This window comes from Halichoeres trimaculatus, unplaced genomic scaffold (genome assembly GCF_033239565.1).
Source record: "Halichoeres trimaculatus isolate MK-OKI-2021-1 unplaced genomic scaffold, fHalTri1.1 fHalTri1_scaffold_21, whole genome shotgun sequence".
In the NCBI taxonomy this organism is placed as follows: Eukaryota; Metazoa; Chordata; class Actinopteri; order Labriformes; family Labridae; genus Halichoeres; species Halichoeres trimaculatus.
In genome coordinates this window covers 501,294-572,156 of record NW_027437199.1, presented here as the reverse complement: position 1 = coordinate 572,156, position 70,863 = coordinate 501,294, and the positions used below count along the sequence as shown (strand labels likewise).

Below are 70,863 nucleotides of genomic sequence, written 5' to 3'. Positions count from 1 at the left end.
GATGAGCTGAGGAAATCTGATGTAACCATGCTTAAATTTTTAATAACTGGGTTTTCCTCCACAGGAAATCACTCACTCGTGCAACTAAATGAAACTCTGGCTGAAAACAGTCCATCAGCCCCGTGGCTAAACGGCAGAGTCAATAAAATATCTGTAGTAGCTCTGTGGCCCTCCAGATGACTTTAATTCCTCATCTCTAAATATTGAGCAGCTTCCTGACGCACATTCAGCGTCGTGTTTATCAGCAGCTTGATTAAAGGCAGACGATGTTTCACTCCAGGCTTTACAGACCAGTCCAGAGCAGACAGGGAGGAAGGTCGATGGCGTTCAGACGACGCCTGTTTCTGTGGGGATCAATCAGAGGTTTTGAGAGAGGGCCAGGTGGACGGGAGGGAGGGAGGTCACACACACACAGGCAGTGTGTACGATCCCTGGTTTCTGTGTGGGGAGAAGGAGAAACTCCTCCAGGAGAGACGCGTCTAACAAAAACACTGCTGCAGCCGAGAGGAGGTGCAGGAGCTGCAGACTGGAGTCAGGAAGTTTAACAATGAGGAGGAGTAAACACCTCTTACTGCAGGAGGAGCCTCAGGCAGGGGTCAGAGGTCAGAGGTCAAAGGTCAGGTGGTTATCAGGTAGAGAAATGGACGTGTTGTCAGAGCTTCATTTAACCTTCATTCATCCTCAGAGTGAGCTCTCACCTCTTTCAGCTTTTCCTTACACCTGTGTGTGTGTGTGTGTGTGTGTGTGTGTGTGTGTGTGTGTGTGTGTGTGTGTGTGTGTGTGTGTGTGTGTGTGTGTGTGAACAGACTCACCTTGACTTCACTTAAACTGAATTATTTTGCTCCTCTTTGGAACAGACTTCAGGGCCACGTTCCAATTTACATCTTCTTTCCCTGTACCCTTGTTTCCTTATTTCCTTTTTCAGCGTCTTCGCCTACTTTCTTTAACTGCATGGTCACTACTCCTCTCCTCTCCTCTCCTCTCCTCTTAGTTAACAACTGTCTTGTTCCCTCCCGTCTTATCTTGTCTCCTTTTTCTTTTCCATTTCTTTCTTTCCTTTCTCCTTTTTTCCCTTTTCTTCTTTAGTCTCCTCTGTTTTTCTGTCCTTACCTTCTTTAAACCGTCCTTTACGTACCTCTCCTTTCCTTAATCATTCGCTTCATTCCTTTCCTTTCTTATGGTATTGTCTCCTGCCTCTAACTTTCTCTTCTCCACTTCCCTTTCAGTCTGTTTCCTCTTCTGTTTGTTTTCTTTCCTGTTCAATCCTTTCCTCTTTCCCTTACTTTCCTTGTCCAGTCTTATTTTACCTTTCCCCTTTTTCTTTCCTTTTCTTTCATTTTTTTCTTAACTCTCTGCTGACTTCCCCTCCTTCCACCCCCTTAACTTTCCTTTCCTTTCCTTTCCTTTCCTTTCCTTTCCTTTTTTCCTTTTCTCTTCTTTTCTTTCCTTTCCTCTCCTCTCCTTTCCTTTCCTTTCCTTTCCTTTCCTTTCCTTTCCTTTCCTTTCCTTTCCTCTTCTTTTCTTTCCTTTCCTCTCCTTTCCTTTCCTCTCCTTCCTCTCCTCTCCTCTCCTCTCCTCTCCTCTCCTCCTCTCCTCCTCTCCTCTCCTCTCCTCTCCTCTCCTCTCCTCTCCTCTCCTCCTCTCCTCCTCTCCTCTCCTCTCCTCCTCTCCTCCTCTCCTCTCCTCTCCTCTCCTCTCCTCTCCTCTCCTCTCCTCTCCTCTCCTCTCCTCTCCTCTCCTCCTCTCCTCCTCTCCTCCTCTCCTCTCTCCTCCTCTCTCCTCTCCTCTCCTCTCCTCTCCTCCTCTCCTCCTCTCCTCTCTCCTCCTCTCTCCTCTCCTCCTCTCTCCTCTCCTCTCTCCTCTCCTCTCCTCTCCTCTCCTCTCCTCCTCTCCTCTCTCCTCTCTCCTCTCTCCTCCTCTCTCCTCTCCTCCTCTCTCCTCTCCTCTCTCCTCTCTCCTCTCCTCTCCTCTCCTCTCCTCCTCTCTCCTCTCCTCTCCTTTCCCTTCCTCCTCTCCTCTCCTCTCCTCTCCCCTCTCCTCTCCTCTCCTCTCCTCTCCTCTCCTCCTCTCCTCTCCTCCTCTGTCAGATGTCTCCTTGCTGTCACTCTCTCAGGCGGGTGGAGGTGATGGATGGGGGGTGGATGCTCTGTTGACCGTAGCGTTGTGATGGATGATGTGGAGGCTGGACGCAGACACTCTGGACTTTTCTTAAACTCACATCAGCTGATTCCTGCAAACGACAATTATGACGACGACACGACCACATGACCTGCAAGAACACACACACACACACACACACACACACACACACACACACACACACACACACGCACACGCACACAAACTGAAGATGGCAATGGTTATGAATGACCTAGATATGAATCATAATTAAAGGAGTATTCCCCCAAATTAACTTTCTGTAACAAGGAGAAATGGGCGGTGTGTGTGTGTTAGCGTCTCTGTGTGTTTGTGTGTGTGTGTGTGTGTGTGTGTGTGTGTGTGTGTGTGTGTGTGTGTATGTGTGTGTGTGTGTGTGTGTGTGTATCGTCCTTGAGTCCTGGCAGACAAGATGAATGAGCTGTAATTACGATGATCCGGAGATAATCGCAGGAGAAAAAGGAGGAGAAGAAGAAGTAGAAGAGGGAGGAGGAGAGCCAAGGTCGGACACCACAGAAGAAGAAAAAGAAGAAATTTCTCTGAAGTGTGTTTAAAACTGGAGTTGCCTTTCTTCTCCACCAGGGGGCGGTGTCATAGGTGTGTGACACCCTGCGGTAGGTTTCATCTTTTAATGTTGTGATGTTTGTTAAAGAAACTGAAAGATAAATTATTAAATCCTCAGAGCGGAGGAAGTTTTCAGAGGAAACCAAAGAGGAGGTCTGGTTTCAGAGCTCCACAGTCCGCTGGCTTTAGTCGCTGCTTTAAGCTTTATTTTGGTTCACAGTTCAGACGTCACTAAGAAAAATAACAGTCTCCAAAAAAAGTATTTTTGATATAATTTGACATCTTGACTTTTTCCACCAGAGCCACAATCATCAGTGGTCAGACGGCGGCGGGTCCAGGTCTGTGATTGTTGGGCTCCCCGTGGGACCAGCTCCACGCGGCTCATCAGCCATCAACACTCCAATGTGTTCATCACCGCCCCCAGCAGGACCCACGCACGCCGCGTTGTGATCAAATACAGAAAATCACCAATCGGAGCGGTTTGGAGAAGGAGGATCAAAAGAAGCTGCTCCAGCTGCGGTTTGCTCCGACCGGACTCCACATTACACCTCCTGCTGAGAGGAGGAGAAGAAGAATGGGAGGGTGGAGGGGAGTGACCTGCAGGCGGCTGTGACAGAGGATCTATTACACAGACAGGAGGGCTGCCGGCTCAACACTGCGCTGTAATTTATATTAGAGGGTTTTAGAGTCAGGCAGGAGGAAGTGGATCAGCCTGCCCCCATCAGTCAGGGAGGGACCAGGATCCTGATGCTGCCTTTTCTCTTTCCTTTACTTTGTCTTTACGATCAACTCAAGACCCTGCATCAGTCTTCCTTTTTTCCCTCTAAGTCGAAGTCTGTTCTCAGTAGAGCTTGTGAATGTAAAATCCTGACCACTCCCCTGTCAAAGTTTAAGAGCCATCACTGCTCTGTTTTTGGCTGTAAACAGCCACATAGCTCCATGCTCAAGCTTCCCATCTCAGAAGAAGACAGACTAAGTGTCTAGAGTTCATTTATCAGGAAATGTTCCAGCTACACTCAGTAAAACTGAGCATGTGTGTGCTAGTCACTTCACGGCCGACTGCTTTTCCAACTTTGGACAGTCCAACAGAGGGCTAGCCAATAGACTGGTCCTGAATCCAGGCGCATTACCAACCATCCTCCAACAAACCTGGGACCCTGGAAATGTGAGTATTTTAAATGCTGTGTGCTGTGGAGCAGATGGAAGAGCTTTTCCTCAGTGTCCCCCCTGTCTCTGTGTTAGCTTCAGGATGCTAACTTTAGCTGCAGTTAGCCTGTTGTTTTAGCCTGTAATGTTACGGTAAACCAGCTTCTCTGTTTTCTAAACATTGTGCACTCGGAGCTCGTGGCGCCGCTCTCAGTGACGTGGAAGAGCGGGGCGGTATCAGCGGTGGCTCATTTACATATGAAGGCCACGCCCACTAAATCAGAGCGTTCTGAACAGAGGGGCTATGAGAGCCTGGAAACAATGCTGCTGTGCTTGATTTATTGGCTTTTTGGACCAAAACATGTTACTACCATTTCATGAAGACATCAATGATCCAGATTAAACTGCAGGAAAGGAGCAGGAGATGGGAGCTTTAATTTAGCACAGTAAGCTTTGACTTGTTGCTTTTTAAGTCGAGGTTAAAGATGTGAGCTCTTCGAGATTCCTCTGAACCATCTGTGACACCTCCCTCCTGCTCCTACAGTTTCCTGTACTGTACCTACGACCCAGGAAGAATTAATCTCCCTGCTCCTCTCGGGCTCACTCCATCCTCTGCACTTTGATTTGACTGGAGCCTTTTTCTTTAATGCCACATATTTCTGGGCTCTCATGGTTGTAATGTTGCTGTGGGGATTCAGAGCCGTCCTGTGATACCTGAAATGTATTAAAGGATTATTGAGCTTTTTGCAGGCAGAGGGACCAGAGTCAGCCTTTAGCGCGTCTGCCGAGGATTCAGCTGGTTAGATTTAAATATGCAGCAGCAGATGGCTGGATCATCTTAACAAATCAATCTCTCAGATCAATATACGAGCTTCAGAGACAGCAACAAGCTGCTTTCCATGCTGAGAGGAAATCAAGGCTGCATGTTTTATAAGGAGCCTTCAGGGGGATCTGAATTACATGTTGGCTTTGCTGTGCAGCAGGAATTCAGATGTTTTACACCTAAATAAAGCCACAGAGAGAAGATCCCTGCATGAATTGAAGGTTTGCTTTAATAATGAGTTTACTCAGCTAAAGAAGAAACACAGGCCACAGGAATCATGTAAACATGCTCTGAGGTGGTGTTTGTACACAACTGTGAACTTCAGCTCTCAAAGAACGCTTAAACAGGACGCTGTTTTCACTCTGCAACATTTCTAATCAGTCAAAATGAATCCTAAAGAATGGACTCAACACAAGTAATGTGACTTCAGTAAATGTAACACAACGTGATGTAGCTAAAACAACATAATACAGCTTCACTGAAAACAAAGGAGCAATGCAATGTAATGTAAGCCACACAAGACACTGCAACGCAACATAACAAAACTCACCGTAGTGCACTGCAAAACCACACACTGCAACATGACGCACTGCACTGCAACACCACACACTGCAACACGACACACTGCAACACGACGCACAGCAACACCACACACTGCAACACGACGCACTGCAACACCACACACTGCAACATGACGCACTGCAACATGACGCACTGCAACACAACGTACTGCATTGCAACACGACGCACTGCAACACCACAAACTGCAACATGGCGCACTGCACTGCAACACGATGCACTGCAACACCACAAACTGCAACATGGCGCACTGCACTGCAACACGATGCACTGCAACACGATGCACTGCAACACGATGCACTGCAACACGATGCACTGCAACACGACGCACTGTAATACGATGCACTGCAACACGACGCACTGCAATACGACGCACTGCAACATGACGCAGTGCTACGCAAGTCTCTTCAAGGCAACGCACTGAAACACGACGCACTGAAACGCAATGCACTGCACTGCAACACTGCACTGCAACACGATGCACTGCAACACGACGCACTGCGACACAACGCACTGCAACATGACGCACTGCACTGCAACACAATGCACTGCAACACGAACCACTGCAACACGAACCACTGCAATGCAGCACGACACACTGCAACATGACGCAGTGCAATGCAAGTCACTTCAACGCAACACACTGAAACGGGATGCACTGCAACACGACTCACTGCAACAAATCTCACTGCAGTGCACTGCTACAAAACGCACTGCATCGCAAAACGACACACTTCAACGCATTGCACTGGAACGCAACGCACTGAAACGAGATGCTCTGCAATGCAATGCAACACGACGCACTGTAACATGACACACTGCAACACGACGCACTGCAGCGCAACTCGATATGCTGCAACATAACACACTGCTAGGTAATGAAACATAACACAAAGTGACACAAAGTGATGCACTGCTAGGTAACACACTGCAACACAATGCACTGCAACAAAACACACCCAAACGTAATGTGCCGCAACATAACACACTGCTGTGTCACACGCTGCTAGGTAACACACTGCGACGTAATGCACCACAACCTAACGTGCTGGGATGAAATGCACTGTGATGTAACGCGCTTTAATGTAATGTGCAGTGACGTTACACACTGCAGCATGACACATGCAATGTAACAAGGCATGGCATTGCAACATACTACAACATAATGCACTACAACTTAACATTCCTCAATGTTACGCTAATGTAGAGCTATTGGACAGATAATATGAAGATAAAATACCTGTCCTGAACTGAAGTTATAATTGTGTTTATGTCAAAACCTTTAAGACGCTTTTGAGACTTAAATGTTGCTTTTTCTGTACAGACCTTCTAGAGACAGCTTCGACAGGACACTTGAAGAACCTTCCAGAAAATTCCTGACTGATGGAGAGTTTTTACAGTAGAAGACTGTGACAGGTAGAGTTCATCCTGCTGCACATTTACAGCAATCTGTGTCCATTAAAGTCTAAATAAGCAAATTAAAGTGTCCACATTGATGGGAGCACTTTACAGGAACAGTTTCAGACTGACTTCCTGTCTGAAGTCGTGCAGAGAAATCCAGCGTTGGTGCAGAAACCTAATCCTGTGAACACAGGTGTTATGACGCTTCCTGTGGTTTGATGTCTACACTGAAGTCTCGTGTTTTCATCTTTTCAGCAAATGTTTCTTTCCCCTCACACTGACTCGAAAACCTGAGAACGAAGGATCCAAACATCACACATTGACGAGCGTCCTGTCAGCACGCCGTCTGCGAGGCGTCTGCGGTCTCCTGCTGATGGACTTCATGTCTCTGCTGCAGAGGTGAGGTGAAAGGTGTGATGAAACACGTGCAAACACACTCCGACATGTCTGCTGCTGAGAAACCCTGAACGCTGGACTGCATGATAATGTAATGAATCCTATTCACATCCATAATCCACACGGTGACGGCTCCACGCACAGCAGTGGACAAACAAACACTCTGGACACACAGGTGTGGACACACATGTCTGACGAGCAGCCTCCATGGTTTTAAAGATTTATCACTAATTCACTCGGTAACAGCTCTTTAATGGTATACTTTTAATACTAGTACAGAAAATAATCTGAAGTCTATTTTTTTGCTCTTCATATTTTCCTGTTTGCATCATAATCTAGAGAAATGCACCACAACTTAATGTAGTGGTAAGGCAATGCACTGTGTTGCAACATAACACATCACAACGTAACATCATAGCATATTGTAACATATAGGTACACAGGGCTGCTTTAAGGAATTGTACAAAAATATTTTTCATATATCTATTCCCATAGTTTACCAAATTCAACACTTTTTCTTTTTTTTTCTTGATTTTCTATTTTAGCCTTAACCATTTTAGATTTCTAGAACCAACCAGGGATTAAATTTAGACAAAAAGGTAGACACCCATCCCCTGAATTACATCAATGTTCACCTGTCTGTCACTTAAAGCAACTACACTCTTTTTACTTAATTAACATTTTATTTTTTGTTTAATTCTTTTTTGTTTTATTTTATTTTATTTTTGTATTTTATTTTATTTTTACAAAATAAATCAAAAATATATTTATGGAAAAAAATGCCACAAAGACCAAAACAGTTTTTATTCCATACTGTTTTTATTTAGTAATTAACATTTTATTTTATTTTATTTTATTTTATTTTGTTTTATTTATTTTATTATTATTATTTATTTATTTATTTTCTTCCTTTTTTTTTTTCTTTTTTTTTTTTTACAAAATAATTCAAAAATATTTTTTGGGAAAAAAATGCCATAAAGACCAAAACTTTTTATCCAGGTTATGAATAACCCTTTATTATGCAGTGAGCATCATTTTAATATGGCATGACTTTGTAATTGCTCACTTTTGGAGCCAGCCTCCAGTGGCCTTTTTAGGTACTGCAAGTTTTGTACCACATGTGTAATTTATTTTTATTAGTTTTTTATTTATTTTATTTTATTTTATTTTATGTATTGATTTATCTATTTATTTGAGTTTCTGATTAGACACACATTTAGTTCCCACTTTGCCCTCAGGACAAAGAAGATATTTAAAGTGTTTTAGCATTTTTCAGTATCATGATAATTTTTCTGCAATGAAACTGTTTCTAATCAATCTGAAAGTAGCTCATAGCTAGCTAACCTTCACCTGAGGGCTTTAAAATTATGTAAAAGCTTCATAACCACACCTCCATCTGACGGGTTTACTGTTTGATGTTTATCATGAGACTCATTGAGGATCTGCTCAGTGTTGGGACCAGCCTCTAGTGGCTTTTACTGGAACTGCAGTTTTTGGGTGTGGTTTTCCAACCGGTGCGTGGGCTGAATGAACTGGATCATGCTTTCAAACAGACTCTCCTGAAGCTCAGACTTTCCTCCCGTGGAGGTGAGAATCAGCTTTAATTACGCTCCAGCGGCGGGAAGGAGCGTCTGTCGTTTCAGTGGGTATAAATAATATCTCCTTCCTGTGAGCGTCAGACTGACAGCTGTGCTTCCTCCAGCTGCAGCAGCAGGTGGTGTGACTGAGAAGGTCAGAGCTTCACGTCCTCACCGCTGATTAACACTCAGCTCTCTGTGTGTGTGTGTTCACATAATGAGACCCACAGGTTTCACCTTTAGACTCTCCCATCACCCCCTGCTGCAAGGCGCTCACACTGAGAGATTCACACCCACAGACGCTCACACACCTTCACACACGCAAACAGATACTGATGGCAGGAATGATCCTCTGGTTCTTCACTGAAATCTACACCAAGCTTCAGTTTGTATCATGGAAATCTGCATGAGAATCTCATGGAGAAGATTTAAAGTTACAGTAACACGACCTCGTGATAATCGACCACATTCGTCAAGTTAGCCACGTCAGCGACTGAGATCCAGAGTGATTATTTCACCCAACAACAGAAACATCTCTCTGAGCTCGTTCCTCTTCCTCCTGCTCAGACTTTTCTCCTCTTTAAAGCTCAAACCGGGTTTTTATTCACTCCCACGTTGGTTCTGATTCAGCGCGTCCACGTCGTCATCATTAATCAGAGCTGCTGGCTGAGTGGGCGGGCTCTGAGATATTAAAGCCTCTGGATGATTGACAGCTGGCTGAGACACACACAGACACAGAGAGGTGCTTAAGCTCCACTTAGAGTGTGTGTGTGTGTAAGTGTGTGTGTGTAAGGTGTGTGTATAAGTGTGTGTCCTTGGCCTTAGCTTCCTGACAGAGTGCTGAATCCACACCTGGATGATTAATACACCTGGAGAGAGAAACACACACTCATAGACACAAAGAAACAAACAAGCATGTGTGTGTGTGTGTGTGTGTGTGTGTGTGTGTGTGTGTGTGTGTGTGTGTGTGTGTGTGTGTGTGTGTGTGAGGCTGAAGAAAAGCCTGGTGTGGGTAGAATGAGTGTGTTTGTGCTCCTCTCATGTTGAACTTAATGTGAATTGACACGTGAAAATACCCAGAATCCCCCAGGACAGGTCTCTGAGCTCTGTGCAGAGACGATTACTAGCTGCTCTCACACACACACACACACACACACACACACACACACACTCACACACACACACTTTGTGCCTGGTTCGTCCCTTCCTGAGGAAACACTGAGGGGGAAACGTTGGGAGCTGGTTTGTTGGAGTCGTACGTCACTTTGGGTTAATTTATGCGTCGCACATGATGCAAATTTAAGCAGGAAGTACAACCACAGAGAGTCATTTAAAGGGACATTGCAGTATTTTTTAGAACACAGAGTCTAAATCTGACAAACTGTAGATTTGAAGCTCAGCAGACGGGATTTCAGCTCTGAAGAAGCTAAAGTTTGACTCATTATTTTCTGTAACTTCTCCCTGAGGAGTTCAGGATAACTTCTCTGGATAATGAAATTTCATCATGTCAGAAAGTTGCTGAAGCAGTGAGTGAGTGAGGGCTTCACGCTTCGATCCCACAAAGACTCACCCACAGCCCAGACTTTCCCCGTTTCCTCCTGAAACTCCACAAACTGACGCTCTGCTGAGCTCCTCTTCCTCCTCCTCCTCTTCTTCCTCTTCTTCTTTTAGTCAGAGCGACTGACGAACGATGGCTCATCGATAACGTACAGAGGGATCGATAAGAGGAGGAGGGAGGATGAAACTAGGACACCCATCTGCTCAGGCTGGAACATTCATCTACAGGAAGTCAGATTATTAATCTGGGCTGAAAGAGGAGGAGGAGGAGCGTCAGAGGAGGTGGAGAGAGGAAAACGGGAAATGAGGATATTTGGAGGTTATGAGGAGAGAGGGAATAATGGAGGTTTGAAAAATGAGGGAAGGAGTCAAGGGAAGGAAATGAACAACACTTAAAGATGCAGAAGAAAAGAAGAAAGGAGGAGGAAGGAGACGTTTAGGAATCAGGAAGTAGAGAACGAACAGTAAGAGTTAAAGTGAGGATGAAGAATGAAATCAGGAAGAAAAGGAAATAAGTAAGGAGCTACTGCAGGTAGGAGAGGTTACAAGGAAAGGAGGACACATGGAAGGAAAGAAATGCATCCCAAAAAAGGAGGTTAATTAGAAGAAAACAAAAAGTAAAAAGGTAAAGACCAAAGGAAAACACCGAAAGAAAAAAGAAAACGGACTAAAACAGACAAGAAAACTGAAGACAGTAAAGCAGCAAGAAGAAAGAAAGAAAGAAAGAAAGAAAGAAAGAAAGAAAGAAAGAAAGAAAGAAAGAAAGAAAGAAAGAAATGATAGTGTGAAAGGACCAGAGAAAGGAGAGAAGAAACAGGTGAGAAATGAAAAGAAAAGGAAATAAAAAAAATCAGCTCAAAGAAACAAAAAAAAAATTTAAAAAGAAAAACAAAAAAAACCATTGAAATTATGAAATGATGGTAAAAGAAAAAGCAAACTACTCTGACAGAAAGAAAGGAAGGAGGAAAAATGTGAGCAAGGAAACAAAAAAAAAGTGAAACAAGTAAGAAAAACAAATAAAAATAAAAAAAAACTGGAAAAGAAACTGGAAAAAAACGAATAGAGGAAGAAAGGAAGACATAATAAGGAAAGAAAGATACGAAAAAAAGGAAGAATAACAAAAGAAAAAAGCTGGACATGTAAGGAAAACTAAAAGAGAGTGAAGGGAAAAAAAGAAAGAGAAGATGAGAAAAAAGAAGGAGAAAGAAAAGTGTGAATGAAGGAAGTGAGAAAAGAAAAGTGCAGAAAAAGAAGAAACAGCAAAGTTTGGAGAGAAACAGAGAGAAAGAAAAGGGAAAGGAGGAAAACAGGAAGTGATCTTAAAAGACTTGGATAGGAAAGGAAAGGAGGAAAGGAAACAGGCTGTGAGGAAGGAGCTCACAGAAAGAAACAGGACGCAGCCTGTGCTGATGCACAGATGTGCAGCGCCCTCTGGTGGCTTTAGGCTGATTAAAAACATGTTTCTGCAGACTGATACACTCCACCTTACTGTCCTCTCTCACACACACTCTAACACACACACACATACACAGAGTGACACACATGTGAGCACACACACTCCTGGCCCTAAAGTTGGTGTAAAAGCTGCAGATCATTACACTGATGGAGTTAATACACAATCTCCTGCTCCTGCTCGCGCTGCTGATGAGAATAAATGAGTCCCCGGCCTCAAACAGCAAGGTAATGGAATATTGAATAAATGATGTTTCCTCTGCACAGCCTCAGACGACACCAAGCGTGTGTAAGTGTGTGTGTGTAAGTGTGTGTCTGCATAAAGTTTAGTTTACAGGATTTCTTGCACGTTTTAGCTCTGTTTTCTTCTTTTTTCTTTGTCTTGATCCGTCTCTATTTGAATCACATACTGTATATATGTGTGTGTTCATGTGTGTGTATGTGAGTGTGTGTGTGTGTGTGTGTGTGTGTGTGTGTCCTTGTACCCTCAGGTGTGACATATGATCCTGGTCTGCAGAGGAAATATGAAAGAAAACCCCAATCCCATCTCTCCAATCACACCCCCTCCTCTAACACGCTGCGCTGTTCATTACCGTGATCGATCTGCTCCCTGATTGGTTGTGACGTTCTAATGCGAGTAGAGACTGAGTCAGCGGGGCGATCTGATTGGCTGAGAGGAAAGGGGGATTAAAGAGTGATTGATGGATGAGAGGAGGAATGTGATTCTGTCTGATACTCCCTCAGCTCCTCGTTACAGTCTAACCTCCTCAGATTGATGCTACGCGCTAACGACTGCTACCCAGACCAATTACATGACTGTGTAATAAAGGGGCGGGGCTTAATGATATTTAATTACTACACAAAGATAAAGACGCACTAATGAAGCAGATGTATTCCACTTTAATTAAGGATAAAATGTGTCTACCTGTCTGTCTCTCTCTGTTACCTGTCTCTCTTCTTAACCGTCCTCATTAGCGAGGAATAAAAGCTGCTAATTGGCTGAAACCTCCAGCAGCCGTCTGATTGGTTGATAGCTGTTGCTGTAAAGATGGCAAGCGATGAATCCCTGCAGGAGCCAATTATATTTAGCAACACACACACACTGCAGCGACGAACACACACGTGCATTACACTAACATATATTAACATGACAGAGAAGGTGCTGGTGATGAGATCAGCTTTTACAGCTCGCTGAGTTAATTAACAGACTGTGTGCAGACATGTTGGATTTCTCTGCATGGTGTCAGGAGTGCATGATGATTAAAGTGTGTAAACTCCTCCAGGTGAAACTGAGTCTCACTTTCCAGCCTGATGAGGTTTTTCTTCACCTGTTTTTTTAACTTCCTGGAGCTCCGTCTGGTCCCCGAGTCTCTCAGGGAGGCCGATAAAACGCAGGAAAACAACATGCTAAGTTCATGTGCGTGATGAAACCGTCATTTCAGAGTTAGAGGGGAGTCAGGAGATTTATATTCAGGCAGATCTTGTTTTAAAAAGTGGTTAAAAAAAAGCGCAGATGGCTTAGTGGCCTGGGTGCTTACTGCCCTCTACTGGTCTGGCGGTGTATTGCAGTCACAGATATGATGAGAGTTTTTTACTCTTTTTGCCTTTTAAACACATTTCATGTATAAACAATGTGTGAATGTATGCAGTCTGCAGGGAGCCAGTGATTATGTAAATGTATGAATGAAGCCGTGAGCGTGAAATTATCATTCATGTGATTAATAAACAGTGAGGAAACAGGAGGAGGAGCTGATTATCAGGGATTATCATTAAATAAAACACAGTAGGAATAATTAATCTGCACGGCCCCTCTTAAACCAACAATCCTGATCAGTGACAGTCAGGTGATTAAAGGTCGATGAGTTTGATCTGAACATGTGCTGATTCAGCCTTTAAAGGAGCATTTCAACATTTTCATCCTGACTTTTTTCTTAGCAGAGTTTTTCATTTCTTTGGGATTGTTTTTTTTTTTATTAAGATTTCTAATGTTTCATTTTACCTTTAACTCTCCTTTTTGTCTCCTGTTTGTCTCCTGTTTGTCTCCTGTGTGTCTCCTGTTCGTCGCCTGTCTGTCCTCTTGTTGTCTCCTGTCTAACATTTCCTCCTCTCTTTTTCCAGTTTTTCAGATTTCTCTGTTTAGTGAACTGATTTATTTCATTTTCATCTCAACAAACAAGTTTCTGCAGCTGCAACTTTTACCTGCTCTCATCTGAATTCCTCATGTTTGTTTATGAGTGTGTGTGTGTGTGTGTGTGTGTGTGTGTGTGTGTGTGTGTGTGTGTGTGTGTGTGTGTGTGTGTGTGTGAATGTGTGTGTTTGTGTGTGTTTGTGTGTGTTTGTATATTTGTGTTGATAACAGCTCGTCTGATAATCATCCACAATGTCAACTCAACAGAAAGGGACAGAGGAGGTAGGTGGAAGCTATCAGGAGGAAGCTATTGATATGCTAATATGTGCCCCCACACACACATGTACACACACACACACACACACACACACACACACACACACAGACGTAGGCAGTGTGACAGCAGCAGTATCAGGGTTTCTCTCTGTGTCTCTGAAGCCTTTTATTAGCCCACAGGACTGAAACCTCTCATTAGAAACACACAGAGTCAGACTCAGCTCTTATTCCCTCTGTCCATCACCCAGATTAGATTCTTTTACTGGCCCTTTTTTAATATTCTCTCTGTATTCCTGCTGATATTTCTCCAGGTTTACGGTCTGTGGTTGGATGTTTCTGTCAGTGTTGTCATTTCTGAGATTTAACGCTGATAAAAACGTCACTTTGAGACTGATTAGTCAGAGAAGTCTGTTGGTTTCAGGTTCAGTAATCCTGTATTTGTGTGTGAGTCAGATTTGAAGTTCTCACTCTGATGTTTCTGTCAGTTTAAGCCTTATCTTTAAAAAGTGCTTTCCATTTCCATGTTTGTCATTTTCAAACTCAAAGGAAAGATTTCTTTTTGTCTGCTCTGCTCTTAAAGAAACTATGGTGACAGTTTCATCAGCCGTCGTCTCTGACGTCTGTGACGTCTGTGACTCTGACAACCTGATGTGGTTTAACTGTTTTTATACCGTCACTTTTAGAGCTCTGAGGTTTAAGATGATCACTTCTGTTGACTTTAGGACCTAAGGTTGAAGAAATACAACAACGTTACGACCTTTGACCTGTTGCCATGTCCCTCTTGTTGCAGCATTCTCTCTATACTGCATTGTTCCCCTCTGTTCCTTCCGTTCCCTTAACCTAACTTCTTTCTGTCTGAGTTGTGTACCTGCTATTTTGTGTTGTTCCCTCTGTTCCCTTTACTTGGTGACTTCTTTCCCATTTGCATTGTTCCCTCTCTTTTGTGCCGTTACCTTTGTTTCCGTTTTATAACATCATTGGGTCTTGCTACATTGCCTTCCCTCTGTTCCCTCTGTTCCCTTTCTGTTGACTTGTGTTGTTCCCTCTGTGTTGTGTTGTTCCCTCTGTGTTGTGTTGTTCCCTCTGTGTTGTGTTGTTCCCTCTGTGTTGTGTTGTTCCCTCTGTGTTGTGTTGTTCCCTCATTGTTGTGTTGTCCCCTCAGTGTTGTGTTGTTCCCTCTGTGTTGTGTTGTTCCCTCTGTGTTGTGTTGTTCCCTCTGTGTTGTGTTGTTCCCTCTGTGTTGTGTTGTTCCCTCTGTGGTGTGTTGTTCCCACTGTGTATCAATGTTCCCTCTGCATTGTGTTGTTCCCTCTGTGTTGTGTTGTTCCCTCTGTGTTGTGTTGTTCCCTCTGTGTTGTGTTGTTCCCTCTGTGTTGTGTTGTTCCCTCTGTGTTGTGTTGTTCCCTCTGTGTTGTGTTGTTCCCTCATTGTTGTGTTGTCCCCTCAGTGTTGTGTTGTTCCCTCTGTGTTGTGTTGTTCCCTCTGTGTTGTGTTGTTCCCTCTGTGTTGTGTTGTTCCCTCTGTGTTGTGTTGTTCCCTCTGTGTTGTGTTGTTCCCTCTGTGTTGTGTTGTTCCCTCTGTGTTGTGTTGTTCCCTCTGCGTTGAGATGTTCCCTCTGTGTTGTGTTGTTCCCTCTGCGTTGAGATGTTCCCTCTGTGTTGTGTTGTTCCCTCATTGTTGTGTTGTTCCCTCTGTGTATCAATATTCCCCCTGCGGTGTGTTGTTCCCTCTGTTCCCTCAGCACACTGATCAGCTGTCTAGGTCTGCCTTGTCTCTTCAGAGGGACAACAGGCTAAAGCGGAGCTGAGCCCAGAGTTCACGGCGGAGGGGGCTCAGTGGAAACTTCAGTCCTGAGCTGCAGAGACTCAGAGACAGATCCAGGTACCTGGCTGGTCAGGTGTGTGTTGATGGATGGCTTTAGAGGGAGTTAAAAATGGTAGAACATGGTGAATTACCTGGTTTGGGTTAGTTTTACAGTTTTTACCCATGATCCTCTGGTGCATTTGTTCAGACACTCGTGTGTTTCTGAGTTGGCTCTGATTTTCCTCAGCGTTCAGGTTTTTGCTCTTCACTCTTTCAAATCAGACTCTCCTTTTTCTTCTGCCTCAGTTTGATGCTTTATTGCTCAAGGGCACGGAGGCAGTGGGTTTACGACCTGCTGCTGCGGTATGAAGACAGGTCTGTTACCATGGCAACCCCAACGAGCGAGAGGCAGAGCCTGTCATTCATCCCCCCTCTCTCCCTCTTGTTCATGTCAGTTCAGGTTTCTGAGCCTGACAGGATTATAACCTGACAACACACACACACACACACACACACACACACACACACACACACACACACACACACACACACACACACACACACACACAGACACACTCACATTTACTCTGTGACATTGAGAGAAAATAGAATTGAAGGCTGCAGAGTCGCAGTACAAATCAGAAGCTACCCTGGAGCCTACACAAACACACACACACACACACACACACACACACACACACACACACACACACACACACACACACACACACACACACACACACACACACACACACACACACACACACACATACTGCACATACTGTAACACACATTCACAGATAAAACAGCGAACACTCACCAGCAGCTCTCTGTGGTTTGGATTACTTGCCAGCTGGATGTGTACGTATGTGTGTGTGTGTGTGTGTGTGTGTGTGTGTGTGTGTGTGTGTGTGTGTGTGTGTGTGTGTGTGTGTGTGTGTGTGTGTGTGTGTGTGTGTGTACGTGTGTGTGTGTGTGTGTGTGTGTGTGTGTGTGTGTGTGTGTGTGTGTGTGTGTATCTGAGGATTGTGCAGCACAGTAAACGTGTGTGAGGCTTTCACACTCTGAATAAACCTTTTTAAACCTGGTTAGAGGTTTACACGCCTAAACAATCCGGTCTCCCCGCTGAGACAGAGATGTATCAACCAGAGCTCCAGGTCTAGGACCCTGGAGTCCAGCACCAGGACCTGGACCTGGGCCGGGTGTGACCATCTGCTCTGTTAATGAACACATAGAGTTTAATTCATATATAAACAGCTTTATGAATCATCAATGGGCTCCAGAGGGATCTGTACTTCTGGTTTAGCTCAGTTTTTTGTGGCGTCTGATGATCAGAGCTCACACACTTTTTTTAATGGCTAACTCTGTTTTTGTTGAATACCTGATCCACTGCTGTTATTTTTCTCTGAGCCATGGTCCCCAGAAGATACGTCCAAATAATCTGTGTTGTAAGGTGGTCAACAGTCATGGTAACAGACAACAACAGATAATATCTTTGTCATTAGCTATCTCTTTCTTAAGCTTTCTTTGTCTTTAGCTATCTTTGTCTTTAGCTATCTTTGTCTTTAGCTTTCTCTTTCTTTAGCTATCTTTGTCTTTAGCTATCTCTTTCTTTAGCTATTTTTGTTTTTAGCTATTTATTTCTTTAGTTATCTTTGTCTTTAGCTTTCTGTTTCTTTGGCTATCTCTTTCTTCAGCTTTCTTTGTCTCTAGCTAACTTTGTTTTTTAGCCATCTTTGTTTATTCGCTATCTTTGTTGTGTAGCCATCTCTTATTATGCTATCTTTGTCTTTAGCAATCTTTGTTTTTTACCTTTCTCTGTGTCTAGCTGTCTTTGTTTGTAGCTATCACTTTCTTTAGCTATCATTGTCTTTAGCTGTCTCTTTGTTTAGTTATCTTTGTCTTTAGCTATCTTATTTTTAAGCTATTTCTATCTTAAGCTATCTTTGTTTATTAGCTGTCTTTGTTTTGAGCTTTCTTTGTCTTCACATATCTTTGTTTTAATCTTGTCTTGCTTTGCTGCAGACCTTAAATATGGTTTATGTTGTTCTTGGTCGGTTGTCTTGACAACTTCTCAGCAGATTGAAAATGCTAAAAATGTAACAGATGTTCATGTTGAAACCATAGTGAGATATCAGAGTTTTCTCTCAGAGTTTCTTATTTGATACCAAACAGGGTCTGACGTACTCTACGGCAGCTGTTATTTCCGTTGTGGTGTCTCTTTTCTCTCTTGTTCATCGTGTTTATAGTTCTTTACACCAAAGATCTTCCTCTTCCTCAAACGTTACTCAGAGCCTCTGCAGCGAGGCGGCTGAAGTCTTCACGCGTTCAGCTGAAAGCAGCAACTCTCAGAGACACAGATAGTTATTACAGCGCAGTAATTGCTCACACAGACTGACACTCACTCTGCAGAGCAGTCAGATCTGGCCTCAGGCTGCAGAGAGAAACTTTAATCATCCATCAACTCTGACTCTTGACGTAATTATTACACAACACACTCCCAGTATCTGTCAGCTCCCAGTGTTTTCTCCGCTCCTCTTGAGGAAAGGCCCCAATTTGCTCTGAACAATTCAATTCAGCTCTCACATGTCTGCTGGTTTCCTTCAGAGTATCTCATGGTGTAACAAACCATCAAAGAGTCAAAGAAATCACCAGAATATTAGAGACAACAAAGCAGTTTGTTAGCGCGGTGGAGAAGTTTTACAACAGACGTCTTCAGATGAAATGTTTCTGTCTGCTTTTAAAGGATGAGGTCTTTTTTATCAGAGCCTCAGCTTCTTCCCAGCTGGTTTTCACCCTGTAGAGACTAAAAAAGACAAATCAAAGGAGACGTTATCAACAAGACTCAGAGCATCCATCAGAACGGGGAAGAAAGGTGATTTAAGGGACTTTGAACGTGGCGTGGTTGTTGGTCTGAGTATTTCAGAAACTGCTGATCAGAGAATTTGACTACTACAAACTTAAGAATTTGTGCTTTCCAGTGATATATGGTTCATTACGGTAATTAATTTGTATTTGCAGCTAGTGGAGTGGCCCCCTGCTGGCGGTTAAAAGAATAACGGTTTACAGCACTTGTGAATTAGCTTCACCGACCCAGCTTTTCATAAACCACTTATGCCAAAGACACATCCTGTAAAGCTCCAGCCATGTGTCACATGACCCATGTTGCACCATGTGACCGTTGGGGATCCAATCAGTGCAAACACGTCCGTGGTGTTTTGTTGTCGGGGGACGTGAATTTCATTTTATTGTCAAGTTTCATGCAAATCAGACCAAAGCTGAAAGTTTTCTTTATTTGTCAAAGTTTAGGGAAACAAACATTGAATGATTGAATCCGATCTCTCATGAATACTAACTTCATCTTCTCCTCCGTAGATTTGACATTGGTTTATTCGAACTCAGTGAAGGGTTTGTCAAAACACATCAAGCCAGAAAGCAGATAAATTCTTTACAACGCCGTCCAAAACAAACTTTCATTCAGTTTGAGAGACTGTGCTGGAGCTCATTATAAAGCAGAATAAAGATTATGCAGATATCACTCAGGCTGGACTGTGATGAGTCGGCTAAAACCCAGCAACACACACTGAGAGATCCACACAGAGACGACAGAGCCGAGCTGCTGGCAGCTGCAGAAACGCCACTCACCATCAGAGGAGAAAGTTGGTGTAAATCAGCTTAAACAGACTTTGGCTTCATGCATCATTAATGGAGGAGCTGCAGCGGAAAGTCTGCTGACAGTACGGAGAGCTGACGACCCCACGGGCTGCTGCACGGCCTCATGTGTGTGGATGACTCAGGTCTGCTGTTGGTGGATGTTACATCACCAGGGAAGACGTCAAATCACCTCCAGTCGTTGCATTGTTGACTTTATACCATGTCTGAATGTAGGTGAGACTGTGTGGTGTTAAACACAAGTTTCCTCCATAAACTGGTCTGTTACTTTCACTCTCAGCTCATTACTCTGCTCCATTTAACAGAGGGAGAGAGAGGCCCGCTGGTCAGAAAATCAGGTGGCTCGTCAGTCAGGAGAGAAGGGCTGTTAGTCAGAAAATCATGTTGCCTGTATCAGTGCCTCAGGCCACTGCCCACCGTGTCCATGCGTTCAGACAGCTCTGATGTGTATGAACTTTACAGGATGCAAATTCTCTGAAATACTGCTCTTAATGAGTATAAAGAATATCAGCCAAATCCAAAGTGAATTTCTGACCAATGAGACATCTAACGAGGATAAAGCGTGGCTCTGCAGCAGAGCTACCACACCATTATTTTACCATTTATTTCACTCACGTTTAAATTAGCATGAAAATCACGCCAATCTTAGATCAGAAAAACTGTGACGTCTTTGATATTTGGTTTTCACTTTGGTGTTTTGGTATAAAAGACTGATAGAAGCAGTTCATTTCTTTTGCATTTATAAAAGGTGTTCCACAAGGATCACTTCTGAGTCCTCTCTTCTTTAGTTTGCTCAGCTATGTATGTATGTGTCCCATGTATTTATTATTTTATTCATACATTTATTTAATTTCATATAATTTTATATTTTATTTTATTTTTATTTTTTTTAGATTTATTTATTATTTAATTTTATTTATTTGTTTTTATGTATTATTTATTCATTTTTTATTTAATTTTATTTGTTATTAATTTTTATTTATTTAATTTTAAGTATTATTTATTTTATTATTTAATTTTATTTATTATTCAATTTATTTTTTTATTTTTTATTTTCCAAATTTTATTTATTATTTACTTATTTTTATTTAATTTTATTTATTTTTTTATTTATTTTATTTAATTTTAGTTATTTATTTATTTAATTTTATTCATTATTGGTTTTTAAGGGTCATACACAAACTAAGTTCAATCATAATTAATGAGAATTAAGGATAGGGTAAATAGAGTTGTAAAAAAAGACAGACCAGGGAACCAAATGCAAAAACAAGCAGAAAAACAGACAAAAAAAATGTACAAGAAATTCAAAACAAAGCAGGAGCATCAGCGTGTTACACACAGTTCTGAAAAACTTGGTGAACAAACTACAGACGTCTTCATCTTGGATATTAAGCCAACTACCAACAAAACTCTGTCAGGACTCCCCTTAAAAATTTAAGTCCTGAAATACGAGCCCACTACTTGTTATGGACTAAAATGCATCCAGTGCTGTTCGACTGTTCTCGCTCAGTTTTTGTAAAGATTGAAGCAAAGCAGCGCAGCCGGGCCTGTCCCTGTGTGTCCTGGGTCCTGTGAGCAGAGACAGCGTGGCTCTTTATCAACGTTTCGTTGACCTGAACGAGGTGAAGTTTAGCTCAAACTGTTTGTCTCTCCTCCTCCAAATGTTTCCTGTCAGACTGAAAAACTGCATCACAAGCGGAAGCTCGCAGCGTGCATCTCAGGAAAACGGAAAGTCTGAATGGATTATGGTAATGTGTCAGAGGCCAGGTGCATGATGGGAATGGTGATGAGTGTGTGGAGCGTGGTTGGTTAGAAAACCAGGCAGATTATGGAAATATGATGGTCTGGATTTCAGATTTCCTCCGAAGCTCAGAGACTTAGAGAGCCTTATCTCCCAGAGATTAACTTTGTGTGGAGCTCCGTCTCTCTGACTCCTGACTCTTCTTCTTCTCTCCATCGCTGCTCTGAGCTTTTCTCTTTCGTCTCAGTGTCTGTCCGACCCACAGACTTCATGCTTCACCTTTCAAATGAAATGAAAAGACAAAAGATAAACAGTGACACTTTTCTCCAACACAGACGCTGACATCCAACCTGTGCGGCTCTGCTCCAGCGTACCTGCACGCCACTTTAATTAACTTCACCTGGATTTAGTTAAGCCTTAAGAAATACTTTACTGCTGTGAAATGTCCACACACACACACACACACACACACACACACACACACACACACACACACACACACACACACACACACACACACACACACACACACACACACAGACCAATGATGGATTTAAAGTAATTACCTGGATGAGTTTTTGTAATATGGAGCGTTTGCACGCTGTGATGTGGGTACAGTCAGAACAGCCGCTCTGAGCTTCAACAAAACATCTCAGCGGGTTGCTTTCCTTCCTCTCACACTTAAACTCATGTCACACTGAAACGAGTGCTTTACAGTACAAGATCTGAACACGCTACTTCAGCTTCAAGTGCCTGTAAGTATGAGAAACTGAACAGGAAGTATCAGAACATGGTCACGATCCGCCTGAAACCCTTTAGATCGCCATTAAACCTCCCAAAGCTGTCTCCAATCCACGCTATAGTGCCTGAAACCTCCTCAAGGATGCTAACAACACTCCCAGTGGTCAGAAAACAAAAACTATCTTCTTTAAAAGCCACTCAGCGAGTCATAAAACCTTTGTAGAGAAGTCCTCTAAGGGCCAGGTCACACTGTCCATCTGTACCGTACCCAAGCAAGCTTCAACTGGAAAGAGACCCTAAAGCACAGCACACTTCCTTGGCTCTGGCACACTAAGGAGAGGTGTGCTTCACTACGGTACGATACGGTACAGTACGGTACCATACGGTACAGTATGGTGCGGTACAATATGGTACAGTACAGTATGGTACGATACGGTGCAGTATGGTATGATACAGTACAGTTTGGTACGGTACGGTACGGTACACTTCATGCCCGAGCACAAGCATGCACACACAGACAAGGGCATGATGTATAATCCATGACGTATGTTGATGCTACCACTCCTCTCCACAGTCGTGTCAAACAGTAGAGGGGTGTCAGAGGGTTGCGTCAGACCAAAACCACAGACCATAAACCAAAAGTCTCACCAGTCGTAGCCGTGCTCTCCGGGTCTCATTGAACCAACTCTGATGAGATCACACTTCCTGTAATCAGACGCTTCATGATGACCTGGGTGGGTGGAGACAATCGTGCTGGAGTCTGGTTGATAATGGAGTAGTTTGATCACAGGCTGTGGGGGAGTGGCCCTGCAGGGGGCCTATCCTGTTTGAGTATGGTATGGTACGGCACAGATGGCCAGTGTGAAGGACTGTTACTAAACCCACTAAATCTTTACTGGCAGTGAACTCCCTTCAATGTCTTCAAAGAAAAAACTTAATCAGCTACTTTAACCTGATCAGAGTTTCCAGTTTCTCAGCAGGTTACCTCCAAGTCCTCCTCAGAGTCTCCAGTTTGGTTCAGCATCAGCTTCAGTATGTACCTAATTGGTCTGAAGCTGGCTCCATGTCCATCCCAGCAGATAATCCAGACTATACTCCCCTCTTGAGTCCAGTTAAAGAGACGCTTTGTCCTTGTTTCCAGGTAGAGTCTTTTCCTCTTTCTTCCTCCGCAGCAGAGAACCAGCTGAATCAGCCTGGTCTTGTTTTTCTTAATGAGCTTTCAATCAGCCGCAGATGGAGGAGTGTATCAGGGATGTTGTAGCTGTCGCTCATCCCTCCAGCTTCATTAACTTCCTGTTTCTGAGCCCCATCTCCGGTCTCTTCTCTGTGTCTCTTTAAATGAGCTGTCAGTCTTCCCACCAGCGCCCCGCACGCCGCCGCCCCCGAGCCACAATTACTCCATTATTACCTCAACGCACAAACGGCGAGGATTAAAAGCAGCCTCGGCGCTGTCGGTTCACTTTAATACAAGCGTAAGCTGAAAAATACACCTGACGGCGTGTGGGAGAAACGCCAGAATATTAAAATCAACTTTGATTTAACTGAGAGGAGCGAGAGGAAGCTGTCAGTTCGCAGCTCAGCTCATTTCTGCTGTCATCTCTCTATCCCAACATGTTTTTACCGATGCAGAACGTCGTTGTCTGGCACTAAGTACACTGAGAGGAAATGTTTCTCAGAGTTTACACTAACAGGAGGTGATACAGAATTTGTAACAACATGCATCAGACTTTGACTGTTCGTCTGTGAACGCTACAGTCAGTTTGACACTTTCAAACTTTTATTCCTCATACCTGCAAACGTTTCCTGGAAACTTGGCGGTTTTCAACTCTTATTTTTATTCTGAAAAACAATTTTACAGATCTACTAACTGCCCAAAGACTCCTGAAAGGGAAACCTCAATCCTCCACAAGCACCTTGTAGCTTTGCAACCTCTTCAATCCTCCTAAGGACCATGAAAGTCTTCCCAACAACCACAACAATCTCCCCAAAGACCAGAACTGCAACCACCAAACGTCCAATTACCTTTGGACCTTCTCAAGGATCACAACAACATCTAAAGGGACCAGAACGGGACCACTAAAGACTTCTCATGAACTACAACCATTACAGGCCAAAGAAAAGCCAAACAAGCTTTGTAAAGACTGTTTCTGAACTGGCACATGTGGAAGTTTTTGATTGTTTTTCTCCGTTTTGCACCAACGAACGCTCTCACCGACTCACTACCATCTCACCTCGAACCACAGCTTCCTCTCAAGGATCACCAAAACTTCTCAGGCCTTGTTTCCTGATTTATTCTTTGCTCAGCCTCTCCTGGTCTATCCCTTCATCCAGGTGTTGTAGTGTGGAGCAGCAGCCAGCAGATGGCGCCAAATAGTCAGAAACTGACTTTGAAGCTCTGAGGTGTCCTGCTTCTTTAGTGAGTGATAAAACTCCAGGAGTGAGATCTTTGACTCACAGAGGATCTTTGATTTGCCCAGTGATTGGTGTTAAACTGACCCCTGAGTAAGACTCAGACTGATCCAGACTGATCCAGACTGATCCAGATCATGTGTTCATGTCCTGTTGGATGCAGATGCAGAAAGTTGTGGGCGTCCTTGAAGAGTTGCTTTGTGTTCTTGAGATCTCTTGAGGTTTAACATTTCGCTAATTAGTGTCAGATTCCTAATTAGTCTGAGAAAATCCTATTATTTCATTTTCTGAGTGAAATAAATCTTTAGGACTGATTAGAAAAGATTAATGGAGTCAGTCTGTTCTATAATTTGAGTCTGAGGGGGTGTGTAATGATGGAGAAGTGAAGATCATTTGACAAAAAGTTTTTAAAGGCAGAAAAAGTTGAAAACTCATCCTCTGGTTACACTATGTGTCCGTTTTTATGGAGATCACTCGTCCTGGAGGAAAACTGCTGAAGTACTGTCAGTGTCACATGATGAGGGCTTCTTTTGGATCCAGGTGATGCTGAAAAATTAGGAGTGTAAGAGTCAAGAGCCTCTGAATGGTCCACTGGGTAGCACTGTGAAATGTGTGTTTCATCTCTATCTTCATTGATATGTGGCAAGACATAAGCAAACAACAAGTTAAATACGGCTTAAATTATTAATATATGTTATCAAATTAAAGAATTGTTTCAATAGTGAAGAAATTTTTGATTTTTTTTTTTTTTTCAATTTTTGCATCTGGACATTTCATTTTTTTTTTTTTTTTTTTTTTTTCAAATTTTTGAGATTTTCTGCACACATATATGAAATTTGATTTGATTTTGATTTTTTTGTTTTTTTTCGGCCAATTTAAAAAATTCTATTTTCTTAAATTTGCTTTTAATTTGAAATGTTGACTTTTTTGGTTAAACTTTTGTACTATTTTGAAATTTTAAAGATTTGCTAAACTTTGCAAGTTTTTAAAATTCCATAAAAAATAAAATTTTACAATTTTTTACAGTAAAACTTTTGCAAAGAAAAAAATCATTTTAAAAGGTTTTGAAATATTTACAAATTTATTAAAAATGAAAAACTAAGACATTGACTGTAAAGTTCTTCTATTTGATAATTAATGTGATTTTCAACTGTGTTTAGTAGATTTTGTGGCCCCTGAATGACTTAAATCCAGGGGAGCTGAGGAAAAATGACTCCTATGAAAGTAAAGGTTGCAGACTTGCATTGTGTCAGTGCAGAAACGTAAACACGCTTGATGCTGTGGCCAGAGTTCTCAAAGTTGGAGGGATGTGAAGATCTGTTTTGTTTAAAAATAAATATTTTGTTGAATATTTTTCTCTAAAAGTTAAAAATATAAATCAGACCTTAAGATTAACTCATCATTTCCATCGAATTCTCTTTTCTGAATCTGTTTGAATGAAATAAACCATCCCAGTGTTTCATTCACAAACCTGTTGATTCTGTGCCCGCGCGCGCGCACTGGGACACACTTCTCAGTAAGCCCCGCCCCTCCCGGAGCGAGAGGGAGACCCGCTGCTGAATAAGTAACATTCATTCAGGGACACACAGACAGAAACGGACTCTGTGAAGTGTCAGTCTCCAGGAGCAGGAGTCCAGGACCAGGAGCAGGAGTCCAGGAGCAGGAGTCCAGGAGCAGGAGTCCAGGAGCAGGACCAGGAGCAGGAGTCCAGGAGCAGGAGTCCAGGAGCAGGAGTCCAGCCTCGCAGCCGGCGGAGGAGCATGTTGTTCGGACAGAAAACCGACAGAGGAGCCGGTGAGCGGACGGTCAGACCGCGGACAGGTAAGACCTGCGCGTGGCTGATTATCGATCCGCTATCAGCTGCTCCAGACCTTCCTCCTCCTCCTCTTCCTCCTGTTTATCCATAATGGGAGGATTTTCACAGAATACTCACACAGGTGGACACTGGCGCTGTTTCATGTTTTATCTTAAGTTAATGATTAATTTAGATTTCCATTTACAGGCAGGAGTTAGAGTATTATTTCAGTCTGGATTCATGTTTTTATTCTTATACCACATTTATTTTCATTGATATGTTGAAATAGTGGTTTTACTACCTGTTTAATAGTCCAAACTGCTCACTGTAGGTGATTTATTTTAGTAATATTAACAATATTTAACTTTAATATCTGCTGTAACTTACTGGGGAAACGTCTTTCAGTTTATAACTGTGGAAAGCAAAGGATTGTGGGGGAAAATACAGTTATTATACTTTGATACATTTACAGTAGCTCAATAAAATAAATTCAAATTATAAGAAAAAGAAAACCCAAACATTTTCTAAATAACAAATTAGGGTTTAACGTGAGTTTCAGGGTCCTTGAAGAAGTTGGAAGTCCCCTTTAAGAGCTTGAAGGGGCCTTGGAAGTGTCATTGAAAAGGTTTTAAGGTCCTTAGACTCTTCATGTTGTAGAGAGATGTTGGTTGGGATCCAGAAGATAAAGTCCAGAGTGACCTCAACAATCTGTGTGCTTTCCTGGACCAGAGATAAAAAGTTGTCAGACCTTGAAAAACTTTGAGATGTTTTATAAAAAGTCTCAGATGATAGAGATGTTGTTATTATTATTGTTGAAAGAAGCGGATGGGAGCCTTAGGGGTCATGGAAAGTATGATCGAGCTCCTTGAGGCGGTGGTTGGGATCCCTGATGATGTGGTCCAGGGCTTGGAAGGGTCCTTGAGGTGATTTTAAGGGTTTTGGAGACACAGTAGAAGTCTCTGATGAAGTTATAAAGGACCTGGAAGAGATCCAGGTTTTATGGAAGTTGTGGGAAACTCAGGAGTCCTCATCTCTGAGGAGTTTGGGTTTGATATTGATGAATTTCTTGATCTCCCTTTAACCAAACACTGGGTTAACTTCTGTGCCCTTGAGGTATTGTTATCTCCGGTCCTTGAAAACGTTTAAAGGCACCTTGAAAATCTTTAAAACATTGTTATGTAAGGAGGGTACAGTTTAGAAAACGTGAGAACATACCGTGACTGTTTTCATGACCTTTCCTGTCATCTCTCCATCAACATGATGGAGATAACACATCGCTCGTGACTTAATGAGCCCCCATGGTGTCTGTGTGTCTGAGCCGAACGATGTCACACACGACTGGGAACGTAAAAACCAGTTTAACCAGTCTGGAGAAGCATCAAACTGGAGATCCAGAGAGAGTGAAGTCATCAGTCAGACGTTTATCTCAGCTGATCTCATCAAGGTTAAAACAGGGAGACGTGATAACAGGAGGAAAAGATGGTTAGTTTCAGATATCTCATCAGCCAATCACGTGGCAGCAGCCCGGAGCGTTTGTAGACCTGACGTGCTTTCGCTGAGTGTTTTAACGACGTCTGGTTCGATGACAGGTGAAAACCTGAGCTCCAGCTTCTGTTGGTTTTCTGGAAATCAGCGACAGCTCCTGACATCAGTTACAGTAAGTTACAGAGAGTGACGTGGGCTGGTTTGTTAAGTCATCTAACCGTACGGTGATTGACAGCGTTCCTGTAATCACAGCAGACCCTGATGGGTTTACATCCCCGAGCAGAGGAGCAGAAACACGTGCCGAGCAGACAGAACAGAGAAGGATGAACAGGAATCAGAGTGTGTCTGCGTGTGGAGAGGAAAACCTCAGACCTGGTTTCTGTCTTTGTGCGCCCACACTGAGGCCTGGTATCTTAATGAATCAGTCTCACTCAGCTGAAGAGTTTAATTTGAAAGTCACCCTCCGCTTCCCGACTTTCTGGATGAGCGCTCCTCTTTCCATACAGCTGTGAACGCTCTGATCTCACTTCCCAGCATCCTCTGCTCCAGATAATTGCTTTTTATTATGAGTTCACAGCCATCCTCAAACACACAAAAGGCTTTGTGGAGCTGCCGTTTCATTTCCTCCGTACCGCTGCGTATTGTTCCTTTCAGACGCACTGAGACGGGGCTTTAACCCGCAGATTGTTCATCACTGACTCACCTCCCAATTACTCTGTGTGCTAATCAGCTGAGCTGCAGAATTAAAGATCACTCAGTGACGCTAACTTCCTGTTTCTCCTCCTGCAGGTGCAGCGATGAAGTACTCCCTCCTCCTCTTCCTCCTCCTCCCCTGTGCTTCCACGCTGGAGTTTCGTTACCACAACAACCGTGAGATCGAGCAGTACCTGGTCCAGATCAACGCCTCTCACCCTGACATCACCTACCTGTACAGCATCGGGCAGTCAGTCAAAGGTAACACACCTGTCTCCAGCTGAGTCCTGCTCTCTGAAGAGATCTCCTGATCCTGAAATTAAGACTTCCATATCTCATAATTACCACCGACTGCCTCAGACTCATGAGGAAAGAGCTCAGTAACCACGAGCTGTGGTCACAGGTGTGACACCGCCGTCTGACACCTGGGGACAAGTCCAGTTTGGATGCAACTGCTGGAGTTTCTCAACTTATCCCAAACTGATCCCGAGGAGGAGACTCACTCTGAGAGAGGAGCGACAAGTGTGTGTGAAGGAGTGTTCATCCCAGCCTCACACTCCTTCACACACACTTGTCGCTCCTCGGGATCAGTGCTGAATAAAGGTTTAAACTAGTGCTGTCAGGCGATTAAAAAAATTAATCTAATTAATTACAGGATTTGTAATTAATTAATCAAATTAATCACATTTTAATCTCATATCTGCTTAAGGTCCCAAAATAAAGATTTTGGATTCTAGGACATTAAAATTACATTAAGAGACATTAAAAAGTTTTATGGTTCTATCTTTACAAAATGTACACAGTCCTGCACCTAAGATAAGCTGATTTGATTTTTAGGACGGTTTTGCTTCTGGCACATTTTTACTCGATGTGGACTCAATTTTCACTGCAATATGAACTTCTATACTTCTATGAGGTCGGGAGAACCAGGGCTAAAGGCTAAAAACTGTGAGGAACTATGTACAAAACACTTTTTTCAAGTCTTGGATCAAAGAAAAGTGAAGTATTCTCAGTTTAACATGCTCTGAACACACAAACTGTTGCTGATTGGTGCAGAGCAGCCACAAGCTGAAACATGACACCAGGACGATGGAAGCAAATTTTCTAAGAATTCTTTAGATTTAAATACAGGACATATATCGATCATTCGGGGCTTGTTTAAAGCAGCAAAGAGTGTAAAATTATCTGTTTTTTACAGAATTGAGCAAACGGTTGATTTTCTGCAGATTTTCAAAAAGGACGTGTGAATTAACGAGATGTGGACAGCAGTTTAAAAAATCACTCTCCTTTACCGCCAGTTTAAAGCATGTTGCTGACGTCACGTGTGATGCATTCAGGGACAGTCAGAAATTTGAGAATCTGACGGGAACACCACTTTTTACAGCTTTTCAATAGGACAGACGGTTTGTAAATGCCAGACATTTAAAAGTAGGTGCGTCTTTGAACCCCCCGCAGGATTGTGATCCAGATTAATCTGCGTTAATTTTAATAACGTGTTAATTTGCAGTGTAATTAATTAATCTAATTAACGCGCTAAAATGACAGCCCTAGTTTAAACACATTTCACGTTACGTTTCTTTCTGCGGCTGGTTTAGACGACGTCGAAGCGTCTTCTCTGCACGCGCTCAGTGAAGGCGTCAGCTGCTTCAGTATCAGTGGGATATTGGTCACTAGGGCAACTATGACACAGAGTGACTAAGTGTGTGTGTGTGTGTGTGTGTGTGTGTCACTGTGTGTGTAGGTGTTGTGTGATCACATAAGTGGACTGTAAACGGTCGTTAATTAAATCTGGGACGGATTAACCTCGCCACACACGCACGCCACGCACACACACACACACACACACACACACACACACACACACACACACACACACACACACACACACACACACACACACACACACACACACAGCGAGCTAATCTGGGCTAATCTAGGACACCAGCTGGCTTGCATCCAAGGTGTGTGTGTGTGTGTGTGTGTGTGTGTGTGTGTGTGTGTGTGTGTGTGTGTGTGTGTGTGTGTGTGTGTGTGTCCATGTCTGTCTGCAGCTAAACATCATCCCCTCAGGTTGCTGAAATGACTCAAGAGCACTGTGGTTTCTGCCATGTGTGTGTGTGTGTGTGTGTGTGTGTGTGTGTGTGTGTGTGTGTTCTGCTCTGTGTGTGTGTGTGACTTGCCGAGGCTTGCTGAGGCTTCATTCACCAGCAGCTCTTGGAGTCAGACCAGTCAGAGGAGTGGTGTTTGTGTGGAAACGTGAACTGGTTTTAATCTGCAGAGACTGAGATGAAAACTGTCAAATCTGCAGCGACGTTCGTTAATCCCTCTGTAATCTGATTACATCATGAAAGAGTGATGTTGATAGTATCTCTGATTCACTCCCTGCTTCTCATGCAGGAGAAACACGTTTGGCTGCTTGATGACGTTACTGTTCTGGTTTTGTACTGGTTCTGTACTGGTTCCTGTTTTAGTTCAGGCTTCCGTTTCTCAGTGAACGTTAGCTCCAGTTTGAGTTTGAAGAAAGAGGAAATAAGCTTCTTATTTTCAGGAATAACGAGCACACATGAACTTTTGTAACACCCTAATGCTCATTTCAGAACTCTGAAACTGTTTTTGGCCTTTGAGCTTCGTGGATTAGTCAACAACGTTAATCCAAACAAAAATTAAGCCATGGAAAATAAACTTTTTCAACTTGATGACATGAAACGTTGTCAACGATAGTAGCTACGAGCTAATCCTGCTAATTCCAGCCCTTAATTTGGACCTTCATTATCACTTCCATGTGCCTCTGTGGAACGACACAACCAAAGGTGGGGAGAGCACATCTCCTCTGTCTGTCCATGTGCATCCAGTCAGTGTTGCTATATTTAGCTTTTAGTTTAGTTTCCGGACCCTCATGCCACTATTTTTTAAAAAAAGAAAAATATATAGCAAGTTTTTCTGGAGCTTGGAGACGCAGTCTCTCCCAGCTGCAGCCAGAGCAGATAACTGCATGCTTGTGTTGCCTTTAGGGCATTTGTGCTTTCCCCTGGATAAAGGAGGAGGGTTGTTGCTATGACATTCAAACAAACAAGTATTGATGGAAGAAAGTTCATGTGCAGATCGAAAATATTTATGAGCATCCATGTCTACATGTAAATACTCAATTATGTAAACTAGTTGATAAAGTCATTTAGTGACTCCTTGGACCGATAATAGAAACTTTCCTTACTGGAGAGTTGGAAACAACGCATAAAAAAAAAGCCAAGGCAGGGAAAGCATCAGCAAAGACCTCTATTAGTAAAGAACAGAGATACCATCAGTAACGTTGCATATAATATACTGATGAAAACAGACACAGCGTGGAAGGGGGACTGGGGTGGAGGTGGAGTGCCAAGTAGTTTGTAGGGAGAGCATCAGCAAAGACCTTCGTGGATACAGAACAGAGCTAGCATTAGTAACATTAGACATGACGCTGATTTGAATCAGACAGAGCATGGAAGGGCGGCTGGGGTGGATGTGGAATGCAAAGTGTTTTGCAGGTAGGGCATAAGCAAAGAGCTTCGTGGGTACAGAACAGAGCTAGCATCAGTAATGTTGAATAAAACACTGATGAAAACAGACACAGCGTGGCAGAATGAGCTGGGGTGGAGGTGGAGTGCCGAGTAGTTTGCAGGGAGAGCATCAGCAAAGACCTTCATGGGTACAGAACAGAGCTAGCATTAGTAACATTACATGTGACGCTGATTTAAATCAGGCACAGCGTGGAAGGGGGGGGCTGGGGTGGATGTGGAATGCAAAGTGGTTTGCAGGGAGAGCATCAGCAAAGACAACAGCAGTCAGACTAAAGCTGTTTAATTAGAACACACATTTGCCAATTTGAGAATTAGATGTGTAGGTGTAATTGGCTGAGTTGTCAGCTGATGAGGCCAGGTTTAAGCTTAGCTGATGCTCTGTAGGCCGAGCGTGACTTTGTGGCCAGCTGAAGGAAATGCTCCTCTCAATTTTCTTCTTCTTTTAGTCAAAGACATTAAACTTGTTGTGATTGCTCCCCCGATGTTGGAGGAATGAAATCACAAACTCGGCTAGCTACAATTGAGCGTGTTAGCATTGTGACTGTTAGCAGGTTGAAGTTAGCACTGAGCCTGAAGTAGCACAATGTCCAAGAAGAGCTCAACAGAGCAACAGCAACAACTTTTGGAATAGTTTTAACTTTACCTCTAAAAGTACAATCTTTCCAAAAGTTAGCATTCTCTTCTGATAGCCTCACTAAGTTTAAGCGTGCTAATGGATACAGAGTCTCAGATTCATCATGGTATCCAATAAAACCTGGTCTGGACTCTGTGTGAACCCTGCTCTCCCTCCCTCAGGTCAGCCGCTGTGGGTGTTAGCTCTCGGTGTCAGCCCTCACCGTCACACCGTTGGCATCCCAGAGTTCAAATACGTGGGGAACATGCACGGAAATGAGGTGAGACAACACACACATTCACACACATTCACACACACACCCGCACTCACTCACACACACAACAGGACCCCTCCCTTTGGACAGGAAGCTGGACTAAAAAGAGACTACAGAGATCAACAAAAGGCATTCAGAGTCACACACACTGCACACACACTTTTGAATTCAGTTGACAGGCTGGGAGTGTGTGTGTGTGTGTGTGTGTGTGTGTGTGTGTGTGTGTGTGTGTGTGTGTGTGTGTGTGTGTGTGTGTGTGTGTGTGTGTGTGTGTGTGTGTATGTATGTGTGTGTGTGGGGGGGGTGGTCCAGCTAACAACGTTGAGTCAACATTAAAATATTTGGCCACATTAACAAACCAATGGCTGCAGACTGCAGAGCAACCTGACAGGTGAGAGTCAGAGAGAGAGCATCAGCAAAGACCTCCATCAGTGGCTCAAAGAAAAAAAGACAAACTGCAGAGAAACCCGAAGTGTTGGGAATCCGTGTGCCATAACGTCCACTCACACCAAAACCAATAAATTGGTTGATTTTAATGACTAAAAATATCTTCATATGCAGCAATCAGACTTTTCTTTAATATTTGTTGCTCTGTACTTTAATATAAAGACGTAAAATTAAAAGTTTGGGAGCTTAAGTCTGGAAATGCAGGGTCTGCCTTTGGTAAAACACATTTAATGAGTGACTCTGACTCTCTCACACTGTAGCTGCTCCTTCCTGCTCTCTGATTGGTCACATGGTCACTGTATAACCCAGTTACTCAACACTCATAATGTTTGACCTCCAGATTAAACTTTGGCCTCTGGCTGGTCACCATTTAGTCCCTGAGAAAACTGACCCACTTCATGTTTTAGTGCAGCAGCTGATCCATTTCAGGAGTTTCCCCCAAACGTCAGCTCCTCCTCCTCTCCATCAGCTCAGTGTGGTTCAGTCCTAAAGGAGGTCCATCTCTGAAGATTCAGTGATAGCTAGCTGGCTAATCACCAGTAGGTGATTAGCTATCATGCATATGATAGACATCCAGGTCAGAATGGACCCATGTTGATATGTAGGGCACATCTGGGAGGCCCATCTGGGACTCTGCCAAATGTACCCTCAGTTTCCAAAAAGGCCCCACATGGGTTAACCCAGATCAGGGGAGGACGGTCCCTCGATGGGCTGCATAGTGTTTTTGTTTTTTCACACTTTTTTTACACTCTTTTTATTTAATTTTTGGAACAAGAGGCAAACATATGCATACATGGGTGAAATAACACGGTCAATCAAAAATAAATACATAAATAAATAAATAATGAATGAATGAATAGAAAAAATAAATAGGTTATAAGGTAACCAAGTATAATGGAGAAAAAATTATTTCATTATTATAATAATAATAATAATAATAATAATAATATTAATATTGTTGTTGTTAATAATAATAATAATAATAATAATAATGATTAAAATAATATTAAATGGATATAGAAATAAAAACAGATGGAGTTAGATTATATATTTTAAAAAATAATTGTGTATGCAAAAAAAAAAAAAAAATAAATAAATAAAAGTAATATAAGAAATATACCATTACATTTTAAAACTTTATAAAATAATGAAAAATTAAAAAATAGAATAATAATGGATTTAAAGAGAAACAATGTTAAGAGTAAAAATAAATTAAATAAAAAAAGAATTGAATTAAAAATGAAAATATACATAAAAAATACGAACAGCTGTGGGGTGATTTTATTAAAGCATCTCAAACACATGATTAAATCCAGTAACCAGCATTAGAAGAATAAATTTGGCCATTAAAACAAACGGACCGAATAACTGTGGTCTTTTCCTGCTGAATCCAAACCGACCGTCTCTTCTTACTCCCTGTGGACCGAGCTGCTGCTGCGTGTCCACAGTCCACGTTTGGTGTCAGAACCCTGAACTTGCCACTTCCTGTAGCACTTCATTAGAGGGATTGGGAGCGGATGATACAGAGTGAAATTTGGCTGCTAATGTGGGATCTTCATGTGTTTATGTGGCTCCCCGCTGAACGCCTCAGACTGTTTCTGTAGGACTGTGGGGAGGATTTCTTTAGTCCCAACAACAGCCACGCTCTGCTGTACTCACAGTTAGTGTTTCAGATTACAAAGAAAAAAAGGCTCTGATAAATCATCTGTTGGAAAAATAAACCTCTCAGCTCATGAAAAGTTTTTCTCAGCCATCATTCAAAGCGTCAGCGTTTAATAACTGACGCTGATCAAACACAGATGAAGAACAGGCCGAGCTAACTGAGCAAAGGAAACTCTCAGCGACCTCTGACCAGCATCTGGTCGCCGTGGTGACGGCCTACAACAGCTGACCGCACACTGCATATGTGTGTGAAAGTAAGTGGAAATGTCCTTAAATAGACAAGTCACGCCCGGACACACACACACTCACACACACACATACACACACTCAGCAAACAAAGTCAGTGGAGTGTGTCGGGTCAGAGGAAACTCCAGAAAAAGGCCTTTTCACTGGGTCCACACACACACACACACACACTCACAAACACACACACACTAGGACAGCAGGAAAGAAGCCTCTGTAGGCAGCAGGAAAGTTTTTGTGCAGAGATTTATCTGTTTGTTATCGGATATTTAAAGAAAACTCTTGAAGTGAATTTTGTCTCTGACAGGATTTTATGTTTGACGCTCGTAAACACTCGTCACTGTCTGTTTTAACTTTTGGACAAGAAGAAGAAGAAGAAAGTGTCACTTTAAGCTGTGTCAGCAGCGTCACAGAGGAGACGATGAGCCTGATCAGCTTGATCTGTCTCCAGTGCTGCCCCCTAGAGGCTGCTGAGTTCATTACTCTGCTGTGGCTGTGGAGGGAAACAAAGGTCATCCTGTCAGTCAGAGCAGAGGAGCTGCTGTGATTGGCTGTTTTATTTTGTAGCTGTGTGTGTGTTTGGGTTTTCATGTGCTTCCTGTTTTATTTTGAAGTTCTTGCTCCCTTCCTGTCCTCGTGTGTTTCCCTCCTCTTCGATTAGCCTCATTTGGGCCTCCAGCACTGACACACCTGGACAGATTGCTGTTTCTTGTTATTTGGCTCTAATGAAGGTTTTATCAAACCTGATGATGACCCATTGTTTGTGTTTGTGAGACTCACCCGTTCCTCCTGTACAGCCCTTGTTTTGTACGTTCTGCTGTTTGTGTAAAAACTGTTGGTGCGTGCTCTTTGGCGTCACGCAGTTTCTAAATCCAGCCCTGAGAGGAAACCGTGTTGATTAGCAAAAACAGGAAGTTAATGTCCTCTGTGCTGCAAGAAATCAAACCCAGAGAGACAGGAAGTGTTCAGATTGGCTGAGGCCGTAGTCGTCATCGATCTTACTGTCTGAATGATCTGATCTGAGTTTAAGAAGAGACACTTCTCACTCCTTCCTTCACACATTAAGCTAACTGCTTATTTAACCTCTCTGTAATCTGCTCACACCACCTCAACACGCTCAGATTCACTCAGATTCACTCAGATTGACTCAGATTGACTCAGATTGACTCAGAGGCCTGTAGCTGATGTTATCAGCCCCACAGCTTTGACTTTCATATTCCTCAGCTCTCACTGCGTCTGTTTAACCATGACGGTGCAAAGTGAAGTTTCAGCCACTCTCTTTCAGAAAGTGTTTTCTGTAGGAAAGATTTCACTCAGGACATAAATCACAGAGACGTGGTGCTGGATGTTGGTGCAGCTCAGAGAGTTTCCCATCAGCTGTTTTGGAAGGATCACTGTAACTCCTGTTCGGTTGTTATTGGTACCAGAGGATGAATAATCATGACTCAGACTTGATAGCAGCACCAGAAAAGATAGAAAAGACCCAAATTTAGGTTTTAAGGAGTGCATGTCATTGTGGTTGTGTAGAGGAACCTCTGGATGGACTCAGTTTGGTTTTTCACGGGGGATGAAACTTGGACCTGACTTCTTATGTTGCTCTGAGACTCCTACCCATCAGCCGCGTTGGAAGGCTCTTTTTTTTTTTAGCATAATGATAATTTGTATGACCATTCATTGTCCCCTTGAGATAAATATTCTCAATTTTTTGCGAATCTTTTTAAATTTCACAGTGTTTTGAAATTTTTTTTTTAAATTTATTTATTTATTTATTTATTTATTTATTTTGCACATTCTAAAAATTTCAAACTTTCCTATAATATTTTTGGCAGATTTTTTTTATGCAACATTTTAAAAAATATATATTTAAAATCTTTAATTTTTGCATTTCTTTGACCATTTTTTTAATTTTGCAGAAATAAATCATTTTGATTTTTTCAACTTTGCAAATTCTTGAAATTTCTTAATTTTCTGGAAATCTTTGCAAATTTTTAAAAAATTCAATTTTTTCAAAAATGTTTTGCACGTTTTTGATAATTAAAAAAAACACATTACATGTACAATTTCATAAGTAATTAATACTTCTTGTTAAGTAGTTTTGCACTAGATTCTTACTTAACATGGATTCTTCTAACCACTTTTTCTGTCTTCATTGTGAAGATAAAGCAGATTTTGTGGCTCCTGAATGACTTTAATCCAGCAGAGTTAAGGAGAAAATGGCTCCAGTGAAAGTAATGGTTGAAGACCCCTGATTTAAAAAAAACTTTTTGGCCGTCAGTTTAAAGTTTAAGTAAATTATCTCTTGCTTTTATCGTCCTCTGGATATTTGCAGTCTTCTGGTTTTTAGTGGATTATTCCTTTAACGTTCAGGTGGATTGTAAAGTCATTCAAAGTTGGTTCATAGCGGCAGTCGTGGTCTCCAGATGTTGAGACTTCAGAGCTGGATCCTGATTTTTCCAGGTATCACTTTGTGAAAAGCTTTTTCTCATGGCTTTTCCTTTTGCCAATCAATAACAAACTGTAGTATTTGAGTCCTTTTTAAGATTGATGTGTTTGTGATTTTGTCCTAGATACTCAGACTAATCCTCAGATTCTACCTGAAGCTTTCTCATGACTTATGGATGTATTGTTTTGTATTGTTTTGTCTTTCACATCAGAAAAACGAGCCTAATTGAATTGATGAAGTCAATTTTCTTGAGTTTTTGACATAAAGTAAGTAAAATATCAGGAGGTTCAGGTCACACGTCTGAAAGTACAGACAGTTTATTGTGCTGAGGACAGAAAGAAGAGAGGGAGGGAAGAAGGAGGCGTTTAAACGAATGTTTGAGGAGAACAGAACGACGGCCTGAGGCTAAGCTAGTCCTGACGTGTGTGTAGCAGCTGTACACACACACACACACACACATACACACACACACCTTTCCCACCCTTCTCTCTTTCTTCCCCCTGAGGCTCTCATTCATTCACAAAGTTTTTCTTGTTCATCCCCTCCCGACCGTCCAATCAGCCGCCTGTCTCTGACAAACAGCCCCCGACTCGTCTCCGGGTCTGGTTACCGTTTCTAGCTGACTCACTACATCACTTCCTGCGTCATGAGGGAACACGCCGACTGCTGAGACGAATGTCAGGCCGTAAAAAAATCACTCTCATGTGGGCTGAAGCTGGGTGAAGGTGTGTACCTGGGAGGGAAAGTCAAAGTGGATGATGAGGAGCACCAAGCCCTGCATGACTCACTGCTCCTGATAAACCCACAGGGAAAAAATAAATAAATAAAAAACAAAACCACAGAAAAAAAACTAAAAAAAACTTAAAAATGAATATAACCACTGGAAAAAAAGTTAAAAATAAAAAAACAAAACCATAGGAAAACAACTAAAGAAACTAAAAGATAAACAAAACCATAGGAAAAAAGAACAAAAAAAAACTAGAAAATAAACCAAAGGAAAAAAAAGAAAAAAAAAGAAAAAAGAAAAGACAACACAGAAAGAAAAAGATAAAAAGCAAACAACGATAATAATAATAAAACCACAGAAAAAAAAATAAAACCAAAAAAAACTACAGGACAAAAATCAAAACCAAAAATAAAAAATAGAAATAAAGATAAAAGAATTAAAAAAAAACACAGGGAAAAAAAACTGAAGAAATAGAAAAAAAAAAAAACTTTAGGAAAAAATAAAAAAAAATAAAATTAAACTTTAGGGGAAAAAAAACTAATAAATAAATAAATAAGAAAAACCTCAGGAAAAAGAAAGGAAAAAAAAAAAAAAAGGAAAACCAGGGGAAAAAATAAAAATAAATAAAAAATAAAATAAATAAATAAGTAAAAAAGAAAAAAGAAAACCACAGGAAAAAAATGAAAATAAAACAAAAAATTAAATAAATAGAAAAAAGAAAACCACAGGAAAAAAATGAAAATCAAAAATAAACAAGACATGAAACCACAGGAAAAAAGAATAAATTAAATTAAGAAAAATAAAACAAAATAAAATAAACCCACAGAAACCCCAAACCTCTGATCATGTTTTTCCTTTGATTCACTTTTTTCAGGTTCTGGGACGTGTCCTGCTGCTGCAGCTCATCGATGACCTGGTGCGTGGTTATCGTAACAAAGAAATGTGGTCGCTGCAGCTTCTGAGCAGCACTCGGATCCACATCCTGCCGACCATGAACCCTGACGGCTTCGACGCCTCGGACACAGACTGCACGTACAGCACGGGAAGGTACTGCAGAGGTTTTCATACCGGACTGAGACCGTGTTTGGTTTCAGGGTGTAAACGGGGTCCTCTGACTCTCTGAGGGAGCCTCTGGTGGACACTTGAGGAACTGACGCTGAGGAGCGCCAACTACTGGATCTCAGGCGCTTCATACACAGTCATGTGTTTCAAAGAGGGTTTAAACACATGTGTGTCTGTGTGTGCATGTGTGTGTCTGCTCAGCATGTCAAAACCAGACTTTAAAGACACACACACACACACACACACACACACACACACACGTAGCCGACATGTAGACTATAGACTAAACTATGCGACGCTCCAACGCCCAAAACACTGTGATAGGCAGGAAAGCAGACACACAGTAGATCTGTATCTCACACACACACACACATACACACACACACACACACACACACACACACACACACATAGATCAGTGTCACAGTAAAAGCCTTTAAGTGTCCAATTATAAATGTTTGACTCCTGCTAATGTACCGTGCCTGAGTGTGTTTTCATGTCATTGTGGGGACCTTCGTCTGTTCGCACACGCTCAGTACGCGGCCTGGCAGCGTGATGGTGGAGACGAGAGTCTGAAACGTTACAGTGAAGAGTTTAGATCTGAGTCCTGTTAAAGTAAAGAGTGTGTTTGAGGTCACTGCTTTCCACGCCGTATAAGGAAACGTCCTCGTCTCAGCCAATGAGAGGAGAGCAGCAGTTAGAGACGAACATTAACGGATTTAAAGAAGCAAAGTTTATATTTGACTGACAGATTTTCCTGAAACCACAGTCCACTGCAGAAAACTCACACTGAGTTTTGAATTATTTCCTGTTTCTGTCCTTTAAAAATATACAATGAGTGGTTAAGGAGTCGTTTAAACCAGGGGTTCCCAAACTTTACTACACCAAGGCCCCAAACAGCATCTGTCTCTGGCTGGGGACCAACTTCAAGAAAGTTTTTCAAACATTTATTTCAGGTTGGGTCTAGAGATGGGCATTGATAAGATTTTATCGATATCAATGCCCTTATCGATTCTGCTTATTGATTCAGTTCTTTATCAATTCCCTTATCAATTCCTACTTTTTCAAGTGAATAAATATGTAATTGGTCACTGGATCTCGATACCTCCCAAGGTAAATATACAGAAATAAGTAAAAATTGCACGTCATGTAACGTTGATGTACAGTTTTGTAATGTTATTGACTCAAGTAGGCCATCTAGTGTCTCGAAGTGGTTACAGCATTATTTTAAGTTGTTTGTAACCTTGCCATAGTTTTGAAACTAACCATGAGTCTAACTTTTCTTTCATTTGCTTGAAATTATTTAGACATTTGGAGTTCTGAGTATTGAGTAAAAAGAGAGACCACACTGTGATGAAAGTTGAAATTCTACTCTGAAGCCAAGGTTATACCAATGGATGCTAACTGCTAGCGTATTAATGCAATTTTTTGTATACAATAGCATCAAGCTAACGCTATTTTGTTTGTTTTAAATGTATTAAATAGGAATCTCCTGTGACAGAGTAATTTAGATTCCTGTGTTCAGTTTGTCAGAAAAATTTCAGGGTAGAAATCCTTAAACAGGGTTTTCTTGGGAAATGTTAGCTAACTGCTAAGCTAAGAAAGTTGCGGCAGACTAGTCACAGAAGGTTGTGCAGCTCTGGCATAGTGTAAAGAATTGATAAGGGAATCGTTAAGCACAAAGGCTAACGATATCGATGGATTGGAACATTTCTTATCGATTCTCAACAGGAACCGGTTTTCGATTCCCAACACTAGTTGGGTCTGATCCTCCTGATGTTATAGAGGGCAGATCCACAAGACCGTGAAAATAAGGCCACATGAAGCTTAAAGGTCAGCTGGTCATCAGTCAGGACACCTAGATTTCTGGCAGAGTTTGTGGCACAAGTTGAATGTTATTAAAAAAAAACAGATTCTAGTTTTTCCCTTCCCTCCATTTTTTGAGACCCCGCTTGTGCATCCTTGCGGCCCTCTAGAGGTCCACGCCCCCTACTTTGACAACCACAGATTTAAACCCTGTTTATAAAAACAGCATACTCTGCCTTCACACTGAAGTTATGTTACAGTTTAATGAAAAATGTATTTTTATTTTAAATCTGATGCCAGGAACATGTTTTAATAAAACATCCAGAAAGTTTGGACGAAACTTCAAAAAAAGCAAAGTGCATAAAGTTTAGTTATGCTAAAATAAAACAGCTGGAGTGACACGACAAATTGATTTCCTCAAAGTAAAATAAGAGAGAGTTGGTGGATTTCATCATCTAAGAAACTAAAAACAACTTATAAAGACTGAAAGAGTCTGTAGGAATCTCTGCACAAAGGCAGCACAGCTGTAAAAACAGACATGTCTCTGTAGTGGAAGTCGCTGCATGGACTAGAAATGTTGTGTTAGAAACGATAACGTCTGACATCCTGAATCAAAAGCTTAAAATGTCAAACACAGACAGGACGGAAAGAAACTCAGGTTGATCAGTCTTCTGAGCGTGATCTCCACCGTCGGTTTCAAAGCCGCTCCAGGCGTCCCTCAGTGACCTGTGACATCATCAGGTCATGTGATTACAGGCCTCTGAAAACCCCTCTTGTCTTTCTGAGGGTGGTGAACTCCTCTAAACTGTCCTCAGCGGAGTTGACGGGCGTTAAGAGTCTTCTTTATAAACACAGAGGAGGTCACATGACCATGGGAAAGATCTCTGACAGCAGCTGGTGTTCCTCTGCACTGACGGTTTCCACACACTCTGAGTCTGACACCATCAGTCACCTCTCACATGTGATGTTTAAAGAGACAGATCAGCCGCTGACCTCTGACCTCTGCTGACCAATCTCTGCTTCAGGTTCAACTCTCGCGGCGTGGATCTGAACAGGAACTTCCCGGACGCCTTTGCTGGTCTGAGGAAGCAACAGCAGCTGGACGAGGAGAAGAGGGAGGCAGAGGTTGATGAGGAAACGTTTTGTATCGTTCAGTTTGAAAGCATCAGCTTTAACAGCGTTTAACGAGGTGTGTTTTTCCAGGTGAGGGCCGTGATGAGCTGGTTGAGGACGGAGAGTTTCGTCCTCTCTGCAAACCTTCACGGAGGAGCTCTGGTGGCCAGTTACCCCTACGACAACAGCAACGGAGGTAAAGATACACAAGGTCACTCTTTGAAAAGAAAGGAAAACAGGATCCTCAGCGGTGGACCAGGTGTTCGTTTATCAAACTCCAACATTTCTCAGACGATAGCTTCCTAAAACAACACGTCCCTGAAACTGAGACTAAACTCGGTGGTCCACAACAACCCTGGAGTCAGTGTTTGGTTTTCACAGATTAGATTATGTGAAGGTACAAAGCAGAGACAGGAAGCAGAGAGCAGGCTCTGACCCTCCACAGGCAGACTTCTTGGTTGTTTAACGCACAGAGGGTTAACGGCGGCGCCCTGTGTTTATCTCAGGCAGCGAGCTGATGAACGGCGCCAGCCTCAGCCCAGACAACGACGTCTTCATCCACCTGGCCAAGGTGTACTCCTACAACCACGGCTCCATGCACAAAGGCAACCGCTGCTCGGACAGCCGGCCGTTCCTGGACGGCATCACCAACGGGTACCAGTGGTATCCTTTACAAGGTGTGCAGACAGGACACACACACACACACACACACACACACACACGCACACACACACACACACACACGCACACACGCACACACACACACACCTCTGGTTTCCAGCAGCAGAAACTTGATCCCTGAAACCTGATCAGTTCACCTGAGAGGACGGTTCAGAGCGGCTTCAGATGTCACTTCCACTGATGTGATTTCCACTGCACACGCTCAGTAATGTGTGTTTGCTTCATGTGTGTGTGTGTGTGTGTGTGTGTGTGTGTGTGTGTGTGTGTGTGTGTGTGTGTGTGTGTGTGCAGGTGGGATGCAGGACTATAACTACGTGTGGGCTCACTGTCTGGAGCTGACTCTGGAGATCTCCTGCTGTAAGTTTCCTCCGGTCGGAGAACTTCCCGCTCTGTGGACCGAGAACAGGAAGGCTCTGCTGGCCTTCATCCAGCAGGTTCACCTGGGTCAGTACCTGTCTGTCTGCCCACCTGTCTGTCTACCCGTCTGTCTGCTCACCTGTCTGTCTGCTCACCTGTCTGTCTACCTGTCTGTTAACCTGTCTGTCTACCTGTCTGTTAACCTGTCTGTCTGCTCACCTGTCTGTCTACCCGTCTGTCTGCTCACCTGTCTGTCTACCTGTCTGTTAACCTGTCTGTCTGCTCACCTGTCTGCTCACTTGTCTGTCTGTCTACCTGTCTGTCTACCCGTCTGCCTGTGTCTTACCCATCGTCCTTCTTCCCCAACACACCTGAATGTTTTCCTGGCTGCCTGTCTGTCTGCCTCCATGGCTCTACCTTTGTTTTCACCTCTTTTTTACACCTGTCTCTCTTTGCTCTTACCTGTCCGTTTTTTTTTTATTTTGTTTGTCTATGAGTACCTTATTTTTGTTTACCTGTTTTTATTTTACGTATCCACCTTGATTTTTTCCTATCCGTCTGTTAACTCGCCTGTCTACCTTTGTCTACCTGTGTGATCACCTGGTTACCTGTTTGTGCTCTCTGTTACCTGCATGCTCACCTGTCTTCTCTCTTTGCTAGTCTCCTTATTGGTTTACATATCTGTCTGCCCACCTGTCTGTCTACCTGTCTGCCAGTGTCTTACCCATCATCCTTCGTCACGCTCAGTGGATACCAACACACCTGAATGTTCTCCTTGCTACCTGTCTGTCTGCCTCCTTGGCTCTACCTGTCTGTCTCTGGCTCTACCTGTCACCTGTCTCTCTTTGCTCTTACCTGTCTGTTTTTTGTAAATATGTTTGTCCATAAATCCCTTATTTTTGTTTTACCTGTTTTTTACGTATCTACCTTGATTTTTTCCTGTCTACCTTTGTCTACCTGTGTGATCACCTGGTTACCTGTTTGTGTTCTCTGTTACCTGCATGCTTACCTGTCTTCTCTCTTTGTTAGTCTCCTTATTAGTTTACCTGTCTGTCCACCTTTTTAATTAACCTGTTTGTTTGTTTACCCAGCCTCTGTCATTCACCTGTCCTCTCACCTGTCACCTGTCCTCTCACCTGTCACCTGTCCTCTCACCTGTCACCTGTCCTCTCACCTGTCACCTGTCCTTTACCTCTTTGATCTGTAGCTGAACGTTTTCTCTGAACCTTCTGTCTACCTGTTTAATAACGAGGTCAATAACTGTTATCAATCTTTTTCATAACTGTTATTGATAACTCAACCTTATCTACCTGTGTGTGTGTGTGTGTGTGTGTGTGTGTGTGTGTGTGTGTGTGTGTGTGTGTGTGTGTGTGTGTGTGTGTGTGTGTGTGTGTGTGTGTGTGTGTGCTGTATTCAGGGGTCAAAGGTCAGGTGCTGAATGCCTCAGGTATTCCCGTCCAAGATGCAGAGGTGGAGGTCAAAGGTCGTAAGAACATGAGTCCGTTCAGGACGGACAAACATGGAGAGTACTACAGACTGCTGCTGCCAGGAAACTACACCTTTACAGTACGTCACAGACCGACACAGCGACATCTAGTGGTGGAGCGTGAAACGTATTTGGTTTATTTTGAACCTCCTGTTTCCTCTCTGACTCTGGGATCTTTTAAATCAGGGTTAGGATGAAGTTAGAGAGTGGAAAGAACATGTTTTATCTGGTGTGTCCTCCCCTCAGGACGCTCCAAAACCAGATTCTTTGATCCACTTTAATTTTCCTGAACACGTAAAACATCCATGAAATCGATGCTAACTATCAGGAGCGTGAAACAACGTCCCTGCTGCTTCTTTCAGCTGACTCCATCAAAGCTTGACGCACTTCTTTCTGCTCCTTCGTCACCAGGTCCGCTACCCGGGCCACGAGGTCTTAACAGAGACTCTGAACATCCCTCATGGTCCTGATCAGTACTCTGCCATGAAACACAACTTCCAGCTGCGACAGGTCACCTCAGGGAACGGCAGCGCCGCAGCACAGCCCACCCCGACTACGCTGACCACCAAGCCTTTCCTAAACCTCACAGGGGGCGGAGCCATCAACCAGCAAACGTGGACCAGGCTGGGTGTGATATCTGGGCTGCTCGGAGTGCTGCGATCCCTGATCCACTGAGGAAGTGGGTCACTCAAGAACTGGTCCACCAGAGACTCCTGAGAGAGGCGTCTGAGGCCGACAGCTCTGTCACCACCGAGCCATTCTCCTCGAGAGGTGACCAGGCTAGCGTTACCGCTGAACGCTCCTGTGGTTGTAGCCTACAGGTGGTGCTGTCTTCTGATTGGCTACTTTTATGGAAGATGTTTTAAAACTTGAACAAAGCGGGGGTGTACTTAGTGAGCTCATCAACACTTTAAATATCCAACTTCTCACATTAAAAACATGTACTTTTAAACTGCTGTAGCTAGCATGCTAATAGTTAGCATTGCTAGCAACCGGGAACAAGCTAGCTGGTATGAAGCTGGTTTCTGTACAGTAGCACAATTGTAACTAGTGAGGTAAAATGTATCAACCAGGGCAAAGCTAGCTCGTTGGCTAATTAGCAGTTTTTGCTACTGAGATAACGTCATAAAATGATTCATTTTTCATATCCAGAGGAATAATTGGCAAAAAACTATGAACAAAACAACTTTTAAACTAGACAACCAGCAAAGCTAGCTTCTATGCTAACAAGTATTTAAAATAACCCACAATTTTTGAAGGTGTTCTGAAAACAGCTTCATTTTTTAGCTTGAATTTAACTTGACTCTTTCCAGTTAGCATCCTCGACCGAACTTCCCGGTGTTGTTGTGGCGCTCTGTCAGGTAAAGGCGGGAAAAGAAGGGGTGAAAGTGTGATGGGGCGATGGTTTTATCATCCAGAAATGTTGCAGAGCTGCTCCAAGCGTTGTTTTATTGCTAGCTAGCATGTCCTGTCATCGTTTGCTGATACTGGGAGTTTACCAGACAGCACGTAGCATTGGTGCAATAGCAAAAACAGTCACAAACATGGCCGACACTAGCTTCATCTAGCATTACAGAAGCTTATTTGACTGGCCAGCTCTCCCTGAAACTGGGAGACACCCGATGCTAACACGAGTTGGAGCTAACAGCTACAGTGGTTTAAGTGCATGTTTAATCCAACGCTTGGTGAATTCTGTATCTCGATGAAAAGAAAAGACGACATCTCAGGGTTGTAGTCGCTAACAGCAGCTCACAGCTCGGTCACACAGGTCGAAGGACTTTAGTGTCAGCCTGTACCATCAACACGCCTCTCCTCCTCCTCTGCCTCAAGAGCCTCAAGTTGACGGAGGAGTCACAACAAAAGATCAAAACAACCACAGAAACTCAAACATTTCTCCAGCTGACCCTCAGAAAGAGGAAGTCTGAGGTCTGTTTGGGATTTCTTGAGCTGACAGCCGGTCGGACCTCCACTTCTGCTGGGAAGGAGTGAGAGTTGTGTCAGAGACCTTTAAAGCTGTTTTCGGAGCGGGTTCATCCCGGCCTACGCGTGGATATCTCAGTCATCAGGTGTTGAAATTGTTACGACACGAGCTGTGAAATGTAGCGGTTCTGGTGACGCTGCACATTAATCATCTGAACTCAGAGGTGCGTTTGATTTACAGCGCTGCAGAGCCAAGTCATCAGGCGTGTTCAAACAGGCGTTCATTCTTTGTGCCGCGTTCACGCCGAGGAGGGTTAACCATTCCATTCATGCCGAGAGAAAAGCGTCTCACCTTGGGGTTTGGGGTCCTGAGTCCGGTCTGAAAAATGAGTCTGAGGGTCACAGGGTGAAACAAGGAGCTGAAAATGAGCAACAGTATCGCTCCCTGGTCTTTAGTGAGACGTAAACCTCATGAAACTCTTTAAAAACTGGTCAAAGTTAAGGATCTGATTTCCCCAACACATGGCCCTGTTTTTAAAATAATCCAACCAGATTAAAACTTTCAGATTGAATCAAATCAAACTAGAATAGATTAATTAATCTGTTTGTGGTTTTAATTCAGATGAAACTTTCAGTTTTTGATATTAGGTGATAAATGAATAAATTTGATTCAAATAACAAAGACATTTTCTAAATATTTTGCCGATTTGTGAGCTAAATGAGCTAAATATAAATCACATTTTTGACATTCAGTTACGGAAATGCTCAGTTTGCAAAAAATAAAAAATAGATCTTGTCCCCACAAATTCCTTTTTAAAATATCTGTGAATATCACAAATATTTTTTAGTTGTTTTATGCAAAGCTGCAGTGAGTAAATTTTGGCGCCCCCTGTGGACCAACTATGCGGTGCAAAGTTCCAAAAAAACTGAGAATATAATTTTTCTAATGTGAATTTTAAGTAAATGATCATAAAACAGTTTTAAAATCACCAGAGAAAAACAAAAATCTTGCATTAACAGCAAAATTTGCTTAAGATTTATCGCTTTTTAGTATTTTTTTTATTCAGTTAATGAATTCATATGGATAGTTGGTTGGCTTTATGTGCTAAAATTTAAAGGAGAAGATCAAAAACATCAGGAAACATGTTCAACACTATCCCACAAACCTCTCATGCTGCTGAAATCCACAATTTCCTGAGTAGTTTTAAAATAATTTCACGAATTTTAGGATCTGTAGTCCCCCAGTTTGTTACTCACCTCATATAAAAGTATTTAGAAAATAACATTAGTGAGAATTATCTGTTATTGTTGACTTGATTTGATGTCAAACTGTTCATTTTCTCTACAAACCGGGGGTGTAACAGGAGTGTCAGTGTTGTAGCCGTTGCTAAATGTGTTGGTTGATGCTGGTTAAATTAGAAAACCAGGTCAGCTGGTGACTGGGAATCGACCCACCTGAAACGTGAGAAGGCCTCGTCCTCGGCTAACACGCCATCTGCACACAGCATATATTTATATTCACTATTTATATTTAGACGGATCACTTTCTATAACACAGAGTGTGAGAATCTGATTTAACTCGAGGTCAGAGGTCAGCGTCCTCTCTCTGCTGCCTTCAGCCCTCACTTTAACCTCTGATTTGCCAAATCCTGGATCAGGTTTTTCTACTTTTGTACTGTTTGATACTAAAACCCTGCTTCTTTGAAACTCTCCGTGCCATGCTGTTGTTATTGTTGTTGATGTTGTTGTTGTTGTGACTGCAGGCTTCAGTCACGTTTACCACACCAGACCTCGTCAGTTTTTACCGTTCATGTGTCTCTGTCCTGTGAAACGCCGGCTTGAAGTGACCCGTCACTGAGTCGGCGTGCTGAAGGATCCTCGTTTAACGAACACAACAGAAACGTTTGGTGTAAACTCTGTTAATTCCATCTGTTGACATTTTGTACACATTAAAACCTGTAACATATGATCTGAGGTGTTAGTTTTGTTGCTTCTTGAAATCTGATTGTCAGCACAGTGCTCTGTAAACGACGCAACACTGCCCCCCTGTGTTCAAAATGAAGAACTACAAGTACAGGCAGCCTCAGCTCTTTTTTTCAGGGAATGTTAATAAGAGTGAAAAAGAAAAAAAAAAAAAAACAACTACATGATTTATGACACAAAGAAAATTTATACAATTTTCATGGTTTCAAAAGAATTCATCGGTAAAAACATTTTAATGTTTTAATTTAATTTTTTAAAGGGGTGAGTTAACATCACAGCTGTTTAGAGTCTCTTTGGCACTGCAGGACGACTGGCTTCACATTTCATCCAGGGCTAAAACTTCCATCTACGACCACGTAGAGTCTGTGTGTCACCATCTTCACATCCCGCTTGAAAACGGGACAGGTGGAGTGAAAAACGTCTCCATCAGGGTCGCCCCAGGAGAGGAGGGAGGACGAGAAGATCAGTCTGAGCCTTCCTGGTTCTCTAAGATTGGATCTGAGGGTACAGAGATAGATTCATGAAGCTGGGATTCAAAACAGAGCAAACAGGTCGGAGCTGAAACAATTACCGTATATTCTCTAATAGCCCAAGCTTCAATTTCTTATTACTACCTCCTTATTATTACTTACTTCAATTTACTTATTTAACTTATTTTATTTTACATATTTTACAGGGATAGAGCATTTTTTACCAACACACTAGTTTCAATCTACAACTTCTTACTTTAGTATGTGGTCGAGTACGGGGTTATATTTGTGCCATCAGAAACTAAATTTGAATTAAAATATTGAATTCGAAAAGCATGATGTGTACTGGAAATTAATGTTTTGAAAATGCAATATTTTAATTCAATATTCAGTTTCTGATGGTACAAATTTAACCTCATAGTCGAGGCCTCTGGATAGGATTAGCTGATATGAGAAACTTTGGAAAGACAAGATTTTGAAAAAAAAAAAAGTTGATTTACACCCATAAGCATATTTTATGAAAAAATTGGTCTTATTTTAAACTTTAAACTGACAACTTTCCATTTTTCCATGAGCCGCCAAAGCTATCAGTACACGTCACATGTAGCATTCATCAACAGTTTGAGTAAAGAGGTGCTTTACTTTATAGAAAGCCAAAAAACAATTAATGTTTACCCATTACCTTCTGAAATATGTTAAATAATGAAACTTTGAGGCCACACCTGGCTTGAACCAAAGATTTGAATTTGAAGTGTGCTTATATTAGAAGTATTACGGTATTAGGATTTTTTTAATTTGTCACCAGCTTTTTTTATGAAACAGTCTTAAAACTTGAACGCAGTCAGTTTTATTTATTTATCCGTTATTTTGGACGCCTTCCTGACGTGTTGCTGACCTTCTGTAGACTTTGTTTACAGAGGAAACAGTCATCAGGGTGAATAACTCTCATATTAAGCAGTAAAGGTCAGAGGTTACCTGTCAGTGTGCTGCTGATGTTTGGAGGCGACACGATCAGCACAGCGCTCCCAGGTGTAATCCCAGAATGCACCACTGGAGACTCGACAGAAGGGGAACTCAGCTCCTGAAGAACACAAACAGGAGTTAAAGCATGAAGAGAAAACTGGACGACGCGCCTGTGTCTTTAAATTCAGCAGCTTCGTACTTTGTCAGAGAAGCCGCCCGTCATTGGCTCCTGTGTTTCCGTCACGACGCCCTCCGAACCCTCCAGAAGGCTCGTAGCCTCAAGTTGGTCCTCCTGACTCTGCCCGTCCGTCTCCACAACCAGCTGTGATTGGCTGAGAGGGTCTGAGGAGGCGGGGTCAGAGGTCACCGTCTGGATGATGACCGAGCCATCGCCTGAGCAGAGCCCGTCGTTCTGCGGGGGGAGAACGCTTTATGAGCTAATGCCACAAACAGAGAGGAGTCAGAGGCTGGAGGCGGGACTGACCGACAGGCTGTGCAGGATGATGTGCTCGTGTGACGAGGGGGAGGAGCCTGTCGTCAGGGTCACAGTGCTGTTGCTGGGTAAGCTGAGAGGGAGGCCCTGGCTGGTGGAGAGGCTGAGCGGCAGGCCCTGGCTGGACGTGGTCTGGAGGTAGTAGGTTCCTGGGGTGCCGGTGGGCTGCAGGTGGAAGGACTGGATGGAAAGATGGAGGAAGAGTTCAGAGACGCAGAACAAACCTCAGCTGATCATCAGCTTCAAACAACCACACGTCTGCTTACAGGCAGGATCTCAAAGGTCTGCAGCGTGTTCAGGGTGATGGTCTCACTGTCGGTGACGGCCGCTGCTCCGGCTGCGTCTGACGCTAACACGGGGACACACAAAGATCCAGAGTCAGGAAACCAGAGCACAGAAGCTGAGACCTGTGAACACGTCCCTGAACCAGAGTCTCACCCAGGTGTGTGATCTGCAGAGGGATCTGGACGGGGATCTGCAGCGCCGCCATGGAGCTGGGGGCGGGGCTGCTTCCTCCACTCTCCTCCAATCGCGTGAAGCGGATCTGGAGCGAGGAGGAAGAGGGACTTCCTGCACCGGATGAGGTCTGCGAGGACGCCATTAACTCCTGGAGACCCTTTAAGAGGACTGAGGAGGAACAGGATCAGTTTGAGCTCTTTTTACTCCGCTTTTGGTCTCCACCACGTGGCCTCTAACGTTTAACACCTGTGTGTGTATGTGTGTGTGTGTGTGTGTGGGTGTGTTTACCGCTGAATGGGATCTCCTTGTGATTGGCTACTTGTCTCTTGATGCTCCACCACTTGGAGCGCAGCCACTGGGGCGAGCGCACGCTGCTCCACCCGCCGGCGAGGTCCTCCCACTTTATCTCGTTCTCATCCTCCACCTCCAGCTCTGCGATCCTGAAACACACCACGTGAGTTCAGGCAGTCCTTTCTGCACACACACACACACACACCAAACTTTCACACACTCTGTACCTGCTGATGAGGTTGACGTCGTCTTCCTTCATCCACTCCGTCCCTCCGCTGTGTTTCCAGTTCAGGTAGTTTAACCATTTCGACCGACACTGTTTTTCTGACCTGGTGCGAACCTGATCGGCCACCGTCGCCCAGGAAACGCCTCCAGTGACGGCCGATCCTGGCGTCACACCCGCCATCTCATAAACAACCTCTGCCAGGCGCCGCTCCTCCTCCTCGGTCCATTTCCCTGAAAACGACTAACTTTACACTTTGTCTGACAAAAACCACTTTTTCGTTGACTCTCACATGATTTCAGGTGTTTTTGGCGTGTGAAATGACCTTGTGTACCTGTATTGCACGTGTCCTTCATCAGCCTGCAGCGGTCTTTAACAGAGGAAGCGCTGCGACCCAGAGCAGCTCCAATAGTGGCCCAGTCGTTCCCGTGTTTCTCCCTCAGCCTGAACAGAAACAACAGGATGTAAACAGTAAAAGTAAGTTTATTTATAATAAAAAAAACTTTCTATCAGTTTTTTTTTGCTCTGAGGACAGACGGAGGCTTTACTCACGCTTTTAGCTTCTCTATCTCTTCAGGCGTGTACCTGAGAGACAAACAAAACAGCTCAACACTTTTTCAAACTCACAGATATAAATTAAACTTTCTCCGTCCTGTCTCTGTTGCCTCGTTAACTCACTTCCCGACGTGGTTTCTGTTGTCGTACATTCGCAGAACTCGCCTGTAGACGGCGAACAGCGGCCTGTTCAACCCCTGAGCCACAGAGCGGTAGAAATCCTTCCTCTCCTCTTTGGACATCTCAAAAATGATCTCTGCCGGGTCCTCGATGCCTCGGCCCTGAAATTCACAAAGAAAAGGTTTTAACACACAGAACAGGAAGTGATATCTCTCTGAAGACAGGAGCAGCATCGCACCTTCACGTATCGCTCGATGTTGCTCATCAGGATGTCGATCTCCTCCTTGGACCACATGCCCTGCTTCCATTTGTGCCCTGACGCAGAAAGAAAGAAGAAAAACTGATCCTGATGCTTCATCTCTTACGTCTTCTCCCATCGTCACCCTCTCTGTGTGTACCTTTGTTGGCCAGTGTGTCTTTATCTTCTTTGGTCGTGAACCAGGCCTGACTGACAGGGGACACCTCTGCCTTCTGATTGGGCGACAGGGAGTCCTCGTCCTCATGCAGAATCTGGAAATCAAGGAAATCAAGGAAACAAAGACTTAATAACCTAAACTTCTTGAAACAAACAGATAAATTTCAGGACTTTTGTTGGAATAAGTTACTTGAATCTGAGCGACGCCCTCCTCAGAGAGATCGCCGTCAGCTGTGGCCGTCATCGTCACCTCGAAACCTTCATCGTTCTCCGATACTGAGGAGGAGAAAAACAAAAACAACAACTTGTTATAGCTACAGGCTCTAATATGTTCACCGTGTTTAATAATCTTAAACCTCTGTGTAAAAAAGCAGCATAAACTAATATTTTATAGATTCCAATTTAGACGAAAACAGAAGTTCATTAATATTTTCAAAATAAAAGCAATGTTTCATTCAAGAGATCTAATCGTTACATCCTGGTATCATATTTTCAACAATGACTAAAGTTTTTGTTGCCTTTTCTTTCTAAAGATCCTATCGTCAAACTGCAAAAACAAGGACTTTTCCATGGTCCCGCCTCTCCAGAGAGACTAAACTGACAGGAGGTTGAATTAGCAGGTGTTAACAGGTGGCTGTGATGTCACAGTGTGTTTCTCACTGGGTAACGTGACCACAGAAAACTGAGCTGTGTCCGAGTCTTCATGTCCTTCTGCAGAGAGACGCAGCTTCTTCTGTAGAGGCTCTGAGTCCTCGTCTGCACAGAAACACACATCAGTGTATTTACTTTACCGTAAGAGGAGCACACATTCATTAGGTGACCAAACTTCATGAGATCACACGAGGTGACGAAGAAAAGAGCAGAAACTCAAGGCTTACCGTTTGGCGGACAGTGCAGAATGATGCTTCCATCGCTGTCTCGAGTCAGAGTGACAGATTTGACGGTTTCTAATGCTGCAGCCTCCTCGTCCTCTGCTGCTGAACTCATCCTCAATCTGCCGACAAATAAAAACACACATACAATTAACGATCAAACAAACTGATGTGCGGAGTTGTACGAAATCCTAGAAACTAGTGAATTTAACCTCTCATAAAACACTGAGACAATACAGGAAGTGTTGCATGTTCCCATCCTTGTGACACTGGCGTGGACTAAGGTTGGATACTGTGTCTAATATTTCAATATCACAGAGAATAAGACATCTCAGGGTTTTGACGGAGTAGATAACAAATAATTACATTTTGTGAAGCAATTAACTTTAATAACAAGGACAAGCTGCAATCCCTTCAGAGAAAACTGAAGGTCCAGGTTATTTATTTTTTTATTGTTGTGAAGCACAAATGATGAATTAAGATGTTGTATAAAGTCTAAAAAGTTTTGATAAATCAATTAAGTAAGTCTAGAAAAGTTGTGCAGAGTTGAATAAGAAATTAAAATTTTGCCAATAACTCATTCTTGGACTTTCACCAAATCCCAAACAAAAATCAAATCATTTGATGTAATTTTTCAGACCATTCAAATGTATTTATTTTATTAAATATTTTATTTCTCATTAGTAGATACTAAACATGTATTTCTTTTCATATTAATTTACTTATTTCCTTAATTGATTTAATTGTACAGGCAGAAGTGGGCCTCCATACCCTTCACTGTTGTTATGTGGAAAATGAATTTTTGTAGCATCATGTCAGACTAGCCACTGTGTAGGTCATAATTTGACAAAAATATGATGTGCTCGTTAAAATTAAAGTCAGCCGAATTGTTGGCTGATCTTTTATCAAAGTGACAGTATATGTGAAATTCGGGTATAATGTTTTTTCTTCTCGCAAATAATGAGGAAAAGTAAAATTAGTCTGTTTTTAAAGGGAGTTCTGGGTAGGGTCCCGTTAGAGGACAGAAACACACTAGACCAGGGAACAGACGGATGACTTTATTTGACATAAATGTTAATATTCTCTATTTACCTACAGAGCAGAAACAGAACAGTATTAGAAGAAAACAGCAGGACGTGTGTAAAGACCTTTTTTCACAGTATGAATCATTTTGACAGCTCTGGAGCTAATCGTTAGCATCACAGGGCTACAGTTAAATGAAAGAGGAAAAATCTCCGACGCCATGTTATTCGACAAGGTGAAGCTTATGGCGTCTGAGCGGTCTGACGGTGTCTGGATGCTTTGTTTCGGATTTTTAACACCGTGAACTGGCAGCTCAGGGCCCTGGGGTCCAGACTAACAAACTGAAAGTGAATTTAGCTGTTTGATTTGGCTACTTACTTCCTGTTTTTGGTCCGGGGACTTGTGAGTTACCAGGATGAAGGTAAGTGCCAGGATGGAGGCTCGGTCGACTGCGGGCCGGCGGGTTGCCAGATATGATGACTATCCGCAAACTGTAAGGTTGTACTTACTCCGATAATTGTTTATTTTTCGGGTCAGTTTTATTTCACTAACCTCTCAGATTTCACACCAGGGGTTAAAAAAATCAAACACTGTAAAGTATCACTTGACTTAACCTTAAATTTATTTTGTAAATGCTTTTTAAAACTGTACAGTTAACTTACAAACATGGCAACCATCTTTCCAGCCCTAGAATCTTTCCGGGTAGGAACGTTTCTTTTGTATTGTACATCTACGCGCATTATTTGAAGACGATGGTGAAAAAAAACATCAGAACAAAAAATGAGAGCGTCTATTTTATCAAATGTAAACCCCTCAAATGTAATTTCTTTGTAAACGAGGGAAGATTTGCTGAAATTTAAGTCGTTCCCCTCCAGTTTTACCCGGAACCATTTGGCTGCGTACTAAACATTGAAGCTGCAAAAATCCAAACCACACATTTCAACATTTTACCGCCGAAATCTGCTGAAATATGGGAGAAAAACCACTGCGAGTGTGAGTTACACTTTGTTCCTGTTAAATATGAGATGATGTTATGTTAAAAGACTTTAAGTCCACTGATTTTGTGGATTTTATTCGTAACTTTTAACGTGTTTATTTTTGAAATATTGGCAATGGGTCGTGATAAATTCATGCTGAAGTAAAATAGTTCATTTTTGATAATTTTGTGATAGTCAGTTATCTACAGTCAGACTGATTTCCTTTTATTTCTTATTAATCCTTTTTCAAATGTTTTGAATGTTTTCGACACATCAAGTCCTGTTTGGTCCCCTGTTCCTCTTAGTTTGAAGGAAAGGGGAGCTACTTCAGTCTTATTTAAGATTTAAAAGTAGTTTATGATTTTGAAAAATAATATTTTTTTATTTATATCCCAAAAGTTGCCCATTAAGTAGTGTGTTATTGTTAAACCAGTTTATATTAAGGTGTGTTTATTCACAGACTGGCTTGTGGGGACGTTGAAGGCCGGCTCACTGCTCTCTTCAACCGAGTCCAGACCATCCAGAAGAAGTCCGGACAGTTTGATGTAAGAGCTCTCTGGATCAGGGTTCATAAACTCTCTCCTGTGATATATAACTGAGATTAGACTGTGAAGTCATGGATGATCAATGTATTCCTGTTTCCCTGCAGCTGCTGTTGTGTGTGGGAGAGTTTTTTGGGTCAACACCAGAGGCTGAAGCTGAGTGGCAGCAGTACAAAAGTGGAGCCAAGAAAGGTGCCGTTTGTCACCGTCATATTATTAGAGAAGAAGAGAAAAAAAAGTCATTTTTTAAGCAGTTTTAAGGAGCTAAAAGGTTTAACTTGTTTGTTTTTTTGTCCCTCTGCAGCTCCCATCCACACCTACATCCTCGGGGCAGCGGGTCAGGCGACGGTGAAGAATTTCCCCAGCGCTGATGGCTGCGAGCTGGCTGAAAACATCACCTATCTGGGTGAGACTCTGGACTGAGGAGATCATCAGTCAGGATCTGTTTACTCTAAAGGAAACACCAGAGGAAACGTGTGTGTGTGTGTGTGTGTGTGTGTGTGTGTGTGTGTTTCAGGTCGGAGAGGTGTGTTCACGGGAGTGTCAGGTTTACAGATCGCCTACGTCAGCGGTCAGGAGGCCCAGCAGGAACCGGCCCCAGCTCACTGCTTCACCCCCAAAGACCTGTCAGCCCTCGTGGCCCCCCTGACCAGCAGCTCTAAGTTCAGAGGTGTGGACATCCTGCTGACGTCACAGTGGCCTCGAGGAGTGTGGCATTATGGGAACAACCCGGTAACAAAGAGCTGACCAAAGAATCATCACCTTTTGTTTATCAGACAGTTTAAGTGGTCTGAACCCTGTCTGACGTCTCTCTGCTGCAGGAAGTGAACACAAAGTCGTGTGGGAGCCACTCTGTGGCGAACCTGGCAGATAAACTGAAGCCGCGATACCACTTTGCTGCACTAGAGGGCGCTCATTACGAAAGACTTCCTTACAGGTAAACTTGTGTTCTGACCTGCTGCATAAATTTCATCAAACATAAGATCATTTTTGAAACTTGACTTACACTTTATCTTTTGTTTCTGTGTCAGGAATCACGTCGTCCTCCAGGAAAACGCTCAACACGTCAGCCGCTTCATCGCCCTGGCAACTGTCAACAACCCTGCAAAGAAGAAGGTGAGTGTGTCGTCTGAGAGTCATGACTCAGGCTTTTCTCAGTAGATGGACGTGATACACATGCATATGACTTAGAAATCCAGAGTAAATTGATGTTTCTGATGTTTACATCCATGAATCTGCTTAAAATCATCAAAGATGTGCTGGAAACTCTTTGCTATTTTCACATTTCTCCAGTATGAGTCTTGACGTCTTTGTCCTGTCTGCAGTATCTGTACGCCTTCAACATCATCCCCATGAAGACCATGGATCCTTCAGAGCTGGTGAAGCAGCCGCAGGACGTGACAGAAAACCCGTACAGACACCCGAAGGACAAGACGGAGAAGCACAAGTCGAGCTTCAGCACCGTGGAGGAGGAGGTACGGGATTATTCTCAGGAGTAAACCTGCTCCAGTGAGAATTTAACCTCAGCCCTGCCTCTCTGACCCTCCTTCCTGTCGTCTGCTCAGGAGCCAGCCAGTCAGTTCTTCTTCGACCTGAGCAAAAAGCAGGGCGGAGGCTTTCGGGGCCGGGGCAGGAAGAGACACCCAGACGGGGACGACAGAGGGCGAGACCACCAGGGTGACAGAGACGGACACCATCAGGGACACAAACAGCCGCGGAGACACCGTGAGTCCAGACACTGTTCAGTTTTTCATCCTGGTTTGGTTTGAAGTGTATAAATATTTAGGATCTCCTGAAACGAGTCTGAAACCGGTTCCTCTGAGTAACTTTGTGCAGGTTTGAAATCTTCATGTTCAGAAATGTGAAACGGTAAATTAAGCCCTCCATCTGTGCAGCTCAGCCCACCGGGCCCTGCTGGTTCTGCCTGGCCAGCCCTCAGGTGGAGAAACACCTGGTCATCAGCATCGGAGAGCAGGTCAGAGGATCCTAAACTACGTCCAAACATGAGTAAACATGTGGTGGAGAAACGTCCGTGTTTCTGAGGCTGATGTTTGTGTCTCAGTGTTACCTGGCGATGGCGAAAGGCGGCCTGACCCCGCAGCACCTGCTCATCCTGCCCATCGGTCACTACCAGTCCGTGGTGGATCTGAGCTCCGAGGTGGTGGAGGAGATGGAGAAGTACAAGACGGCGCTGAGGAGTTTCTACAAGAGCCGAGGGGAGCGCTGCGTGCTGTTTGAGAGGAACTACAGGAGCCAGCACCTGCAGCTGCAGGTACGCAGCACAGCTTCAGACCCAGACCTTCAGACCCAGACCGTCAGACCCACACCTTCAGACCCAGACCTTCAGACCCACACCTTCAGACCCACACCTTCAGACCCACACCGTCAGACCCAGACCTTCAGTCCCAGACCTTCAGACCCACACCTTCAGACCCAGACCTTCAGACCCAGTGTGTGTTAACGTGTCGTTGTGCTTCAGGTGGTCCCTGTCCCGCTGGACCGCTGCACCACAGAGGACATCAAGGAGGCGTTCATGGTCCAGGCCCAGGAGCAGCAGATGGAGCTGATGGAGATCCCTGAACACACAGACCTCAAACAGGTACCAGCAAAAACTCCTGGATCCAGGTCCAGCAGCAGGAACTTTAGTTCACACACTGAGCTGATCGTTTCAGAGTTAATACTAAAACACTTTGACTTTTTTCTGTGTGGACAGATTGCTCCTCCAGGGACACCGTACTTTTACGTGGAGCTGGACTCAGGGGAGAAACTTTACTACCGCATCCAGAAACACTTCCCTCTGCAGTTTGGGAGGTACGGCTGGAGTTTATGGAGACTGTCTCAGACTCAGGGATGATGGAGTCAACAAAACAGAAACTATGTTTGTGAAATCATCCAAAAAAACAAGATGAGAGAGAAAAAGTTTCCTCTTACAAACTGTCACAGATGGACTGATCACAGTCAGTCTGACTAAAATAATTAACAGTACCAAATATTTTTCTGTATGTTACGTTCATTTATATCAGGAGAGAAATAAAATAATCACATTTCTCTCAAAGTTTGAATTAGAAAACATTTTAAACTTCAGAAATGAACAGAATGTTTGACAGAAGCCAACCACTGGGAGGCGACAGAGAGTTGAAGTGAAGAGAGTCGAGAGTTACAGAGTTAGAGAGTGATTTTAATTCATGTTATTTACATTTTTCTTTTATATGGATCTTTTTTAAGATAGAAAAAAGTTTAAAAATACTTAAATTAAAAAATAATTTCAATTAATGTCATCTTTTGTCTCAAACTTGTAGAGGAAACTGTGTGTAGCTCAAGAGTAATTAATCTTTCCTGAACAACTTTTACAAACTAAATTAAAAAGTCTTAGAGCTGCTCTTTAAATTTAAAGGACGTGTGTGTGTGTGTGTGTGTGTGTGTGTGTGTGTGTGTGTGTGTGTGTGTGTGTGTGTGTGTGTGTGTGTGTGTGTGTGTGTGTGTGTGTGTGTGTGTGTGTGTGTGTGTGTGTGTAGGGAGGTTCTGGCCAGCGAGGCGGTGCTGAACATCCCGACTCGGGCCTACTGGAGGGAGTGTAAACAGAGCAGAGAGGAGGAGGAGGAGAGCTGCAAACAGCTGAGAGACCAGTTCCAGCCGTTCGACTTCGCCCTGGAAGACTGACACACACACACACACACACACACACACAGACATATACACACACAGAGGGTCTTTGCTGTACATCTCATATTTCTTTTTTTTTTTATTTCTGGGGGGAAAATGATTTTTTTTCAGTCTGGAAGTTTGCTCTAAAGCTAAGAAATAAAAAACAGCTTTGAATGAACTCTTACTTTTGGAAATCTTCACGTTTTTAATATTTAACCTCCAGAAACCAGCAGAGAAACAGGACTGAACAGTTCGACACACACCAGCCGTTTCCTTTCCTCATGAGATGATCGGTTCAGTTTTTATGTTTCCTCCCAAAAGTTTACATTCACCATTTTCTTCACCTTCAAAATAAAAGTCCCTGAGTTAGAGCTCTCACACAAGTTTCACCTCCATGGCTCTGTTGTTGTTCAGTTTGACTCGTCTGGTGGGAAAGGTTTTGAAATGTGTCTCCTGTATTTTGTAAATGAACTATTAAATGTCTTTTTTAAAGAGTCTGGTGTCTCATTGTGGAGTGAATATTTTGAAAACACTTGTTTCCGTTTAACCTGCATCTCCAGCCTCTAATCCTCATCATTTCAAGGATGAAGTAACAACTTTCCACCACCAGAGGTCGCTGTGATCAACTGAAATCGTGACTGCAGAGTTTTCCTGTCCAGCTCTGAGGTTTGGAAACTGGACTGTGGCCTGTGGTGGTGAGTGTTTCACATTTTTTTTTTACCTTTGGTTCCATATTAAAGTTATTATTTGTAGATAAACTTAAGATGTTGAAACCTATAATGAAATATTTGATTAAAACTATAATACAAGAAACTTTTCTCTTGCTCCGTTGGCAGACTTTTTAAAATTTGTTACAAACAATTCAGAGCTCATTTAGTCTTTAAATAACTTTAAATCAGACATTTCTCTGGACTGCTCAGGTGAATGTGGCTCAGATTGAGTCTAAAAAGACATTTTCTGCTGAAAATCAGACAAAAACACTTGATAAGATTTCAGTTTTTTCAGTGTGTTTTCTGTTTTTGTTCCACTGTCCAATCAGAGTGCCATAAACAGAAATGCTAAGCTACGTGCTAACTGTCGTCCCCTCACTGTGACCTTCCTCAGACCGTCTCTCCTCTCCCTGATCTCTGACATTAATCCGACTCGGCTCAGCTCCTCCGTCCTCCTTCGACCACTCCCCAAACCCTCGTCCTGTCCTGGAGACGATTGTTTGGATGAAGAGTCACGGCTCCTATTTTTAGAGGTCTTTACAGTATGAGCAGTCTTCAGCACACACTGAGGCCAGAGTGTGTGTCAGTGTGTGTCAGTGTGTGTCAGACCTGGCTCAGGGCCGTGAGTCTGTGAGTGACGAAAGCAACGTAACAAATCAAAGAGCGGGAAAAAAGACAGAGGTGGAGTAAACAATGCTACAGTTTCCTGTTCTTTGTTTGTTTGCTTGTTTTCCTGCTTGGTCAAACTGCACACTGCTTCACACACTCTCTCACACACACTCAGTCTCAGGTGACAGAGGAGCTGCTGGGCTCTGCACTTTGCACCTTGTAGCTCGGAGGTGGGAGCCGTGTGTTGACTGAGGCTCTGTGTCATCCATCATTTACCGGCTGCTTTACGCAGCTTTGTCTGGTATCAATCATTTAGTCCCGCTGTCCTCCTGCCAGGGAGCAGCAGGCAGCTGACAGGAGGAGCCGGGCGGGGGTGACAAACCGGACACACAGGAGGAGGAGGAGGAGGAGGAGGAGGAGGTGTGATGACCAGGACAGAAAGACGAGACGAGGGAAAATGTTTCACAGAGACAGATCAGACACAGACGGTTTCCTCCACCTCTGATGGTCATATCTGATCTTTCTGACGTCATTTTAACGTGGAGCCGTCGTAGGAGAGAGAAACACACGTTTCAGTTTCCCAAAGACGTTTCAGGAGATTTTCTGGTGGTTTGGCTCCAGATCCAACAAATCACAAGAAAAAAAGAAAACCAAAGTAAGAAAGTGTATAGAAAGTGTAAAAAGCTCCATAAGAAAATAGATGCTGACAGCTTGTCCATCATTGTCCAGTCAGCCAGCCTCCACCTCCACAGGGTCCAGGACTGAGCTTCTTCAGCAGTCTGTTCAGTCTCTGTCTCCTGGATCCTGAGATTAGCATGATGCTACTCTCCCCTCTGGTATTCCCTCTGTTGCTGGGTTAGCACAGCTAGCTCGTCCATCTTATTGGAGATAGATCTTACGTTCCCAATAACGATGGATGGAAGGACAGGTCCATGTCGTCACTTCTTAGCTCACACCTGAGAACCAGCACGTCGTCCTCACCTCCTTCTCCTCACCTTGTGGGGAACATCCGGCCTAGCACCAGTTAGCATTGACATGCTACAGGCTGCTAACAACAACAACCTCCTAAATTAATGTGCCTCCTGCCTCCTGCACTGTCCTGGTTCAGTCACCTCAATTATCACTGAGAAATGAGCAAAACAGATTTCAAAAATTACGTTTTATCTGTTTTATATTAAATTAATCCTTTATTTATATTTACATTTTTATAATAATAAATGAAATATGAATTTTGTTTCTAGTTTTTGAGTTTAAAAGTAGTTCAGGATCCCTCCATCAATGTTTGAAGATCCTCTCAGCAGCTCTGCTGTCTGTGTCTGGATTGCAGGACAGGATGGAGACCTGCTCTAAAGACCAGCCTGAGATGAACTCTCACTTTATATCACAGACACCTTTCTGTACCTAAACATGTGTTTTCACATAATGTGAGATCAGGTTGCTTCTTCTGCTCTTGTTTATTGTTTTCGACCAATCAGAATCCAGTATTTAGTTCACAGCCAGGTAATGAGGAAACAAACTCATAACTAACCTGAGCAGAAGTTTCGTCTCTCAGGGGATCAAACTTTCTCCCTTTGACTCCAGCATCCAAAACAAAAGGCAGCCAACTCCCAGCATGCTTTGGGAGCAGAGATGAGGAGGACTACATGTCCCAGCTGGCATGGGAAGACTCAGATTGCTCCATCCTGTTTCTGGACCTCACACACACACACACTCCCTCTGTCTCTATCTGTGTGTGTGTGTGTGTGTGTGTGTGTGTGTGTGTGTGTGTGTGTGTGTGTGTGTGTGTGTGTGTGTGTGTGTGTGTGTGTGTGTGTGTGTGTGTGTGTGTGTGTGTGTGTGTGTGTGTGTGTGTGTCCTCTCTCAGCAGATTAGAGCTGCTGCTGCTGCTGAGAGGGGATTTGGGTTTCTGTGTTCGGTTAAGGCGACTCATGGACAGCCCGCCACGCTCATCACCAGCAGTGATGTAAAACGTGTCGTACACTCGACTATTTTAAGGTCTGCATGGACACATGTTCATCCCGAGGGACGGCGGCGTGAGAGCAGGGCGTGAAATCAGAGCGACGTGGCTCCACGTCCAGGAAGCGCTGCAGAGTTTGAGCTTCCTGATTAATTCATGATCCACTTTCTACAAAGACCAGAGCCGGTGCAGCACCTGGAGGGGCCCGCTTTTACTTTCCAGCCCTGACAGCATACCTGAGAGGGTGTTAGAAGGAGGTCAGAGAGGAGGAGAGGAGGAGGTGTTTCCTTCCACCTCAGCAGACAGGTGCAGAGAGGAGGGAGGGAGGAGGGAGGGGGCTGTAAAGTTCAGACGGACGGAAAGAGTGAGTCTGGCATGTTCCTGCAGACAGACATGAGGAGATCACATGCTGAGACAGCTGATGGTACACACACACACACACACACACACACACACACACACACACAGTTCACGTCTCTGCTTACACTACAGCTGAACCTGATGTACCTGTGACCAAACAAGCTGCCTCTTGTTACACTTTGACCTTTGACCTTTTCCTGCTCAAGACTCAAAGAAGATGTTGACACCTTGACCGACTCTTTTAAGACGATTATATGAGTTAGTATAATCATAAAGACCAAAAACAGCAACATGTGAGTCCATAGCTCTCAGTTTAAAGCCTGTGAGTTAGATTATAACCCATCAAAACATCTGAAGGAGAAGTTTTCACGCCGAGGGGCTCAGTTAGTTCCTGAAACGCTGCTAGCTCCAGAGCTACGTAGCACAGTCTCATCCCTTAATGCCGGCCCCACATTAGAGAATAATTGGGCAGATTTCGGGCTGGATTCACCACTCCTCTTAATCCGGGGGTTTTCTCTGTCCTGGAGCAGATTATCTGACCCTGTGGTGTGAGGAGTTTAGAGGAAAGGAGCAGCACTCAGACTGTGTACAGAGTGGACAGCGTGGCTCCAACATTTACCATCGTACGGTTTAAAGCCAAATTTCCCCGTCACAGAAGCATCATTGTGAGAAAGTCGTGAGAAACATTTCTACCAGGTGTTTTAATTTTTTAAAGTTTGACCACAGCCCATCTGGAATGACTGGGGAGATGGATTTTTAACCTATACTGCAGCCAGCCACCAGGGGGAGCAGTTCTTGTGGTGACCTCACTTCGAACCGAGCAAGATGACGTCCATTTTTTTCCCAGTCTATGATCAGCACTCAGACTCAGAGCGGACTAACAGGAAGATCCAGAGCCCAGCCGTCCAGCTGCTACTGTCTACACGTCTCCATCGAAGGCAGAGGACACGGCGACTACGTTTGAGAAAACAGGTAATCACCAATTACACCTTGATTCTTTACAATAGCCATGGTTACGTCTTTCTGAATTGAATCTTTCTGAAAGACTTTCTTGAAATTATGTTCATTTCTTTCAAAGTTTGGATCAAAAACAACTTTCCTCCAGTGCTGACGGCTCGCCGCCATTTTTAAAGTTGAGCAACATCTCTAGTTGCATCTTACGTCATGTCTGAGCATGCTCTGAAAGAACGCTCCCTGACAACTTTCTGTCTGAGTGAAAACATGATACCTCAATCAGTTTGGGGTAAGGAATATTATAAGGAATATTTGGGTCCATGTAAACGTGGCTAATGAGTGTGTTCGTGTTAGCCGTTGCTAGGCTACTTAGCTTTGAGTGCATGCACGTAGCAGTTAAACGCAGTAAGTTCATGAAGTCTTTGTTTGTTGTTCTTCAGGCTGATTGTGAAGCAGAGATCGTCTGTGGCCTGGGAACATCCACGACCACGCTGATGGTGAGACTCAGTCGAACCAGATTTACTAACTTTTTGAGTTTGATTCCAGCTAAATTCAACTCACTGTAAACTTGTGTTTTTCTCCAGCGGTGACATCAACTCCACACTCACTGGCAGCAGGAAAATGAGGACGACCAGCTCAGTGTTCAAAGTCCAGGTTGGTCATTTAAGAGTTTTCACCATAGACTGTAAAAAAATGGACGTCATCTTGCTCATCTTGAAGTGAGGTCTCCACAAAAACTGCTCCCCCTGGTGGCTGGCTGCAGTATAGGTTAAAAATCCATCTCCCCAGTCATTCCAGATGGGCTGTGGTCAAACTTTAAAAAATTAATCCACCTGGTAGAAATGTTTCTCACATCTGATTGTTGTGGTGATTTGAAGATATCATTTGGCTGTCTTGTATCCAAGTCCTCTTTTTTCGGAAGAGTTTGTTTTCATTAGTTATACGAGGTTAAAAATGAGGCTTTACGTAACGTTTAACGATGATTGACAGCTGACGTTCTTGTGTATTTTTTTCGGGGATTGTAAAATATGTCTTGAGGTAGAGTCAGGAAGTGATTAGACTCTCTATATATATTATTTTTGTCACCCAGCTCCACTCAGATTCTCCCAGAATCCCTCACAGTCTCTACTGCGCGGACTCTTTTGTGGTAATAAATCTTAATTTGTTTAGTAATAAAATACCAAAGTTTTCACTTTAACATATTTATTTCTCAGTGTATCAACTTGTAATGTTGTGTTTATGTCCAGCATGGAAAATCAGCTACTCTTTAGTCCCTCACAGTCACAGGGATGGGTTTAGGTATGGTAACATGGTGTTATTTGTGTCTTGTATCAATCACAGTTAGCTCTGTTTTGGTCTCCACCACCTCCAAAGAGACTCATTGTGTCCTCAGCTTGTTCCTGTGTTGGTCTGATGCTTCCTGATGAGCTGGGAAAGTGAAATGTGGTTTATCACAGCTGCCCTGAGAAAAACAGAAGCTGCTTGGTGTATTTTGAAAGTACCAAAACCAAAACAACAAGCTAACACAGGCTAACAGAGGCTAACGGAGGCTAACGGAGGCTAACGGAGGCTGAAAGAGGCTAACGGAGGCTAACAGGCTCTGCAGGCTCCTCTCCTCTTACAGTCGGAGTGTACAGTAGAGGCAGAGCGCTGCAGAAAGTACAGATGTGAATATTTTATAACTTAATATGATACAAGAAGGAACAGGACACCAGACGGAGAGGAGCTGCAGAGCCGCTAAAAGGCTTCCTCTGCTTTAATGAGAGCTAAACACTTAGAGGAGGAGACCCAGTGTGTGTGAGTCCTTTCAGAGCCCTGAGCGTCTGTAAGGGTTTAATCTGAGCTCATATCCAGGCGGTCTGATCCTTTAACAGGTCTGACGTACAGGTAAACACAGGCTGGATGGTTTTTAAACATAAAAACAAGATTTAAAATCATTTTATATCACAGGCTGTGTGTCTGGATCAGCTGATTCAGGGTGAGGAGCAGAATTAAAGCAGCTCCCGTCTCTTCGTGCTGCTTCGCGTCACGCTGTGAGCCCATATGGACGCCGGCCTTGGCGCTCAGAGCTCTGTGTCAGCAGAGCGAGGAAGAAAAGGGACACGATGAGCCAAATGTTTGTTCTGTGTAGTGTCAGGCTGTCTGTGTGGTGTTGGGGGGAGAGGCCCGGCTCGGCCCGGCTCGGCTCGGCCCGAACAGATCGATCGGATCAGGCCGGAGCTGGAAGGCTGCAGTGGAAAATGAAACTGGAGGAGACAGGAGGGCGATTAGGTTAGCCGTGTGTGTGTGTGTCTGCATAAAGACAGAGGGAGACGGAGCGTGTGGGTGGATGTGAGTGGGTGTTTGCAGCCTGTGCCAACGCTGCACCCACTTTATACATCACAGCTCCAAGGTCAGAGATTTCAGCTGTGTGTGAGTGGGCTGCCTGCTTCCACACCTGACTGGACCAGCAGCTCGCTCAGGGATGTTTCTGCTCCTCTCTGTCTGCGGAGCTCAGATCTGCTCAATAAAAACCTGGACGGCTCATTTCTCCCTCTCTGATCCAGACTCCATTGTGAAATCTGACTGAATGAGACCTTTTCCTTCTTCTTTTCATCGTCCAATCCCTCCATCTTCCTCCTCCTTTTACAGACCGCTCAGACGTCTCCTGCCTTTCTAAAACAACAACAACGACCTGTGCTCTGTCTGAGATCAGCTGCTGGCAGATTTCCACTCCAACAAAAGAGCCACTGAGCGTCTCTCAATAATTGAGCAGAGCTGGACCCTGCAGCATCCAGCGTTACACAAGCAGAGAGGGCTGAAGGGAGGGTCCATAGATATGTCCATTTATCCCCGCATCTCCTCTGGTATCCATCCATCCATCCATCCATCTGTCAATCCACCAACCCAACATCCATCCATCCATTTATTCATGTATTTATCCCACAACATATCCATCCATCCAACATGTCAGGAAACATGTCTTTGAGCGACTCTGAAAACCCTGACCTGGGATACAGAGCACATCACAGATGAGGTTACCTTTAGAGCCTGTTCACTGCAAAAACTGAAATCTGATCAAGTGTTTTTGTCTTTTTTTAGGTAGAAAATGTCTTTTTAGACTCAATGAGCCTCGTTCACCTGACCAGTCCAGAAGAATGTCTTGTTTCAAGTTATTCAAGGAGAAAAATGAGCTCTAAATTGCTGTAAAAAGTAAAAAAAAAAAAAAAAAAAAAAAAAAAAAAAAAAAAAAATGCCAATGGAAGAAGATAAATTTGCTTTAAAATTTACTTAAAACTAGGGAAAAGTCTCAATACAAGAAACTTTTCTAAGCTTTTCAAAAAAAACCTCTAAACAAGACATTTTTCTGGACTGATCAGATCAAAGTGGCTCATATCGAGTATAACAAGACAATTTTTACTTAAAACAAGACAAAAACACTTGATAAGGTTTCAGTTTTTTGCAGTGTCAAACTTTTGCACGATGCCTGAGCCCAGTGTCATGTCCCAGCAGTCCCTGGTTCTGGTTCTGATCTAGCAGCATCAACCTGCTAAAACTGCAATTCCTCAAATGTCCACTTGAGGCTGGCTCCAGAAGTAGCAGAAACCACATACACACCAATTCAAAAAGCATAAACAAACATGTCGACAGCCTGGGACAGGAAATGACTTCAGTCTGAGTAACTCATCTCTACAACAGCGCACACACACGGCACAAGAGCGGTTTTTATTTTTTCATTTTATTATCATTATTATTTTTAAATAAATCAGCAGTTTCTAATATGTTAAAGGTGCCGTAGGCAGGATTACCATGGTAAGATGGTGATTTAAAAACCAGCACAGCCCCTCCCGTCCTGTGTTCTCTGACATCACGCCCTTACGCAAGTTTAGCCCCTCCCACAAGAAGTTTACACACAAGTTTATGGTTCTTCTTTTTGCTCCTCTTCTTCTTCGTGCTGTCCTCGTTTAGCTCCTTGGTGTTTTAGGGTTGGAAGTCTGACAAGCCAAGTAAATATGCGAGCCAGGACTTCCTCATGCGCGTTCATGGGAACGAAGAGCTTTACAACCAATCAGGATAGAGCCTCAGGGGCTCTTCTGATTGGTTAAAGATTCCTGGAGCAGTCGAGAATCCTCGTCAGCTCATAACAGAGACAGATGGAAATGCTGAGACCTTGCGGTTGTGCAATTATACTCCACTCATAAAGGATTATCAATGGATGCTCAACATTTAATCCAAAGAAAACACAAAAACATTAGCATTGATTAGCTAAATCCTGCCTACGGCACCTTAAAGATTAGCATTTAGCCCAATCAGAGGAACAGCTCACCTAACGAGACACTTTAAAACTTATAATGGTTCATTAAATCTGGTGTCATCCTCATCTTTTCTTTGGGTAAAATGAACCCAAACTTTCAACCTCTTCACATGTTCAGCCATCTTTATTTACACCGCGCCAAATCATTTAAAAAAAAAAAAAAAGTTTTCTCAAGACACTTTTCAAAAACATTAACAGTTTTAGACACGTTAATGTAAATCTAATGTTTTTAGCAAAAACCCAACATGAGGACAAGAGAAGGAGTCTGATCTCATCCTAACCCACCCTGAGTACAGAGCTCTGCTGCTTTTAGTGAGTTACCATGGAGACCAACAACTTCCCTTTAACAGGCAGAAACCTCAGACAGGACCAGACTCATGTTAGACAGACATCTGAGACTCAACCATCCACTAGACTTCTTCTTCTTCTTCTTCTTCTTCTTCTTCTCCTTCTTCTTCTTCTTCTTCCTCTTCTTCCTCTTCCAGTATCTGGGTCTTTTATTGAGTATAAAACTCTTTCAAAGTGTTCCCTGACGTATAAAAAGTTTGATTTGTCCAGCCAGGCCCTGAAACGTTAGAGGTCTGTGATATTTTGGACTCACACCGAGCTCTGATTGAAACTTTGGGCCCCGCTCGGTGAAACTGGTTCCATGATGCTGGCTGAATATTCAGATTTGTCACCGAGCCTTCCTGTTTGTTCCTCCTCTCAGCTCCTCTTCTTCCTCAAATAGCCCTCCTTTATGTGTTTGGTGTTCTCCCTCCTCCTCTGCTCCCCTGGTTTCTCTTTGTTGCTGTTGTTTTTGCCTCCTCTGTAGCTCCCTCTGTGTCCACCCACACTAACCTAACATGCTCCCTGCCCCCGGCTCCTCTCTGTCTCCATATAGACACAGCAGCTCCTCTTTTCAGCACACACTCCAGCATTTACTGTATGCCGCAGTGCTCTCCAGCTCGCTATGAATCATACACACACACACACACACACACACACACACACACACACACACAGATTCTTATGAAAAGAGTGCAGGAATTAGTGTCAGAAAAGGCAGCAGGATTTAAATCCAGAGGAGACGAGCAGCACATGAGGAGGAATGTGCCACAGTCTGTTAAAGGTTCAGTCCAACATTTTTTAAAAAGTCCCTCTGTATCATTGAGGTGTGTGAGCCTAGCTTAGCACAAACGCTAACACATGAACCAAATTGATTCATAAACGTTCAGTGACCTGAGTCAGACATTCAGTCCTGTGGTTTCTCCAGGTTCTCACAGAAACTTTCTCTGCTGGAACGGAAACCAAACAAGAAAATCGTCATTTTCTCCGCTGATGGACAGAAAGGTACAGTGTTTTCTCAGTTTTCTCTAACTTTGTAAAGTTTTCTCCATTAAACGACAAACTTGAGGAAAGTTTTTCCTCTTGAAAGGGACTTCAGATGCACATCAACCCTGAATACAATCTAACTCATTTTCTCAGCTGAAATAACACATGCGAAGACGCTTCATCAACCTTTGTTCGATATGTTGCTTCATCATGTTTTCTCCAGTGCACTGGTTCCACAGAGGATATTTTATCACATGATTTCCACAAAAAGGGGGCGCTGTGACAGTTTTCTCCACTAGAAAGGAACCCCAGGTTCATGTTTTCTCCATTAAAAGAGAATCCTGTGAAGTTTTCTCTATTAAAAAGGCAAACAACAGACGTTAATGAGGTTTTCTCCATCTCCGTCATTGTTTTCTCTGATACAGTGGTTCCCTAGAAGATGTTATTTTACAGTTTCTCCATAAAATGAACCACTGTGTGTTTTCTCCACTAAAAAAACATGAAATTACACTTCCCAGAAAAAAAATCTATCATGTTTTCTCCGCTAGAAGACGTCCTGTTTGACACTTTGTGAGGTTTTCTTAATTTGAAGGTGTGTTTTCTCCACTGGACAAACGTGTCTTTTGGGGAACAGATTTGTCCAGTGGACCCTTAAGAAGACATTTTCTGTGTGTTTTCTCCACTGGCAGTGCATCCAAGAGGACACTTCCTACATTTTCCTGAACAACAGGACCCTAAATGCAATCTTTAAAATTTTCTCCATCATCTTTTTCTTCCTGATGAATGACTTCCTAAATGAAACTTTAGTATTTTCTCTTATAAAGTATCTCTCTAAGGTCGATCCTTGTGTT

The 70,863-nt window shown here is 43.1% G+C and overlaps 3 protein-coding genes across 3 annotated transcripts; 2 read left to right on the top strand and 1 right to left on the bottom strand.

The window, feature by feature from the left end:
- The first annotated feature begins 25,974 nt into the window (after positions 1-25,974).
- Positions 25,975-48,826, top strand: cpm (carboxypeptidase M). Its single transcript, XM_074698616.1, has 10 exons — positions 25,975-26,243; positions 28,492-28,656; positions 32,745-32,842; positions 39,233-39,405; positions 42,252-42,351; positions 42,430-42,535; positions 42,846-43,016; positions 43,312-43,464; positions 44,795-44,943; positions 45,275-48,826. Exons 1-10 carry the CDS (start codon positions 26,183-26,185, stop codon positions 45,536-45,538), a joined length of 1,440 nt encoding a protein of 479 aa, XP_074554717.1. The 5' UTR covers positions 25,975-26,182; the 3' UTR covers positions 45,539-48,826.
- A 135-nt stretch (positions 48,827-48,961) lies between these two features.
- On the bottom strand, positions 48,962-55,133 carry dmtf1 (cyclin D binding myb-like transcription factor 1). Its single transcript, XM_074698256.1, has 17 exons — positions 55,029-55,133; positions 53,634-53,749; positions 53,416-53,511; positions 52,946-53,031; positions 52,739-52,850; positions 52,579-52,655; positions 52,344-52,501; positions 52,218-52,250; positions 52,000-52,109; positions 51,670-51,898; positions 51,440-51,591; positions 51,131-51,319; positions 50,959-51,041; positions 50,684-50,872; positions 50,399-50,611; positions 50,212-50,317; positions 48,962-49,264 (listed from the first exon to the last, which is right to left on the bottom strand). The coding sequence occupies exons 2-17, from the start codon at positions 53,740-53,742 to the stop codon at positions 49,230-49,232; spliced, it is 1,977 nt and encodes a 658-aa protein (XP_074554357.1). The 5' UTR covers positions 53,743-53,749; positions 55,029-55,133; the 3' UTR covers positions 48,962-49,229.
- Positions 55,134-55,373: 240 nt separating this feature from the next.
- cwf19l1 (CWF19 like cell cycle control factor 1) lies at positions 55,374-60,308 on the top strand. The gene is made up of 14 exons (XM_074698295.1): positions 55,374-55,643; positions 56,088-56,172; positions 56,277-56,361; positions 56,474-56,575; positions 56,687-56,901; positions 56,991-57,106; positions 57,201-57,285; positions 57,495-57,644; positions 57,735-57,894; positions 58,065-58,144; positions 58,232-58,441; positions 58,649-58,768; positions 58,883-58,980; positions 59,685-60,308. Exons 1-14 carry the CDS (start codon positions 55,621-55,623, stop codon positions 59,827-59,829), a joined length of 1,674 nt encoding a protein of 557 aa, XP_074554396.1. The 5' UTR covers positions 55,374-55,620; the 3' UTR covers positions 59,830-60,308.
- The last annotated feature ends 10,555 nt before the right edge of the window (positions 60,309-70,863 follow it).

Coding starts and splice junctions, on each gene's coding strand:
- cpm (XM_074698616.1), top strand. CDS start 26,183: ATGTTGTTCGGACAGAAAACCGACAGAGGAGCCGGTGAGCGGACGGTC. Junction 26,244..28,491: donor GACGGTCAGACCGCGGACAG/GTAAGACCTGCG, acceptor CTCCTCCTGCAG/GTGCAGCGATGAAGTACTCC. Junction 42,352..42,429: donor AGGAGAAGAGGGAGGCAGAG/GTTGATGAGGAA, acceptor GTGTTTTTCCAG/GTGAGGGCCGTGATGAGCTG.
- dmtf1 (XM_074698256.1), bottom strand. CDS start 53,742: ATGAGTTCAGCAGCAGAGGACGAGGAGGCTGCAGCATTAGAAACCGTC. Junction 51,592..51,669: donor GACGTCAACCTCATCAGCAG/GTACAGAGTGTG, acceptor GGTGTGTTTCAG/GATCGCAGAGCTGGAGGTGG. Junction 50,318..50,398: donor CGGGCGGCTTCTCTGACAAA/GTACGAAGCTGC, acceptor TGTGTTCTTCAG/GAGCTGAGTTCCCCTTCTGT.
- cwf19l1 (XM_074698295.1), top strand. CDS start 55,621: ATGGGAGAAAAACCACTGCGAGT. Junction 57,286..57,494: donor ACAACCCTGCAAAGAAGAAG/GTGAGTGTGTCG, acceptor TCCTGTCTGCAG/TATCTGTACGCCTTCAACAT. Junction 57,645..57,734: donor TCAGCACCGTGGAGGAGGAG/GTACGGGATTAT, acceptor TCGTCTGCTCAG/GAGCCAGCCAGTCAGTTCTT.